The sequence below is a fragment of the Lolium perenne genome, chromosome 3 (genome assembly GCF_019359855.2).
Source record: "Lolium perenne isolate Kyuss_39 chromosome 3, Kyuss_2.0, whole genome shotgun sequence".
NCBI classification, from domain to species: domain Eukaryota; kingdom Viridiplantae; phylum Streptophyta; class Magnoliopsida; order Poales; family Poaceae; genus Lolium; species Lolium perenne.
In genome coordinates this window covers 311,028,485-311,100,009 of record NC_067246.2, presented here as the reverse complement: position 1 = coordinate 311,100,009, position 71,525 = coordinate 311,028,485, and the positions used below count along the sequence as shown (strand labels likewise).

General features: G+C 43.7%; 4 protein-coding genes and 1 non-coding gene across 5 annotated transcripts; 2 read left to right on the top strand and 3 right to left on the bottom strand.

Annotated features, from left to right (window-relative positions):
- Positions 1-13,716: 13,716 nt before the first annotated feature.
- LOC127345434 (uncharacterized) lies at positions 13,717-14,666 on the top strand. The gene has a single exon (XM_051371909.1). The coding sequence runs from the start codon at positions 13,865-13,867 to the stop codon at positions 14,444-14,446; it is 582 nt and encodes a 193-aa protein (XP_051227869.1). The 5' UTR covers positions 13,717-13,864; the 3' UTR covers positions 14,447-14,666.
- Positions 14,667-29,934: 15,268 nt separating this feature from the next.
- On the bottom strand, positions 29,935-35,189 carry LOC127345433 (DEK domain-containing chromatin-associated protein 1). Its single transcript, XM_051371908.1, has 11 exons — positions 34,758-35,189; positions 34,479-34,512; positions 33,524-33,603; positions 33,388-33,447; positions 33,202-33,309; positions 33,042-33,119; positions 32,869-32,940; positions 31,538-31,994; positions 30,634-30,731; positions 30,519-30,549; positions 29,935-30,427 (listed from the first exon to the last, which is right to left on the bottom strand). The coding sequence occupies exons 1-11, from the start codon at positions 35,049-35,051 to the stop codon at positions 30,255-30,257; spliced, it is 1,485 nt and encodes a 494-aa protein (XP_051227868.1). The 5' UTR covers positions 35,052-35,189; the 3' UTR covers positions 29,935-30,254.
- A 2,297-nt stretch (positions 35,190-37,486) lies between these two features.
- Positions 37,487-40,550, top strand: LOC127345431 (uncharacterized). Its single transcript, XM_051371906.2, has 7 exons — positions 37,487-37,769; positions 37,871-37,961; positions 38,546-38,725; positions 38,839-39,021; positions 39,580-39,744; positions 39,855-40,009; positions 40,194-40,550. The coding sequence occupies exons 1-7, from the start codon at positions 37,714-37,716 to the stop codon at positions 40,342-40,344; spliced, it is 981 nt and encodes a 326-aa protein (XP_051227866.1). The 5' UTR covers positions 37,487-37,713; the 3' UTR covers positions 40,345-40,550.
- A 1,884-nt stretch (positions 40,551-42,434) lies between these two features.
- Positions 42,435-43,378, bottom strand: LOC127345432 (uncharacterized). Its single transcript, XR_011756220.1, has 2 exons — positions 42,806-43,378; positions 42,435-42,687 (listed from the first exon to the last, which is right to left on the bottom strand). It is a non-coding gene; the product is annotated as an uncharacterized protein (transcript).
- A 3-nt stretch (positions 43,379-43,381) lies between these two features.
- On the bottom strand, positions 43,382-44,170 carry LOC139829734 (non-classical arabinogalactan protein 30-like). Its single transcript, XM_071828630.1, has 2 exons — positions 43,887-44,170; positions 43,382-43,806 (listed from the first exon to the last, which is right to left on the bottom strand). The coding sequence occupies exons 1-2, from the start codon at positions 44,116-44,118 to the stop codon at positions 43,502-43,504; spliced, it is 537 nt and encodes a 178-aa protein (XP_071684731.1). The 5' UTR covers positions 44,119-44,170; the 3' UTR covers positions 43,382-43,501.
- Positions 44,171-71,525: the final 27,355 nt, after the last annotated feature.

Below are 71,525 nucleotides of genomic sequence, written 5' to 3'. Positions count from 1 at the left end.
CAACTCTTCGGTGCTCTGGAAGCTTCCGGGAAAAAATAAGATACTGGGCGTTGATTTCGTCCAATTCCGAGAATATTTCCTTTGTAGGATTTCTGAAACCAAAAACAGCAGAAAACAGGAACTGGCACTTCGGCATCTTGTTAATAAGTTAGTTCCGGAAAATTCATAATAATGACATAAAGTGTGTATAAAACATGTGAGTATTGTCATAAAACTAGCATGGATCATCAGAAATTATAGATACGTTGGAGACGTATCAGCATCCCCAAGCTTAGTTCCTACTCGCCCTCGAGTAGGTAAACGATAACAAAGATAATTTCTGAAGTGACATGCTACCAACATAATCTTGATCCAATAATGATGTAAAGCATATGAGCTGAGATCAAATCATTCAAAGCAAATGTCTATAGTTGATATAAGATATGATAATGCAAGAGTTAAACAAGCTAGAAGTTTTCATGAACTATTGCTTTAAAGACATGAAACCGTACAAAGTTCATTAAAGATGTTTTAAGTATCCAGCGTAGAAGTTCTATCCTTCATTCCAAGCATCAAGTAAATTTTCACAACAAAGAAGGATTCAGTCAAGTAAAAATAAACATGAACGTCAGGAATCAACTGTTTCGAAGTCTACTCAACCGGTGAGCGCAAGAATTTGGTATTGGCACCAGGATGTTATGGCAAAAAGAACGTTAATGGGGGTTTGAAAGGCCAATGAAAGAAAGTCTCACAAAGCTATAAGTGATCATTAGACAAGACGAAGTCTTATGATCGAAGCTATGCAAGGAGTAGTGATTGCCATGCAACGGATGCACATAGAGTTATATGTGTATGAAAGCTCTCCAATGGAACTAGTGGGGGTGCATCCAACTTGGTTGTTCACGAAGACCTAGAGCACTTTTGAGGAAGCTCATCATTGGAATATACAACCCAAGTTCTATAGTGTAAATTCCCCACATAGTTATACTAGTAAAACATGAAAACTCTCTAATATGGAGTGTAGGTGCTAAACATGAGCACAAATGATGACTATGAATACTGCAGGTGCTAAAACATGAGCACAAGTGTGGATAAAAGATAGTAATGCTGCCCCCTTTTTCTTTCTTCTCTTTCTTTTTTTTTCTTTTTTCTTTTCTTTTTTTTCTTTTTTTTCTTTTTTCTGTTTCTCTTTTTGATGGCCTCCATGGCTCTTTTCACTTTTAGGGGCAACATCCTAATATGACAACACACTTTTTGGTACAAATAACTCATAATGAATAAAACATGATGTATAAAACTGTATGCCTCTGCCAGTGTAGCAGGATGTGCAATGATCTAGCGTAACATGGGTAAACCACACATCAGCTGTATAGGATCATGCAAAGCAATATATAAATAATAAATGACAACAAGTCATGTAATGTAAAATGGAAGTTGCATGGCAATATATCTCGGAACAGCTATGGAAATGATGTGGTAGGTAGGTATGGTGGCTGTTTTGAAGAAGATGTATGGGCTTATGTGTAGGAGAACAAGAGAAAGTCCTCCCACGGGTTTGGATGTACTGGCGAAGTATGCACAATTCTCAATGTGAGCAAAAGGCAATGCACGATCAAGAGGCTAGCAAATTTGGATGGTGGAAGTGCCAAAAACCGTAGCTTAACATTAGTCAAAAAGAACTCAGAAGCTTATTGCAAACAACTAGCAGGTTCATCATTAAGAGCATGATTAAAATTTACTCCAAGGAGGGCCGTTCACGGTGGCACAAATACCCCGCTAGCTCCCTCGACTTTCAGCACAACTTAGTTATTACGATGAACTCTTAGACATGGAAAGCTATCAAGTCTAACTACAACTTCAACTATTTAAGTAGAGTTTGTAGTACGGCACAAGCTTAAAGACAACAATCCACTACTAATTTTAACTTATTTATCCAGTAAGCTTTACCATCTAAACACCTCAAAACAATTGCAAAGAATCAGGTTATCAAAGCTCAATGATCTACAAGATTATGCAAGTATTTCATTATACCACTACCACATGCAACATTTCCTAGACCAACAAAATAACAATGAACGAAGCAGTTTCAACCTTCGTCATGAACATTAAAAGTAAAGCTAAGAACACCAGTGTTCATATGAACAAGCGGAGCGTGTCTCTCTCCCACACAAGGAATGCTAGGATCCAATTTTATTCAAACAAACAAAAACAAGAACATAAAGACGCTCCAAGTAAAGCACATAAGATGTGATGGAATAAAAATATAGTTTCACTAGAGGTGACCTGATAAGTTGTCGATGAAGAAGGGGATGCCTTGGGCATCCCCAAGCTTACATGCTTGAGTATTCTTGAAATATGCAGGGATGAACCACGGGGGCATCCCGAAGCTTAGACTTTTCACTCTTCTTGATCATATTGTATCATCCTCCTCTCTTGACCCTTGAAAACTTCCTCCACACCAAACTCAAAACAAACTCATTAGAGGGTTAGTGCATAATCAAAAATTCACATGTTCAGAGGTGACACAATCATTCTTAACACTTCTGGACATTGCACAAAGCTACTGAAAGTTAATGGAATAAAGAAATCCATCAAACATAGCAAAACATGCAATGCGAAATAAAAGGCAGAATCTGTCAAAACAGAACAGTCCGTAAAGACGAATTTTTCTGGGGCACTAAACTTACTCAGATGAAAATGCTTAAATTGAATGAAAGTTGCGTACATATCTGAGGATCACTTACGTAAATTGGCAGATTTTTCTGAGTTACCTACAGAGAATCCTACTCAAATTCGTGACAGCAAGAAATCTGTTTCTGCGCAGTAATCCAAATCTAGTATCAACCTTACTATCAAAGACTTTACTTGGCACAACAATGCAATAAAATAAAGATAAGGAGAGGTTGCTACAGTAGTAACAACTTCCAAGACTCAAATATAAAACAAAAGTTGCTATAGTAAAATAAAACATGGGTTATCTCCCAAGAAATGATTTATTTATAGCCATTAAGATGGGCTCAGTAAATTTAATGATGCACTCGCTAGAAATAAGAGTTGAAGCAAAAGAGAGCATCAAAAGGCAAATTCAAAACAAACTTAAGCCTAACCCACTTCCTATGAAAAGGAATCTTGTAAATAAACAAATTCATGAAGAACAAAGTGACAAGCATAGGAAGATAAAACACGAGTAACTTCAAAATTCTCAACATAAAGAGGGGAAATTTAATATTATTAAGATGCATATAACCATGTTTCCCTCTCTCATAATAATTTTCAGTAGCATCATGAACAAACTCAACAATATAACTATCACATAAAGCATTCTTATCATGAGTCTCATGCATAAAATAATTACTACTCCCAACATAAGCATAGTCATTCTTATTAATTGTTGTGGGAGCAAATTCAACAAGGTAGCTATCATTATCACCATAATCATCAAACATAGGAGGCATAGTATAACCATAATTAATTTTCTCCTCAATAGTAGGTGGATGATAGTCATCATTGTAATCATCATATATAGGAGGTAAAGTATCATCACAGTAAATTTTCTCCTTAAAACTTGGGGGACTAAAAATATCATGCTCATCAAAACCAGCTTCCCCAAGCTTAGAATTTTTCATAGCATTAGCAACAATGGTATTCAAAGCGTTCATACTAATATCATTCCTACTAGCATGCAAATAAGGTTCCATAGGTTTTTTAATTTTCGCATCAAACAATCCATGTCTTAACTCAGGAAATAGAATAAAAAGCTCACTGTTATTTTCCATTATGCATAACTAGTGAACAAGAAACAAAAAGATGCAATTGCAGGATCTAAAGAAAATAGCTTCGAGCACTCACACACCGGCAACAATGCTAGGAAATAGCTTAGTAGTCGGAGGATGTGAATACCTTTTACCTTACCTCCCCGGCAACGGCGCCATAAAATAGCTTGCTGTCCACTGCTGGCGCGCAGTTGACGTGGGAGGTAGAAATCTCTGTGGTGTAACTTTTCTTCGTTCCCCGGCAACGGCGCCAGAAAAAAGCTTGATGTCTACGCACGCTTCTATTCCTGTAGACAGTGTTGGGCCTCCAAGAGCAGAGGTTTGTAGAACAGCAGCAAGTTTCCCTTAAGTGAATCACCCAAGGTTTATCGAACTCAGGGAGGAAGAGGTCAAAGATATCCCTCTCAAGCAACCCTGCAATCACGATACAAGAAGTCTCTTGTGTCCCCAACACACCTAATACACTTGTCAGATGTATAGGTGCACTAGTTCGGCGAAGAGATAGTGAAATACAAGTAATATGGATGATTGTAAGTAGTAATAGCAATCTGAAATAAATATGGCATCAAGTAAACGTGTAGCAGAACAGTAAGTAAACGGTGATTCAATGCTTAGAAACAAGGCCTAGGGATCATACTTTCACTAGTGGACACTCTCAACATTGCAATCATAATTGAATATAAATAAGAACTTCACTATGCTATTCTGAATTACTCTCTGGCAAGATAACGAACACTAATTCATCATGTAGGCAAACCTTAAAGATGTATCCCCAAGTACTAATAAACACCCCACGCTGTCACTGTGAGCATTCATAGGAGGTACTAACACACCACAATTTCATAGAGACATCCAACTCAAATCATAACTCAGTGAACTAGTATTCTGTGAAATATAGCCTAAGAGACCCACACGGTGTACACACTGTCACCTTTACACACGTGGGACAAGGAGTCTCCGGAGATCACATAAGTAAAATCCACTTGAATAGCATAACGACATCTAGATTACAAAGCTCATCATATGAATCTCAATCATGTAAGGCAGCTCATGAGATCATTGTATTGAAGTACATGGGAGAGAGAGATTAACCACATAGCTACCGGTACAGCCCTTAGCCTCGAGGGAGAACTACTCCCTCCTCATCATGGAAGCAGCGATGGCGATGAAGATGGCGGTGGTGTCGATGGAGATGCCTTCCGGGGGCAATTCCCCGTCCCGGCGGCGTGCCGGAATAGAGACTTCTGTCCCCTGAATCTTGGCTTCGCGATGGCGGCGGCTCTGGAAGGTTTCTCGTATCGTGGCTTATTCGTCTCGAAGTTTTAGGTCACCAGGGCTTATATAGGCGAAGAGACGGAGTCGGAAGGGCCACGGGGGACCCACACAGCAGGGGGGTGCGCCCCCCCCCCCCCTTGGCCGCGCCGCCTTGTGGGGTGGGCCCCCTGGCTCCCCTCTGGCAACTCTTCGGTGCTCTGGAAGCTTCCGGGAAAAATAAGATACTGGGCGTTGATTTCGTCCAATTTCGAGAATATTTCCTTTGTAGGATTTCTGAAACCAAAAACAGCAGAAAACAGGAACTGGCACTTCGGCATCTTGTTAATAGGTTAGTTCCGGAAAATGCATAATAATGACATAAAGTTTGTATAAAACATGTGAGTATTGTCATAAAACTAGCATGGATCATCAGAAATTATAGATACGTTGGAGACGTATCAGTCGCCGCGGTAGGGATGGGGGCGACACCACCGACGGAAAAATCCCCGCTAGCTCGACTAGGATTAGCCCAACGACCGCCGGCGCCTTCCCCGTGGCTGCACTCGAGGTCCCAGCCTCCGATGAGGCTGCCATTGCCGTTGCCCTTTTCTCACGTGGCCGTGAGCTGACTAGCGTCCGAGCTCTTAGAGCCTTCGCCAAATGGAAGTCGTTGGCTGTACCCAGCCTTTCGATATGGTTCACAGCCCAATGCTCATGCACATACTGATTGCACACGGCGAGGGGCTTCCGCGGTGGAGATGGGGGTGGAGGAACATCGGCCATGGCAGACGGAGGTGCAGACGAGGTGAGAGAGACGTTTTTGGGTGGTGAAGGGATGGGAGTGGAGTAGGAAGTTAATGCGAAACGCCCCGTCTCATGCGCTTCTCAACTCATGTAGAGGAGATGCCACGTTGCGCTCACCAAAGCCTGCACAGAGACAACGCCTGAATCGAGCGTGCACCATAAATTGAGCTGCTTTAAAAATCGTGCATTGCAGGGAAATGGTGCGAGCATGCCGAGCAAACCGGCCGATTGCATGTGGGAAACCACTTCGCGACGAACCAAACTGACCCATAGTTCTTTTTCGATTTTTGGGTATAGCTTAGATACATTGTATCATTCTGCATGCTTTGAATAAAGGAATATAACATAGTATGTTTCATTAAATGGTTCTGAGACTTTGCAAAGAAAATAACGCGATTTAATTTTTGAAAAACAACCGGTCTAGTACCTAATTATAATTTTGGTCGCTCAACTCTCAAATATTTTATTTCCCCCCTTATCTTTTTTTTTCACCTTCGGCCCCTCAGGCTTTCTGAACCGGATAAGTTTGGTCTTTTTTCTGACAAAGAGTATATATTAGTATCGCGGAGATAGCAATTAAACCTAGTCTCTGCAACAACGCACTGCGCTAGCAGCATTACGGATGCACACAACCAAAAAAGAAAGAATAACTGCAAAAGAGAAAAGTTCCGCTATAGTGATCCATTTTTTGAAACCACGGTACTAACTCCACCAAGACATCACCAGAAGTACAACTTCTCCATAAGCGACACCTTCAAGATGGAAATATTGCACAAACACCATCGTCACCGTTTTCACCCTGAAGAAAGTTCTCACTCTCGAAACAAGTTCTTCAATAAGAACATTGCGAGGTAAGACCAATTAAGTCCAGACCTTAGATTTTCACCCTAAAAGCTAAGACTAAGAACTTCTCATGTGCAGTCGCCCCACTTGCACGCCGCTGCTCCAACTCACGAATAACCAAGTCAATTCCTCATCACCACTCGAATCACCCTTGATAGTCCTGGATCTCGGCATCCATGTCATTCTCTACCAGCACCATGGAACGAGAACGTTCTCCATGATATTAAAAACCAACAAAGCTTCAAAGTGCTCCTTCTGAACCCAAACGGACAGAGTAAAACACACGTACAGACGACAAATTCCACTCAATCCAGCAATCTCCAGGCATGAATAGCCTAGTGAAGTTCGCCAGTGGAGCCTTCCAGAACACGCCACTGCAACCAGATCAATGAAGACAAGAATCAGGCAGATCTTTGTCTTGAGCGTGAGAGAAACCATAGGACCGCCTCCTTTGTTCGATCTAAGTCAGCTAGAAGTAGAGGAGAAGATGATACTGCCCTCCACCGAAGCAGCCCACGAGAATCAAAGCACGCAGATGCCATCGCAGCCACATACCCAGATCGCATCCAGACCAGACCCGTTACAGCCGCCGTCCGCCATGGTAACAACACGTCCGTGCCACCGAGGAGATCCTCGCTGATCCAGACCAACACCGCCACCACAACACCTCCTCCTCCACGCGCCGCCAACCACACGTGCCCGCCGCCGTGAGTCGCCTCTCCGCCTCATTGTCGTTGCATGCCTCCTTAATTACCCCTCTGTTTTGGCGAGATGGATGCGGCCACCATCGTTGGCGCGAGCGGCGGCGGCCAGGGGTGTGGCCCGAGGGATGTTGCGTGGTTTTCATCCCATGTTAAGTTTTTATTCATGTTGGCACATATGTATGAACTTCACCTCAATATATGATGACTCAAAAAACGCACATGGAAGAAGAGGAGAAATAGGGGAGGGAATGATTTCCTATTTCTGCAAATAACAATGGAAAATCAAATTCTATGCATATTTCAGCTGATCATATAATACTCCACTTTGGTATTATGTGAACAACTATGTTGCTTTTTTCTAAAAAACAAGTCAAATCAAGGATTATTTTTCCTTGGGAGTAAAAAATGTTTCATTGTTCCTGAATTGATTGACCATTGACCATATATGATAAATATGTTAATTACAGGACAAAGAAAAGAATTTTTCAGGTCAAAGAAATAGAGTAGTATACTCTAATCCAATGTTCATGTGTTAGTAATATGCACGTTAATTTAGATCGATCTTCCGTTGCTTTTTCGCTGATGTTGAACTCAAGACTACCTTTTCCCACCCTGCTAGCTTAGCTAGTACAAGGACGACATGCAAACTCTTCTGTTAAAACAATACTAAACAGGGTGCAAGATTAATTCAATAGAAATGACATGTATTCTATACTCCGTATATAGATTGATTGCTGGATCAACTGTGCTTTTTTATTTCAAGCCAAATGACATGCTCCGTATTGAATAGATCCAATGGTGGACTGGACCGATTAGTCAACCAACTCAACGGAAATATATGTTATAATATATAATGAATAGCTAAACTGATTGCTGTATTTGATTAATTCAATAGAAGTTATACATATGGAATAAACAATTAACTGATTGCTGGATTAACAATTCTTGAATAGTTAATTTAACACAAGTGACGACATTTGTTTGATGTAGTATGATCGATCACCAGCAGTCACCTACACCAGTACCAAACATCTTACACATGTCTCTGTCAGTTGATGAGAAAAATAACCGCGAGCTGATGAATGGAATCTAGCCACCAGTTCCTATGATCTAGCCACCAGTTCCTATATACTTGTGTTTTTGTCCCCGTGGGATTGTGACAATATCCAAAGCGCAATATTTTTTGTTTAACTCGTGCTCTAATATTCTGTAGACAAACTGGAAAAAGTACATAATACTCCAATCAATCGTATGTTTACACTCCTTTGTACGTATTTTCTACTTCGCGTGTTCATTCCATTTAGGCACAGGATAAGGGGTCGTTGTCTGCACTATGAGAGAACTGTCATGCTCATTCTTACCAGGAAGTATCTTAAGAGCAATTTACTAGGACGATACTTTCGCTACCTTGACACGTGTACCTTAGCTATACTACTTGTGAACTTAAAAGAAAACATCTCCATCTAAATATCAGGACCAGTCTAGCTAATATACAAAGGTATACTATTTATTTATTTGGAGTAACTAATTCTCTCAACGGTGACAATTAGCTTAAATGTGACATCATCAAATCTAAGTTGTAACCCATTATAAGCATGAATCACGAAGCAATCCAATGGAACCGATGATTTTTTCTTAGTTGCAACTCATGTGCAACTATGAAATTTTATAGGTTGCAAATCATTTGCTAGCATGGATCAGGGCACAATCTAAAAGTTTGGGAGTCGACTAAAAATTAAGTTATTTTTTAATTAACTAAGAATTAGCAAAATTGTTTATTAATTAAACAAGGTAATTATACTCATGGCCTCATAGAACTTATCACTTCTGTACATACATGACCAAAAGTGTGATCTACTCGTCTAAGAACTTGGTGGAACCTACACATGAGGCCGAACTACCTTAAGTAAAATCGATGCCTTTCTTTGCAACGAGGAATGGATATGTCGCATCAACAACATATCCTACGCACCCTTTGTTCTTCGCTCCCGGACCATTGCCCTCTCCTTCTCGCTTGTGATGGGAGACCTAGGAGGTCGAGAAACTACAAATTTGGAAACTTCTGGTTGGGGATGACGGGGTTCAAGGATATTGTCTAGGAGGTTTGGAATTAGCCCACTACGCTCGCAGAGCCATACCATGTGCTTTTTTATAAGTTACAACTTACAAAGAAGATGTATTCTTGCATGGAACAACAAGTTCTTCTCAAATTCAAAACTCTAGAAGCGCATGACAATGGAAGTGATTCTGCACCTGGATATGGTTGTGAAGACATGTGCTCTCTTCTTGGATGAGCGGGATCTCAAGAATCGTCTCAAACAATAGGTGGTTTTCTTGGAAGTTCTCGAGCAGTAAAGAAAGAAACAACATGTGCACATTGTAAATATCAAGGGGGCGCAAACACGATTTATTTTCTCCGAAGAGCTAACTCTAGAAGAAAGGAAAACCATATGCATAGGCTTAAGAGCGGTATTGGTGGGTCACTTATCAAAGTGCATAGAGCCCCCATGCGTGGTTTTGGTAATTAATGACAATCCCTATGGGCTAATGGTTGCAATGAGTTATATGTGTAGAAGTTGTCCATAGGCAATGCATGGACCATAAGTTGGCGTCAAGGTTACAATACGAAGAAATGAGGTGCAAGTTCAAGATGAGTCAACTCGAAGAGCTCACATACTTGAAGCTTGCCATCCACATGTGTTCATGGATATGTGAGGTTGCACCGAAGAAGAAGCTCATCCATAATGGAATATGGGGAGCAACCCGCAAGACCTCATCTTCATTAAGCAAGCACAATCAAGAACATCGTTTCATCTTGTTGCGGTCAAGATCATCATCATCGAGCTCAAGTGGAAGGCGCAAGGTTAAGGTTTGCTCTTGTTTGGGTTTTTTTTTTCTTACCGGTCTAGTGGTTTAGTTGGAAGACCGGTTTATAGTATAGTTGTCGTACTATCAAGGGGTTCTTGAGTGATTAACTCAATCGTATCGTTCGGAGTGCGGTCAAACCTTTGCATCGTTGCATCATATTTCTTGGTTATTATTTGGATCTTATCGATGTGGTGTTTTAGTACGTGCTTGTGGTTATTTCTATGACAAGTTCTAGTTCATCGAAAACAGATTTCACGTTTATCACTTGTTGCGTTTTTGATATCGGTGCTTTTCCCGGTTTCTCGTATTGAGAGGTTTCACTCTAAAAATAATAGAAAATAACCCACACTTGTTTCTATGTTTTCACTTTTTGTGGGGTAGCTCTTGTCGTCCTCTTTCCAACAAAACTGGTTTCGTCTCATTTAGATTTTCCTATCTCAAGATATTTGCGTTTTAGTATTGTTATTGTTTATTTTTAAAGAAAAAAAGGGGGCACTTGGGCTACCATGTGCAGGCCGGTAGCACCGCCCGAGCACGCCGGTAGTACCGCCCAGGGTACCGGCAAAATACCCAAGCTCACAGTAGTCTTGCGACCATCGGCCGGCCCAGGCCGGTAGTACCGGCCTCCCACCTCCCCGCGCGGCCTTGCTCGCCTTCTTGCTGCATACTGGCGGTAGTACCGCCCCTAGCTGGCCGGTACTACCAGCCCCAAGTCGAGCCAGCCCCAACGGGCTGATTTTTGCAGCCCCTATTTAAGTCTTTTTCCTCTCTCTTTTGGGGTTGCTTCTTTTTCCTCCCTCTCTCAACCTCCCGGCCATTGTTGTTGACCTCTTTGAGATTGAGATCTTTCTCCCCATCCCATGATTGTTGCATCTATTTGAGAGAAAGATTCAGGAGATCTAGATCCACACTTTGACAAAACCAAATCATGTCTTTGTGAGTAAATCTTTGGGATCTGGATCCTGGAGAATTTTGTGTTCTCCTCTCTGTTCTTCCTCTCTTATTTCCCCAATAGTTTTAGTAGCTTTGTTGCAATTTGAGAGTGAAGGATTGGAGCATCTTTGTGGTGTTCTTGCTATTGCATTTGGTGCATCGGTTTAACTTCTCCGTGGTGATACGTGGAGGTGAAAGTTCGTGAGATAATATCTTCGGAAGCTTGTTCTCGGAGCTTGTTCCTCTTGGGTCTTTGGACCCTAGATAGTTTAGTGGTCTTTGTGGTGTTCTTGGGGTCTCCAATTAAGTTGTGGAGATTGCCTCAAGTTTGTAGCTTTGTGGCTTAGTGGTGTTCTTGGGGCATCCAATTAAGTTGTGGAGATTCCTCAAGTGCAAGGCCTTTGTGGCGGAATATTGGGAGCCTCCAATTAAATTGTAGAGTTAGCCCCATGCTTTGTGCGGGTTCGGTGACGACCCTAAGGTTTCATAGTGGATAGAGGTCTTCCCCTTTGGTGGGAATGGTCGAGGAGCATACGGTGAGGCCTTCGAGGTGTTTGGAGTGATTTGTCCTCCACACCGCTCCAACGGAGACTAGCACTCTCAAGAGTGTGAACTTTGGGATACATCGTCGTCTCCGCGTCACCTCGGTTATTCCTATATCCGACCTATTTACTTATGCACCTTACTTTGTGATAGCCTTCGTGCTTGAAGTTATATATCTTTCTATCTCATATATAGTTGCTTGTATTGCTTAGCATAACTTGTTGGTGCACATAGGTGAATGAACCCTAGTTATATAGGTTTTGTGCTCGAAAAATTAAACGCTAGTTTTTTTCCACATTTGTTAAGCCATAATCGTAAAAGTTAACCGTCTATTCACCCCCTCTAGGCGGCATCCGTGTTCTTTCAATTTCACATGATGAAAAGGAGTCAGTCATTCATCAACATTTATCCAAATCCATTGGTAGGCTTAATTGGAGCCATGTTGACCTTAGTTGGTCAGCTAATGACCTTCTAGAGTGCGACTTATGGTTGATTGACTCCCCCTTCTTGGTGGATGATATCAACATGGTTGTCATGTACATGGCTCTAGACAATGCTCCCTGGGCCATTTGGATTCATGGGTTCTTTCTTCAAGTGACTTCAATGCATTGGTCTAGGGCTTCACTCCCCGTCATATCCACAACCTCATGTGTGTCAATTCGGACAACATTGTCACGGTCGGGGGCTCATATAGGGGGACTCACCACCATGCTGACACATCTATCTTTAGACCGAAAGAATGGCATGTATACGATACGTCAAGGATTGGTGGAATGAAAGAAATGTAAGGCTCTATTTGAAAATGTTTCTTCCTTCTCGTCACTCATTCTTCGTGACATTAAATATAATATATATATATTGGTATATGTTTATGGGTTAAATCTGGTGTTAGGTACTTATGGAATTTTATCCTGGATTCTAGGCTTGCTTCACCTTAGGGCCTTGGCCGTTGGCCGAGCTGTTTATATAAACATTTTCTTAATTAATGCAAATGGCGAAGCTTTTGCTACCGTTTAGAAAATAATACTTCAGTCTACATTGGAGTAGATCGCGCAGACGAGTAACTTTTGCAACTCCCCTACCATTATCACTTGTTGAGATCGTAATGTAATTAAGCCACCAGTTATGAACAAAAACATCAGAGAGAAGATCTTCACTTGGAGTGACACCGTCGCAATTGCCCCACCAGTTATGAACAAAAACATCAACGATTGGTGGGACGACACCATTGCTGCCCTCCCGATGGACAAGAGGAAGGAGGCCAGCGGAGCAATTGTATATATACTATGTGGGGATTTTCGAAGGAGAGAAATAAAAGGGTCTTCCGACACAAGGGGCTACTAGCTGATGAAGTAGCAGCTCTTGTTAGAGAAGAAATGGCTCAGCGGGCATATGCCCACAACCAGGATCCCGGAGATGTTCCGGTTGTCCGTAAGTTTGCACTCTTTCGTTTTATGGTTCTTTTTAAGAACGTGAAACTGTACATAAACTCTCTTTTCTCATTAATCGGACGACAGAACGACTGCCTTTGACCTCAATTTTTTTCTGATATGTCCTTAGGGTTTAGGCCAAGCGCTAGCTAGCAATGCAGATGCAGATGCAATGCCCCTTCCACATCACATTCGAAAGGCCCGCGTGGCCGCGTTGACTATGAGATGGATGGAGCACTAATCAAGTCAATTATTGCCCATTTGATCCCCACCACAAAACACCAACATGTCAACACATACCTTTCCCGATTACCTTTTCCCCAGCTCGCTACTGCAATCACACACACCACTTGTTGCTTCGTCTCTGTCGATGGATGCACATGGATGGAGAGTCTCCCATTTCACTTTCCTATTACACAAGTTGACATATAGTACATTCTTGCATACATAATTAGCCCAGGAAGCAAAATAAGTTAATTAACAATTAGGCACCATCCATCTCCACTTTCTCTTCCTCCTCCTGGTCCTGCGGTCGATAGGTATAGCTGCACCATATGACCCTGTACTGTACCCCAACAAGTCAATGCCCCAGCATTCAGGTCCACGAATGGGGCTATCCACCATGTCGCTGCACGCCACGCCACTACGTTTTCGGCTAGCTACAACAACATCCCATACCTTGCGAGCTTAGGGAAAGCTTAGTGCCGCATAGTTTGCATATTTATATCCACGCATGCATGCATTAGCTCCCGTCTCACCTCACCATAACCTGGCCGGCCGGCATCTACCTTGGTCAACCTCCGGGCTGAATAGGAGCGGCGGCGGCATGGCGGCGAGCAAGGGCGCGAACAGGAAGAGCCTGGTGTCGAGGACGCTGGAGCGTTGCAGGTCAGGGCTGGGCGGCGGCGGCAAGGTGTCGGCGGGGACGGCGCCGGGGTGCTTCTCGGTGTACGTGGGGCCGGAGCGGGAGCGGTTCGTGGTGCGCGCCGACCGCGCCAACCACCCGCTCTTCCGGCGCCTCCTCGACGACGCCGAGAGCGAGTACGGCTATGCGGCGCAGGGACCCCTCGCGCTGCCCTGCTCCGTCGACGCCTTCCTCGACGTCCTCTGGCACATGGACCACGACCACGACCACGACGGCGGTGATAACGCGGTCGCGCCGTTGTCGTCGCCGATTTGCGGCATGCAGCGGGGCGGCAGCAAGAGCCGGTCGGCAGGGTACCGGGTGCTCAGCCCGGCCAAGTCGTCGCCGGCGTCCTTCTTCTTATCGCCCAAGGCTTCGCCGATCACCACGACGGGTGGCAAGAGAAGGTGATACAGATCGATCGATCATCGAGCAGTACGTACGTAATCTGCATATACTTAGTCGTCTCTCTCTCTCTCTGTCTCTCTCTCTCTCTTAGGCATACAGGATACAGCTTAGCTGATTTAGGTCGATAGGAATCAAAAAGAAGAAGAAGATCTCTATGCATATGCATGCATGTAAGCGTGTCTGCGTGTGGCCTACAAAAGAAAGCGATGAGTTTTGGGGCGAATGATTTGGGTGTTCTTCCATCCATAAAAAAAACTGTAAAATATGGAGCATGTTTTTATATGGAGTAAGTAAATGGAGTAACCACGACTTGGTGTGAACGGCCTATATATTTATGAGATTTCTCATATATCATGACAATATCATGACACACTGTTGATCGGCTAATCGTGTCTTTCTGCGACCTCTGGCCATCCTTCCCCTATTTTCCGATGCATCCCTTTATGTCGGCCAGCCACCACAGTCTGATCAGGCCATCCCTCAACACCTCTCTTCCCCCCTAGGACTTGCGCCTAGCTAAATATTGTGGTGCAATCGATCAATAAAAATATGAGGAGTGCTCCTGTGCTTTCCAATACTTTTTTTTGCACGTTTCCCAAAGCAGATGGATGGCTGTGATCACCGCAGCGTATAACTGCCCACTTCCCAAGACCCACTCCTCCTAACCACAGCCTTTGATCTTGCTTTGAAAGTTGTGCAAATAAAAATTTCAGAAAGCACCGGAGCACAAGTGTAAAAATATTGTGATACAAACTATTACTCTTTTGCAGTTACAAAGAAGACGTCGAACATCCACGCTTTTTCTAAAATCGCACGCTTGGAAGTTGAAATGACGAACTACTGAACGAAATTTTTTTTTTGTACTGACAGCACGTGCATATATGTAAGCTTTCAGTTCAGGAAATAGCAACCATTTGTTATTATTTCTCGCTCGTGACTCATGCGTTCTCTCTGTCCCGGCAATCCATAGTGTTCTCTCTCCCGTTCTTCCCTCTGCAAAATGTCCTCAGCGATGACATTTCCCCAACGACATTAGAGTTCGGGAAGTGCTTATTTTTAGGGAACGATTTTAGAGTACAAGGTTACCAGTTTCTTAAAGTGGTAAACATCTCTAAGGCCTTATTTCGTAATAGAGCTTTTGTGGGAATTAGTGGGGATAATCCCCACCAAATCTAAATCTCCACTTATTTCCAAAAGCATGTTTGGTACGAGAGTATTGAGCGAGTTTAATCCCCGCTAATCCCCACTTTTCTCCAATTCTTAGTGTATTTTTTAATCTCCAATACACTACCCTTACCTAGTGGATTGGGGATAGAGTTTTGTGAAGATTGGATGACGGTAGCGGTTTCACCCAATACTCTAGATCGAGTATTATCTCCACTAATTCACGTAAAAACTCTAGTATCAAACAAGGCCTAAGAGTTAATGTGATGTAGTTGATGCACGTGCTACAGTTTGAGACATGTATGCACTTTGGAACTCATAATACAATTGAGACACGCGATGCAATTTGAACATGTTCACAACTACACCACTCTCACTTGTATCCTTATCAATTGCACTGCTCTCAACCGCACGTACAGGGAGGAGCACATAATTTTAGTCCCATATTGACGAAGGAGATAGGGCTACAACGGAATATAAACTGGAGATTCAACAGAAACTTTTCTGAAGTTGAAATAATGTAGTTGAGAAGGAGAAACACGCTTGGTATGATGTAGTAGAGAATAAGGTATGGTGTTGAGAATGAGAAATGGAGTTGAAAAAGACGTGGTTGAGAAGGAAAAACGCAATAGAAAGGACACGAGTGAGAAGGATGAACACATCGGAGAAGACGTGGTTGAGAAGTAAAGCACGGTTGGAAGGACACAAGTGAGAAGGATAAATGCAGAGTGGAGAATACATGGTTGAGAAGTAAAACGCAGTTGAAAGGACACAAGTGAGAGTGATAAATATAGTGGACAAGACTAATGCAGTTTAATGGAAGCAATTGAGAAGAGAACCCACAATTGAGAAGGGAAAACACGGCAGAAAGGATGTATTTGAGAAGAAAAAGCAAAGCTCAAAGCACGTTCTCAAAATGGCGCAATTGAGAAGCAACAAAATGACATAAAAATACCATTGAACGAGCAGACAGAAAACACAGGATAAACGGTAAACTTGAAAAGTACTTAGTTCAGATGATAAAACACCTTTGAAAATACATAAGATGAGAAGAAACGACGAAGTTGAGAAAACTGTTTACTAGAGTTTCTTATAATGTAAACTAGCACTAGTTTGCAAACCACTTATTATGTCCCCTCCTCACTTATAGGAGGGTGACGGAAGGAGAGGGTAGACATGCGTTGTTGGTGGCTAGAGGAGGGCGACAAAGGATAGTCTGATGGATATATATCATCTCACCATTAAAGAAGGATGAGGAGATGTTGGATGTAATAGCTATAAAATACAGGACTCTCGCCCACATCGCCGAGGCAGGGATATGGCGACCCGGTGGGAAGCCGAAGGTTAAGGAGGCAGTAAAGGTGAAGCCAATGCGGGCACATTACACTCTGGAAGTAGTATTGTGCATATCCAAAAAAAAATCCAGAGATGAAGCCAACACATGTTGGAATTAGCACCCTTTTTCGAACCATGCAAAAGAGTTGCATGTATCCATTAAGAAAAGAAGAAATCCAACTGAAGGCAAGGTTCAAGAGATACACATAGAGGTCTAGAGAAGGAAAAACAGATCTCCTACCCTGCTAAGCTAACAGATTGAAGTAAGGAATTAGCACCCTTGGGTGGGCATGCCTGCTCACATGAATGAATTTGCCTGGTACTTTTATTTTAAGCTTCTTTCCTTTGCAATATTTAAACTGAGAAATTTTGGATATCCATAGATGAAGGTTTACAATTTCAAATCCACCAAATTAGTATCTCAAAAGTCAACCTTATTTCATTGGGAAGAGAGAAATTACGGGAAGTTAACTCCGATTATATGGGGTGTTTCACAGGTTGTTTATTTGGATCCTTACTTCCGATTATATGGGGCGTTTCACAGGTTGTTTATTTGGATCCTTACTTAAGTCCAATGTTTCATATATAAAAATGTCACATTAAATATTATACAAATAAAGGTTGTAGGAGTCAAGGAAGTAAGAGCATGAGCTATGGAGGCAATATCATTCTACTGCCTCACATCTCCACTTAAGAGGAAGCATGGCTATATTTCATTGTTTACCCGGTTCCATGGCAAGTATATCTTTACTATTATATTCGAGTTGGTACGTCGTCAAACATGTTTGATGTCAAAGATTGGAGACATCTTGACCATCCAATCTTACTAAACGTTCCCCGCTTGCCATCTAGCCGTCTGTGCAATCTACCCGCATCAAATCTCCAAGCGCCAATTAATTTCCAAAAGTCGTCATGTTAGATAAGGAAGTACACAATCAACGGATGGACGAATCGCCACAATCAAGGGATGGACGAATCGCCAGAATCATAGAATCCCCAAATCAAGGGATGGACGAATCGCCACAATCAATCGGGAGACAACAGATCGGTAATACATGGGGAAACAAATCAGGATACGGTTGCCAGGCGTGAGCCTGCGACTTAAAAAGGTTCCTGAAAATAACACACACCAACCAAGATTTACATGTATCAAATCAGTAACTTCTTTTCTTGCCTCTCTAGATCGTCTTCGACCGCATCATGAGGATCTGACCCAACACCCAAACAGGAGGTCAGCATGAGCTCGCACAAGACTGTGGACGGCCGAGGTGCCCGCGTCGTGGTCGGCGAGGGTGGACCATGCTTCACGCTGAGAAAAGGGAGGAACATCATCGTCCATGACAACACCAGACACAACTTCAGGCATGCACGCAAGGCGGCGAGCCGGCGACGGATTGCAAGATGCTGGACGACGACCGCATGTCAACCGCTCCAGGACATGCGCATCGAGCGCTGCTCGCTGAAGGCCTGCACCTATGGCTTCATCGATGTGACCGGGGCCTCCATCGTCGTGACCCATCCTCTTGGTGAGCCACGAACAACGCCACACTCCTTTGGCATTAGGGCATCTCCAGCGGCGTGACGCAAACGGACGCTCAGCGGCCGTTTGCGTCCGCCGTGACCGGAAATGCGTCTGGGGCCTGTTCCAGCGGGGCGACCCAAAGTGACCGGGCCGTCCGCGGAGACGCAAACCTGGCCCAAATATGCGCCAGGTTTGCGTCTCGGCAGACGCTCGACGGACGCGCAAAGTGTCCGCTCGCTTCCCCACCGGGCCCGCCTGGCAGCGAGTCTGCATCGAGGGCATCGATTCAGGCGGTCAGCGCTTCCGCGTCTGCGCCGCAGCCTTCGCCATCAATGGCGCGGCTGCCTGTTCTGCGCGCGCACTGGCGGGCGGCGGCTGGGCTTCTGCGGCGCCTTCAATGGCATCGTATCCCGCGCGCGCCCGCCCATAAAAGTCCACCGGCCGCGTCGCTCCTTCGCCCACACCTCCACAACCACCACCACCGCCGCAGCGCCATGGGGAAGAAGAATGACTTCGAGGCCTCCGGCAGCGGCAGCAAGAAGATCCCGCTCCCCGTCTCGGTGGGGAGGCTCATGCACGGCAAATGGATGCCGTGCGACGACGCCTGGTCCGGCGTGCAGCTGCCTGGTGGCTGGCGGCTCAGCTGCCGCCGGGTGCCTATCCCTCCAGTACCTGCGCGCGAGCCTGATCGGACCGCGGAGATCCGGCGCAGGAGGCGGTATCTGCCGGCGGACCTCCGCGACGATCCGGCGTACGCCATCGACTCGGAGCTTTGGCGTACGTACCTGTCCACGGAGACGGACAGGAGACGAAGGGCAGGCTTCATGGGCGACAGGGATTACCCCTTCGGCCCTGCATCGCCGGCTCGTCGTCAGCAGGCACCGATGCGTCGTGAGCAGGCGCCGACGCGTCGTGAGCAGGCGCCAACGCGTCGTGAGCAGGCGCCGACGCATCGTCAGTAGGCGCGGATGCGACGTCAGCAGACGCAGCACAACGACGCCGACGACGACGACAAAGCCTACGCTGTGTACGACGACGACGACTACGTCGAGGCGCTCGCGTACCATAGCGAGGAGGTGAAGGACGACAGCGACGACTACGTCGCTGTCGTCTTCCACGAATGGCAGCAGGCCTTGGCGGAGGGCCGGAACTTCGACTTCCCGGACAACATGACGGACGACGAGATGGCGAAGGTCGCCATCCTTGTCTCCGAGCACGACGCGCCTGTGCAGCCGCCACTGCCCCGCTACGCCACCGCCGTCATGCCGTTGGGCCTGTCGGCGGATGAAGCACTTCGACGGGCGCTCCTGGAGTCGGCGGCGCCTCCGCCACCGCCGCCACAGCCGCAGGCCTAGGCGCCTCAACCGCCGCCACAGACGCAGGCATGGGCGCCTCCACCGCCGCCACAGCCGCAGTACTGGGCGCCTCCACCGCCGCCACAGCCGCAGTACTGGGCCCCTCCACCGCCGCCACAGCCGCAGCCTCCTCAACCTCGAGCACCGGCAGCGCGCCCGGCGTACGCTCCCCCGGATGCCAACTGGCCTTGGGTCGTACCGGACCTCATCGTGCTCGACAGCGACGAGGAGCAGCACAGCGGCGAGGAGCATTAGGCGTTTTAGGTTTATTTTTTAAGTATGTAAACTATGTTTCATGTTTTAAAAAAAAAGATTGGTCCTAAAAAAATGCGTCGTGCCGCTGGAGCCACCCCTGACGCAAACGGACGCGCGGTCTATTTCGACCAAAAGGATCGACGCAAACGGACGTGCGTGGACGCTAAAATGCGTCGCGCCGCTGGAGAAGCCCTAAAGACGCCTTCTATGGTGGGGCATGGGGGGGGCCTTCTCCTTGGGGCCAGGTCTTGTGCAGAGAATAAGGTAATGACCGTTTTTATACAGTGGTGTTTAATTTACTTATAAGTTTTCAGACCACTAGGTTTATTGGTCCTGCGCAATGCACAAATAAATATGCTGAGCGGTGTAGGGTATTGTAAAAAACAAGTATTCACCACGGAAGTCTAATCAACTTTGTTTATAGTATCAATATTTTTTGCTCCCTTCAGTGTCTCCTACCCAACAAGTTATTCAAGTGTGTTACAGAGCAATCACAAATAAATATCTGAGAGAAGGAGACACATTTCTAGGACTCTTATTCAATGCATGTATTCTCTTTCGTTTTAGATCATATTGCACAAAATAATATTGTACTATTCTTCAGGCTCGTGAAGTATATGATGTTGCGGCTCAACATGTTCGAGTGATGCCATAGAGGTTAGAGTAAATAATATTTTTCGTTGCTATTGCAACTTTCGTCAGTTCGGATATAGTGGTAGGCAATGAACTCTACTTCGCACAATCCATAACCATATGCTCCCCTTCATCATGCACCGCCTCCTCTCGGGCCGCCGCGATATGTCGAGACCGTACTGGTCGACTCCCCCCGACATGGTTGTCTTCGTCCCCAACGTCAGCCTCCAGCATATAGGTAGAGGAGGGATCCACCTACACATGCTACACCCGGACCGATCCTACGAATGGCGTGACGTTCAGGAAGGAGACGACAATCCAACCAAACTTCATGTGGACAGTAAATAGCTAATCGTGCCTTATTTATTTAAAATCGGTCAAAAGTAAAATCAAACTCTGTCTGAAAAGTATCATCCATTTTTGTTTATGGCGTGAGCAGTGTGCATTATGTGGCCCATTGATTTCTGGGCTTCATGTCAGAAACATTTGGAGCTAAGAATGATACGTAAGTAATGGATACTAATGGTGCTGCAAAAAATGCAGAGTTCTTTCCAAACAAATGAACTATGCATATACCAGCATTGATGATATTGGTTCTTGTTCAATCACTTCTAGGGCTAATAATCGACAAACATGTGAACTATGCATGTACTATGCATTCTTGTTGGCATTTGATATTGGTTCCTTTTCAATGTTCAGTTATACTTCACCAACAAAATTTGTTTCACCATTTGATACTAATCATAGATCAATAAAAGTTTATAAAGAAAATGATCATAGTTATCTGACCACATTCTTAATTGAAACCATCTTAATTCCATGTTTTTATTCAATAATATGGTTGCCAAAAAAATGCTTGTAGGTACTGATTTATCCAAAGTGGAGGAGGGACACTTGATGGTGTTGCTCCACGGAGAGGACAAATGTTCCAAATGGATCCACGAAAGCTTGGAAATGATATTGCAGGCTTTCGTGAAATCAGTCTTTACATGTTTTTTTATCTAACGTAATAGTTGGAGAAATATATAGTCTGGAATATTTGATGGGATCATGAATTTTTATAAGAAAAATTGTTAACAATTGTATAAACCCCTTTCCTATCTTGATTTCATAGTATGTATGGATATGTAAGATTGGTCCACTGTGCTCATGATAATGCTTGCGATTCATCCTTCTAACTCCCAGTTAAAGTGCAATGAAATTTCTCTAGCGTTAGGTGTCCACTTTTATCTAAACAATGTCTAATTTATGTCTATGTGACCAGGGGAGGGGGATAGCGAGACAAAGGAGGCTCGGGTGGGGCGCTAGGGGCGAGAGAAGAGTATCAATGTTAAAGAAAATCAGAAGGGCAAGGATCATTCGATCATGTATGTTGGTCACAATATAATGAGGGAAAAATGGAAAATGGATGTGTTTCATGTGCCTCCGTAACAAGTTGGAGGCAGAGATAAAATATGAACAAAACCTAAATCCAAATGTTAACATGGAGGAGAGAATGACAAGTGGTGAAGAGTGACCCAGAGGAAACCGGAGTTTGTCGGCACGTGGTTCAAAAATGCATTTGTGTCGCGGTCGTTAAGAACACTTTGATTAAACATGGTGTATTTTTATTGTTTTTATATGTTAGAAGTTTTATAAGCCAAAAGCGACGTACATATACATGACTAATAAATATGCGAAGGCCGTGGCAACGCACGGGCATTCCACTAGTGCAGTATAGTTATGAGATAGAAGCTAGAATGTACAGCTGCAAATTGTGACCGTGACCGAACCTGACGACGTAGGCCGGCAGACGTGGCCGAGACGATGGGCCGCGCGTGCTGAACGGATCTTTTACGGCGCAGTATTCAGGGTCAGCGCGGGCGCGCGTTCATCCGAGACCAGTAGGAGTAGGCGCGTCAGCACGCATGCGCGGGCGATCGTCCTTCTTGATTTTCTTACGCTAGCTGGGGAACCAGTCGCGCTCGCAGATTGATGTATATTCTTTCTTTTCCTTTTTTTTTGCGAATAATACTGTACTACAGTAGTACATTCGTGCACGAGGAGAAAATTTCCAACCGTTTGGATCGACCGGAGCGGAGCGAATTCCACGGCTGGTCTCAATCCGGGGGCAAAAAACCACCATTGTGTGTTGTTCTAACAAGAATAATCTATTGTTGAAGGCAGAATTGAACGCAGCTGAAATTCAATCTAGGGTGTGCACACGAAACCACCGGAAATACTGTACATTGTTTACATGGTACATATACCTACTTAGCGTGCCTTTTTCTCTCGGAGAAGGATTTGTACTTTTACATACTTTTCGAACCAGTGGCAGACCCAGAAAAAATATTGCCAGGTGGGCACATTCCCCAATTTTTAGTTTTTGCAAAGATCATGTGTAATAAAAATTTACCCAATAACTAAGCATACAAATTTACCCGGCCACCCAGTTGCGTCCGCCACTATTCTGAATAGCGACGAAAATGTCATTTTCAAAAATATACTGGCGAGAAAAACCACCAGTCATTTGCAGCAATAATAATGCTCCCATAGTTGTACTCCCTCCGTCCCAGGGCAAAGGGCGTATATTTTGTAGCGCGATTATTAAGGAGGGATTAGTGAGAGAAAAAAGAATCGTTACTTGCCCCTTTTACCCCTGCATGCACCGTATTAATTGGGGCTCCTTTATATTCGTTAGATGCTGGGTCTCTTCGTTATTTCCATTGCATGTCTCCGCTCTACATGCACGGCAGTAACTTTGGGCCATAATTTAAGGAGGATGAGAGCCAGACGGGGGAGAGGATGTGCAGATCGAGGCGGTGGCCGATTAATTTATGTTGAAGACGAACAGCACAGCCACCGCTCGCCTGGTTTCGAGGACGAGGGGATACGTAAGTGGAGGGTAGAATCGGGAGGATTAGGAAGCCCAACAGGCCACGCCTTAAGCCTTGACAAAATTTGGAAAAAAATTATACGCCTTTTGCTCTGAGATGGAGGGAGTAGATGTGTAGACCTACCTGAGGACCAAGCTCATAACCAAGGGGTTATTTTCTGTTAACCTACCGGTGGATCAATGGCTTCATGTCACTACATAGTACATACCATCCGTGCCTTTTATAAGGAGAAACACTTCACTAAGAAGATGCATAGCTTATTTATCATTTTATTTCCTTCTCTTGTATCATACAGTCCGAATATGTGGATAGTTTGTCTTGTCCACGCACTGCAAGCTGATGAACTTTGGTAGATTGGGCATAGAAGGCATCAAGAATTACCATTGCATAGCTAGAATTACTACATGAACTTTCTTGATCGGTACGGCACCGTGACTCTCACTCCTACTCCAGCGTGTCAACTATTCGCCCTATGCCATATTCATTTGCTTATCGTCATGCCAGCCTGCTTTGGATGTCTAATACACCAGACTTGCTTGCCATAGAGTAGAAGCGGCGATATTGGCGTATTAGCGTTTGCAAGAAAAGAAGGATAGCACCAGTAGTTCGCTTCCGCGTTGGCAAAAGAAGGTGAGACAAAGCAATCAACATGGCTGCTAAATGGTTTTGGAGGAATAACGTACTAAAGCTTTGAGATGTACATGGAGATTGACGAATTGGCGATGCATATGGTGCACATGACTCAACTCTTTGTTGTGTTGGTGCAGGCTAGAGAGACTTTCTCTTAGCCTGGTTCGCCTCGATCATAACTAGCGCTCCTAGCTGAACACTCTTATTTTCGTCCGTTTGAATTTGATTGCATGACTTTTTTATACTCTAATAGCCCAAACTGAGTTTAGTTTGGGGGGAGGGGTTGTAATGTAGAAAGCCTCACCCTCTTATTACTTTTGCGGAGAATACGCGTGCATCCACGCATTTGAAACGGCCGGCATATCTATGAATCTCATCGACTTCTTGCTTCAAGCATAACCTCCCGTTCACCTCTTCATTCATCCCCCTAGATCATCCATCCTCTAGGCTGAAGAAGATGGAAGAAGCCGACAATCTGCGCTGTTGGTTTGACTTTGGTCCACAGATCCAATATTTTGACCCTGACCAAGAAAGAGACCCAATCAGCCGGGCGTGCATGAACCTAGCTATCTGCAGGCTGGCCAGCTGCCGCTTCTGTTTCGTCTTGGAGCCTTGCTTTCAGCGCACACGTATTCAAAGTCAGGGTGCGCGGGCGCGTTTGCTATAGTTGTCGATCTTGATCTGTCCCTGTACCGCGCGAGTCCAATCGAGACCCGTATGAGAATGATCGTGCGCGCGCATCTGGCCGACTCGATCTTCGTTTTTATTCATCGATTTTTCCTTGGGCCAGTTTTCCACGGCGGTTCGGAGCTACGTACGACAAGCTAGTACAAAACCATCATGCGGCAGCCTGCAGTGTGTGTACGTGTGCACACACGATCGAACCATGGCAGACGCATTCATTGCACAGCAGACACGTTACTATTAGAGCATCTTCAGTCGCGTCCCCCAAACGACGTTTGGAGAACGGCAGATAAGAATTGGGGAAAATCGCGTGTCAGTCGTGTCCCCCAAAGCTAAATAGCGCCCCATTTTATGTTCGGTGTCCCTGGTAGAGAATCTGTATATAGAGTCTCTAGCGGGGACGCCGGACACAAAAACAGCATCCGGACGCATGCATGCAGTCTCTACTCCCCACATGTCATTCTCTTCTCGCACACTTTCTCTCACCTACTTTTCCCACATGGAGTGGTCTCCTCTATTAAAATGCACGCATCCGGACGCTGTTTGAGAGACGCGGCTGGAAAGGGCCTCTTTTTGTACAGATTTTTTGTCTTTTTTTGTCCGGCGCGGTTTCAAACGTGCCCCAAATCATTTATGTTGGACGTTTTTTGATAGACGCGATTGGAGATGCTCTTAGAAGCTTTCTGGAACCACGCCGGGCGTAGGCCCTAGCACGAAGCTACTGACCAAGGACCGGGACAAGTCATATGTATGCATGCATGGACAATTGACATGATGGCTCTCGCATTGAGGGGTCGCAAAATGCCGTTCATATACATCTAAATTTAGATAAAATTGTGACATTCTTTTGTGAGCCAAGCTAGTACGATATTTCACCATCGCTGCAAGCATTGACAATGTGAGATTGGTACAATAACTTGATCTATTTATTTTTTAGACGGAAGGCTCGAAATAAGCCCCGCTTTAAATTAACGAAGCCATCAACCGGCCAGGAGTTACATCAAAAATTACAACACACACATAAAATACAAACTGAAACCTAACAACAAAAGACATCACAAAGAATGCCAAGCGCCAGGTTGAGGGAGCCTTGTCTTCTGTTGCACCGGAGCAAGTACGTTCTAGTCCACGCCAACAAACCTTCTACGCATCAACACAACAGCTCAAGGGGGGAGGGGTGCTCGACGATGGGCCAACAGCCTAGCAGAACTTGAGGATCCAAAGGAGAGGGGGTCTTGCGGCGCACCTCCAAGAAGGTGTATGGCGCACAAATGTGTCATCGTCTTCGGCAAAGACCGAGGTCATGCAAGCATTGACAATGTGAGATTAGTACAATAACTTGACCTATTTATTTTCACCGTTGGCTTAGTCATCAGAAGATTGTCGACGTGTTTTTTTACAATTGATCATCCACATGTCATGTTTTACAACCTTTTCTTTCATGGGTAATTGTAAATTATGACCAATATATATATAGTTATCAGATTATAATAACTAGGTTATCAGGATCTAGCAATACATGACTTGTGTGATACTATTTGGTGGACTGGTATGGTCTATTTGTAACTTGGATATACTAGTTACTCCCGAGTAGCTTCGTCTCGTTGGCAAGGGGACGAGAACCTTTGAATTTTTCACTCTTGCGTTGTCAGTCTGCTACAAAAAGGATCAGAGTTTTTTTTTTGCATGCGCTGAGTTGTTTATGGAAAGAAAATTCATTAATTATTTGAAGCTCACTAGTAGTTGTAGGTGCGTGGACTCACCCAAGGAACAAGCTCATAAATAAGGGACTCCTTGTTTTTTTTTACCTAGCTACCAGAGACCAATGACTTCATGTCATTGCGTACCTTCCATGTCTTTATAAGGAGCATAACGTCTCTGAGCAAATGCATAGCTTATTTCCCATTTACTTCCATGTCCTCAAATTAGAAAGTCCTAATATATGCATTGTTGTGTCAATGCACTCAAAGGAAATGAATTTGGTCGGTATGGACATAGAAGGCATCGGGAAGTACCAAGGCCTCGCTAGAATTACATCATGAACTCCCTGGCTCGTGATGACACCATGACTCTCACTCCTACTCCAGGGTGTCAACTATTCTCCCTATGTCATACTTCTTTGCTTATCATCGTGTCCGCTTGCTATGCCCATATCATACGCGAGACTCGTTTGCCATCCAGAGTAAGCAACGAACTTGTCACCATTGCCTTCACTTGGAGGAGTGGATTGCAAAATATTGGTTCGACGAGCATGGGCATAAGAGAGCGACACAAAGGAACAAACATGGTTGCTCAATGGATTTGGAGGAGAAACATAGAGAACTTTGAGATGTGCATGAATATGGATGAACTGATGATGCATATGGTTTAGAGGTGGAGCTACGTTCAACCATTAATGTCAACCGGCACCAACGATCTCCAGAAAGACTCAGAGAAGAAGTAATTCTACTCACTTAATGACAATGTGAGCCCTATACTCAAGGTTGCAAAATATATTACAAGACCCCCAACGACTCAATTTTTCTAGCTCCACCCCTCATCTGGTATACATGATTCAACTATTAGTTGTGAGTTGTGTGCGCTACAGAGACTTGCTTTTAGCCTTGTTTTTATGGCCGAGATATAACTAGTGATCGTAGATGAACGGGCTGTATTTTCTAGTCTTGTCTGTGTTCATTGCTTTCTACTACAGTGGGAATATCTGTAATGCGGTTCATTTTATTTTATTGAAACCTAGAACACCTCTAAGAAATATGCATTTTACGTTGGTGGTGGTGGCGCTTCTCCCTGGAGGGGCTGGTCGTCTCCCTCGACCTCGTCGTCAACGCCTTCGCTGGAAGTGGAGGCCATGTGGGCGCTAGGCATCGTGGGACGGAATTGGTCTTGCGCAAAGTATAGTTTCCAGTGAAACCCTAGATCCTCGGATCAGTCGATGGTGGCGCTCACAGTGTCACTCCCTCCATGGAGGCATTGTTTAGGATCTTCTTTGTTGCGGTCGATTCTCGTCTCCTTGTCCACGCAATTTCGAGGAAAACCCTAGATCTGGATCTCCCGAATCGGGTGATGGCGGCATGCGGCCCCGACATGGTCACCCCCCTTCATTAAGATTGTTGGTGTTGCGATATCTGTCGTTAGTAAGGTGGCTTCAGTTTGATCATTGCCTTTATAAGATTCCATTCAATAATTTGAATAAAAATAGTTGTATTTTTTTATAAAGGGAATATATTAATATCAAAGGATACCAATTATACCCAGCCTCTGCAACAACGCAATGCCCTAATAACATTACGGATGCACACAACCAAAAAAAGAGAAAAGGAAAACTAAGAAATAAAATTCCCGCTACAGTTTCCCAGCCCTAGCAACATTAATACATCCACCACCAAGACAATACCTGAAATTCAAACTCTTCAAAAGCGGCGTCTTCAAGAAGGGAACAGTGCACCAGTGTCGTCGTCGTCCGATCAAAGATCGTAGGTTTCCCAGACCTTGGGCTTTCACCCTGAAAGGTAAGACTCCGAACTTCACATGTGATGTCGCCCCCACTTTCATACCACTGCTGCGAAGTCCGAAACACCAAGCAAGCTCCTCAATGGCGCAAAGATTTGAACCTCCATTAGCTAGTCCTCCAATCCGGCATTCATGATATTCTCTTCTTCTGACTCCACCATGAATCAGCTTGTATGTATCATTTTAATGCATACGTTAGAGTAGAACCTCCATTTTGAAAACAACATATGTTCGTTCATGTGTTGGCAAAGGGCAAAGACCACATGCTCATCATTTTGAACGTGCAAAATGGTTCATTGTAATCTCGACTGCTTAGTGCCTGTATATGTATGCATAGGTCATCGTTCCTTCCTGGATGGTGGTTCATCTAACACGATTGTGCTTGTGATTTTCTACTCCATTTTTTGTCCACCCGCCTGGGAGGAGTCGTGCTCGCACAGGCATCAAAAGGCGTGCTTGTGGCGGCACCACACATGTATGTAACCATCCCCACTAGATCTATTGTTCAAAGAAATATAATTGAACCGTTTGGACCAGGTAGAGAAGAAAAAAAAATCCAAAGTTGGTGTTCATCTAGTGGGCAAAAATTCACTAGTACACATTACTCTCGCGATAATAATCTACAGAAGGAGGCAAAAGTGCACCGGGAATCACGGTCCAAATTCAGCACAAAGGGAGTACTAAACTCGTATTTTCTCTCGGAGAAAATTATGTGTAGGCCTAGATGCATCATCTTGATATATTGGCAGAGTTCGGATGAGCAACAGAAATGTCCTCTTCAAATAAGGTAGTAAGAAAAATCACCATGATTTGAAGCAATGGTAAAGCTCACATAGTGCTTAATATGTAGACCTACCGAGGATCGGGGATTCCTTGTGCTACTAATTGACCTGCCGGGATATCAATGACTTCATATCGCTGTTTGTACTACCCACGTCTTTTATAAGGAGCCACAGTTCTCCAAGCACACACATATCTTATTTCTTTCTTGTTTTACTTCCTTATCTTAAAATTGTACGGTCCAAATTCAAGAATTCTTTGGTGTGCTCATGCGCTATAAGGAAATGAGTTTGATAGGTGGGCATAGAAGGGGTCAGGAATTACCAATGCGTCGCTAGAATTACAACATGAACTTTGTGACTCGTGGATCCACCATGACTCTCACTCCTGCTCCAGCGTGTCAACTATTCTCCCTCTTAATTGCTCTCTTGCTTATCGTCGTACCTACTGTGCAGTGGTTTTGTGCCGAAGCAACACCTTAATCTTTTCTTGCTTCGCCGGGATGAAATGAGGATTGCAAAAGATGGATCAGATGGGCAAAAGAGGGCTACACAAACCAAGCAACATGGTCCCCCAATGATTTTGGAGGAGCAATACAGACAGCTTTGAGGTGCGCATGGGGATGGAGAAACAGTGGTGCATTCCATCAACCTACAGTAGGCTATAACTCAGAGGGCACCACAATGCATGGAACATAATAAGCACCTGAAGAGACAGCGCTTTCAATGGAACGCAAACACAAGGATATACTGTTTTACATGGATAAATAGATGGAAGCGACAGCAAAACATATTCTGCAGATTACAGTCAGGGCTAGCTACCTAAGCAACATTAACAAAACATCTATTGTACATGACCGGCAGCTAGACTACAGGTCAATACCGCAAGTCAAGCACAACAACCAGCCAGGTGTGCAGGGCTATCAAATGGCCAACAATCTAGCACTGCCCTGGCCACCGATTGGTTGTTGTGCTGCCACCATTGTACAGGCCCAACACCAACACAAACCTAGAACACCAGAAAAATACAGGAGCTTGGCCCAACTGCAACACAGCTGACCAGCTCGATTATTTCTCATCCTCATCAGGATCCTCCTTCGAATTCTCTTTCTTGCCATTTTCTTCTGCATCTTCATCATTCTCTTCCTCACCTTCATCGTCAGACATGCTGTTGATGACTTCCTCTATGATGCGCTTCACCTCAGACTTCCTATCCATGAGGTCCATCTTAAAGTGAGCTCCTGAGGTGCAAAAAAAAAACAGAAATGTCAGTGCAATTCATTCATCATGACATTATTTCATTTTGCAGAGAATGACAGAACAAGAGGATACCTAATTTCCGGAGAATGTCTGCCAGGGTTGCCTATAAGAAGACAATATAACCCAACTTAGCGTGCAAGAGGACCAAAAAATCATGCGAAGAACATAACATTTTGAGTCTGCATACCGTATTGAAGTCCACTTCTTTCAATATGTCACTGACAACAGCATGCAACTCTTTAGTGGTCGGGGCTGACCCAGCATCAGTGCTACCCTTGCCTTTTCCTGAAGAAAATGAAAAAGAGTTATGCATTAGTTATACCAGTTTTCCCAGTGGCATCTCGCAGAATGAACTCATTTAGTACTTACAAATACTATATTTTCTGGTTATGCTATTTCAACTACATCATCTTCGCTTTCACTGCCAATCAAGTCTTGCTTTCTTGTTGGTTTTCTCTACATCTCTTTGCTTTCACTACCAATCAAATCTTGTTTTTCAGTTAGTTTTTTCAACAGCAACCATTTGACGTTCAGCTATCAGCCCCAAATTAACAGCTTGCCAATAAATCTAGATGTAGTTAAATAAAATATCCCTTCCATCTCATGAAACTTGTGTAAGGTTTGACAAAATTTGGTTGTATCTACATACTAAATAGTGTCTACATACATCCAATTTTTTATAAATCTTAGACAACTTTGGTGGGACAGAGGGAGTAGATGCAACACTGACTACAATAACTACGTTGCAGAACTCATTTAGTAGCTACAAGTAAAATATTTTCTGGTTATGCTATTTCAAATAGACCATCTTCGTTTTCCCTGACAATCAAATCATGCTTTCCAGTTCCTATTCTCTACAAACAATTTTCATTTTCACTGCCCAATCAGATCTTGTTTTCCAGCTAGTTTTCTCAGTAGGTATTCTCTGCACCATTTTCCCTTTCACTACCCAATAAAATCTTGTTTTCCAGTTAGTTTTTTAACAGCAACTATTTAAGGCTCCAAATTGACAGCTCACCGATCAAATCTAAACATAATTAAATCAAATAGTTGTAACACTGACTATAATAAGTATGTTGCAGATCATGTACCTTTATTTTCACTGGATGCCTTGGCACCTCTCTTCTTGGGAGTCTTATTATTGCTTTGGTTTTCTTTCTCATCCTTTTTTGGTTTAGAAGCCTTCTTGGTGGCCTTATCCACAGGGGTATTAGGCTCTTTTGTTGAACTCTTCGAGGCTTTCTTGCCAGCCTTTTTGCTCTCTGGTTCCACATCTGGCTTTGCTTTTGCAGGTTTGGTTGAAGCCTTCTTTCCTGATGCATCATTTTCTTTCACCTTCGAACCAGCTTCCTTTTTTCCTTGTTTCCCATCTGTTGATTTTTTCTTAGCAGGAGTCTCCTCAGGCTCTTCATCACTCCCAGCATCTTCTTGCGCTTCAGAGTCATCATCTTCTCCCATTGGTACATCTTCAGAACCAGCAGGACCAGCATCTTCTTCATCATTCTCTTTCTCAGCTTCAACTGCTTGTTTCCGACTCTTCCTCTTTTTCTGATTATAAAACACATTAGGATTATAGTAAATACCGAACATAAAGGACTGTCACAGGAAATTTTACCACTAAATGCTAATTTTACTATAATCCTAATGTGTTTTACTTAACTGTTTGTAAGCATAGGTGGCATTTACATAATATGATATAATCAGCTAAAAGCAGAATATATGGAATTAAGGATCAAACTGTTAGTGTGTATTTACATTTCAATAAGCCCCACATGTCCTTTGTCCATGGAAAATATATCAATAAATTATGGAGTACTGAAAGAAAGAACAAGGAATATACATTATGGAGGACCTACAACAAAACTGAAAAAATAGGGATCAATATTTGTGCTCAGCTACATAAGAAAACAGTGTTAAAAATCATGACACATAAATAGAACAAAACTAATGTTGCTATTTTAGTAGATACATATATCAGCATATTTTCCAGGAATGCCTTCTTAATTTTCAACAACAGATTTAATCATGATATATCTAAGTTGGGATGCAACTACCATTTTTCAATTATTTTAAAAATTATCAAGGTGGTTTTGATATATGGGCATGGTCTAAAAAGGTGGCTACACGAGCTTCTTCTAAGTGGGCAAATAAAATCACAAAGAAAGCTAGAAAACATAAAGTAAGAAACTAAGAACTAACTGAGTATAAATTATCTAGATAGTCTATGAACCATGATGGTAATAAGGGATGAATGACAAGAATGCAAGAAGCAAGAGCACTATCTTGATGCTCTAGTTTAGATGACTGAGCACGAAACATCAGGACACAGATGAAGGCATTAGGTGGGTTTTCCAGCAGAACATTAGAGGTTAAAACGCTACTTTAGAGGTGCCCTCGGCATTTCAGCATAACAAGTTATTACCTTCTCTCCAGAAGCACCTTCAGCAGATGACTGGCCACTTGCTTTAGACTTTCTCCCACGTTTCTTACCTTTCTGGAATGGCAAAGAAATGGACAGGTATTTCAGTTTGTTGCACGCCTGCTGAAAGAATAGAAGTTTGGAAGAGCAACCTCAGCATTAATTAGAGGCCATACCTTTACTTCAGTGAGAACAACATCTCTTGTAATGCAAGGAGACTCCAAAAACTCGAGCAATTTGGCAGAAACTTCCTCCTGAAGTGCAGCAAAACACAACTGTTATCAGATGATTCACTGTGTATAGATCATTAAAAGGCATGTGGATAAGAAAATTAACCTTCTTTAATGTCCCTTTGACATTGATATCAAGTATTTCACAGAAATCAAGCAACTTCTCCTTGTTAAACTTGTCAAGCTTATCCTTTACCTTGGTTCTTTGCTTATCCTAAATCAAAGTTACAGAGATATCCATTAGAAAACACAATCATATTTTGCATAACACAGTACAAGTACAAGAACTTACTTCATTTTCAATCCAAACAAAACCAGAAAATTGGGATATATTCCTTTTCAAAAAATGGACCTGCAGAGGACCAACAAATAGTTCACATAACAGATTTAATAAGCCAACTCAGAGCAACATAATGCAAAAGCCTTACCCTTGATTTTTTCCCAAACATTATAGTATGAAGACTCTGAAGAACCTCATCTGATTTTCTCTTTGACAGTTTAAAGGAAACTAGAGGAACACAGAGAAGAAAACAATTAATCCAAACTGCAGACTGGAACCAAATTGATATACAAAACAATGAAGTATCAGTAACAATATAAGAACAGTTCGTATTATCTTTTTATTTGTTTAGCAATATATAAAGAGCTAGCAAAACTAATCACGTTACTGGACAACAGCAGCAACATGCAGAACAGGGAACTAAAAACAGTACTGAAACAAATTATGAACACTGAACAAGCAGCAGCATAAATACAAAATCCATGAATACGTACTTAGAAACACAGAGCAGGCTAATATGTGGAAGGAAATTAATTATAGCAAATAATGTATTGGTCTGCTTACAATGAATTATGAATTATTCTGCAGTGTACGGAGGGGCAAAGTTGCAAAGATAACTGGCTAAACAGATAGATTCGCTGGTCACAACATCATTGGGCAGGCAGACCGTGGAGTATGCAAAGAAACTTCTAGCAGTCTATGTGTGCGTGTTTTTTTTTGTTATGTCAGACAGACATAAGACCTGGACTAATCAGTGTACTGAATTGTGTTGATGTGCATAGCATTCCAACTTACAAGTATTTGCTAGGCAGACTTGCTCATTTACTTAAGAGGAAATGTTCAAGTTCGATACTTTAGAGCAGCGTAGGTTACAAAAGAAAATGATCAGGACAGCACTAACACTGTTTTCGTACAGTGCTTTAGCTGATCTGGGTACCTACTGCTTAAAACTGAGACTTTCCAGTAACAAGTTGCCACTGCCGGTGACATTGCATACCAGGAATTGAACTTGTGTGGGTCACGACTAGGAACTTTGATGCCACGGGCAAACATGGACATCGTATATATACAAGTAAAAGCAATAAAATTAAAAGATGTCTTACCGTTTGGGATTTCCTTGAGCATCGTCCCAGGGCCCTGAAACACAGTAAACCGCAAAAATCGAATCAGCAAACGAAGAAATGAGCGAGCTTTCCGAGATCAAGGGCGACAGTAAACCGGATCTCCAGTATCCTGCTAACATCTATCTATTTCGGCCGCGCTACACAGTCGCGGCGACTCTGGGGATGGAAATACCGGCTCCGCGAGGGGAGCTGCGACAGATCGGGAGCAATAACGCGCTCTGGGGGAAGGAAAGGGGTGGAAAGGATGGGGATTTTTACCTGGAGGATGACGGTGGTCTTCTTGGCGGAGGTGGAGCGCGGGGTGAGCTCGGCGTACCTCTCGACGGTCTTCCTCTCCCTGGAGGGCCTCTCGGACGCGGGGCTGGCGAGCGGCCGCTCCTCCCCCGCGAGCATCTTCCGCCTGCCCCGCTTCTTGGGCTGCTGCTCCTCCTCATCCCCATCGTCCTCCTGCTCCTCCTCCTCCTCAGCCCCCGACTCGGCCTTCTCGGCCTCGGGCTCGGCGTCCATGGGATCTTCGGGGGCGGGGGAGGCGGGCTTGGCGTCGGTGGCCATGGGCGGCGGGGGGAGGAGGGCGGCGCCGGCGAGCTAGGGTTTTAGGGTGGAAAAAGGGGGGAAATTTTGGGAGGCGGAGCGGGGCGGACGGGACGGCGGGCGAGAGAAAGAGAGCAGTTTTGGGGGGTGCGTTACTCGGCGCACGCTATTAAATTGGGGATGAGATGAGATGGGATCGACGGGGTGGATTGGGATTGGGCATTATTCCCGCGCACGCACTCTTGGCTCTGCCCGGGAATCAGACGTGTCCTCCCTGAGAAATTTGGTCTTTTACTCTTTTGCCCATCCTCCTTAATATCGCTTTATTGCTCCCTAAAGAATGCTTTTATTGTTTTACTTTTAGGGACTGTATGAAATAGAATATCTCAATCATAAATTAGTTCAAGATTGTATTTTTCTTCCGCCTTCATCCGGTCGCCACCGAGAAAGTAGCATTGTGACTCTGTCTCCAAACATTGTTGGCGATCATTTACTATCATGTGGGTCCACCTATAACACAGCTTTGTTGGATCAAACTGAGCTTGGCGGTCTTTTTCTGCGTCGTGGATCATACTATACCATGGTTGATGGTTTTCTTCCACCGCGCAGGAAATGGTTATATCTTCGGTACTTTTTATTAGGGAAATACCGCTAATTTACTAATTTGGGGAATGGTGAATCTCTTATATTGTCTCCCATGCTCAAACTCTGCCTAATTCGGTTGTCTAACAAAACAAAGAACATTCTTTTATCGCTTACTAGTAGAAAAGAGTATTGGGTGATACTTCTATATTATGTTTTAAGGGGTAAACAAACATATGTTGCAGTGGTTAACAATTCAAAACAGCTAGTTCACAACCATGTTCCATTTCATTGAAACGAGACAAAATGGTTGCAAAGTTGTGAAGAAAAAAATAAGGAGTGTTTAGATGCAGAAAAATTAGCATTTCGCCCCCTCAAACATTGACATGTTTATCTTTCACCCCCCTGATTTTTGGTGAAGCTCTGCCACTAATTGTTCATCATGTGATTGTTTCTTTTGACCGCAAGGTACATCAATGAAAATAATATTCCCAAAGTGTCTAGAAATGGATCAAACATAAATTGGGATATAGACATAAGAAACATGCGAGCTGAATGGAATTATGGTAGTCTATGCGGCCTAATTTAGCAAACTAAAAGGCACTTAGATTCTACTTGAAGGATTGTAGTATGAGTCATAAACCGAGCCACTATTCCATTCCTTCTAGACTCGGGTGACAATCATTAGTTCAAGCACCATTGCAACTTGCGAGTCTCTCCACACATGATTGATAATCTTTTCCTACCAGGCAGGCAAAGGACTATTTATTTATTTTAAACAAAGGCAAAAACTTTGTTGTATCCGCTAATTAAGAAGAAGGCGTAGTTAATTAAAGGGAAAACCGGGCAAAAACCATACAACAACACGGGCACATGCATGGACTATATAACGCCGCTATGGTTGGCTAGTGTGTGGTTAACAATCTTCTTCCATGCCGCGGGTCAAACCATACCACTGCCATGGTCGACAAGTCTTTCCCGACGTGTTGGACGGTTGATACTTGTTTTGAATTCATGTGGGGAATGCGGTTACTCCGTTTAAAAGGGCGCCATAATAATCTACTTAACATGGTAGTTGGAGCGTAAAGCCAAAATACGATATTTTGATATCCATGTTTATAGAAATCCAGTGGACCGATTGATGGGCAATTCTTCACATTTTAAGAGGTAGCAAACATAATATGATGTACCGTGTTAGTCGGCTCAGTGAAGATTTAGAAGATGAAACTTGTTTGATCGGTGACTTATTTTGATTTTTTAAAAAATATGGCCATTAAATCAGGAGAATGTGCTGAATTATCATCATGGTTTGGTTTTAAACCACGCGCTATAACAAATTGCGCAAACCATTACAATCAACCATATGCGAAATGCAAATCAATCCTGGGAATGGAAAAAAAAAATGGAGCGCACTTCATCACGGCTTTGGGGCAGGACGGTAAATGTGCCCTTCCACAGGTGCTGGATCACTGATTCACATGGCAGGGCGCGCCGTCGGTCGTGTCAGCGCCATGGCGGCAAAGCCAAAAACCGAGGGCGTGCTGCCGCGGGAGGCCCTGTCGACTATGCTGGGTTCAAAATTTTCGGGACGAAATTTTCGGCCTCGATCGTTTGCCCACCTACCTACCCTCAGTTTTCCCCTCGCTCCCGCCCGCTGAATCCGACCGGCCGAAAAAAAAAACTTCCTGCGCGCGCGCGGGGCTTCCGTTGACTACTAGTAGAACTTTTGGGCCTCATCAACCACTTGGCCCAGTAACCTTCGAAAGTATTGGATCAGGCTGGCCCACTTGGTGGCTGGAGGCATTCTGGGCTTCGTTTCCAACCACTGCGCCGAAGAAGAAAGAGAACCATCTCGATTAGCCTGGCTGCTGCGACTGCGAGCCCGTCTGACCACCGAACCTAGCTAGGGTTTTGCCCGTGCTCCCTCCGAGCTAAACCCCGGCGGCGCCCCTGCACGAGCTCTCCGCCACCGCCACCGCCACCGCCCCGGACCCTACCGGTTCCCCCCGCGTCCGCGACGCCCTCCCCAAACCGGCGACCCCACGGCCTCTCCCCCCCCCCCCCCCTCCCCCTTTCGGGTAGTAGGTTGCAGCCGCCGCCGATGACAGCGGCCGCCGTCGAAGCCGACGGCGAGAGGAAGGCCGACCTACTCGTGCGGTAAGCTCCCTCATGCCTCGTCGTCCGACCGCAAAGCTGCATAATCGCTCCCTTATAGAAGGAAAGGGAAAATTCACACGGGTTCGGTTATTTGTTTGCAGGGATGACGCGCCCAAGCTGCTCGCGGCGCTGAAGGAGATGAAGGACGGGCTGGACCTCGTCAGGTCCAAAGTCGAGTCCCTTACCCGGAAGGTACCCGTCTTTTCCCCTCCCATAACCGCCGGAACTGGGAACGATGAGGGAATAGAACTGTTAGAATTAACCTTGACATGTGATGTGTACACGTGCATGTGTGCACATTGTGTATCTGTTAGTTTGGTTTCTAGAGACATTCCAGGAAGAAGAGGTCGTAGTGTTAGCCCGTCAAATCTGCATGTCCAGATCGGTGAGTCCTAGAGTGATTTCAGGAGTGAGAAGTAGTCACGTCTAGTTAGCGCATTAGTGGAGTTAGTGGTTAGTGGAGGAGTGGCATGAGTGTCTGCCTCGTGTATATATAGTATGCATTCAGTAATGGAAAAGTAGAGCCTACGGGCAGAGCAACAATGTAGCGTATGTGTTCTCACCAGGAGGAAAATGGCAAAGCAAAAGTTCTCCTTGGTCAGCTGTGTGCGTGTGTGTTCTTTTGTGAGTAGAAACAAGAGAGATTGAGAGTTTGAGAGGAAGATGAATATAGGAGCTGCGAGATGCAGCTCCAACAAGAATCTCCCATGAGCATGTAATGAACTGAGGATTGTGTATTTCTGTTCATTGTTCTCTACGTGGTGGATTGCTTGCAGGTGCGGAAGGGCCAGCTGCCGACGGGCGACGGGATCGGGTACCTGGAGGCCAAGCACCACCTGCTGCTCGGCTACTGCCAGGACCTCGTCTACTACCTGCTCCGCAAGGCCAAGGGCCTCTCCGTCGACGGCCACCCCGTCGTGCGCAGCCTAGTCGAGATCAGGCTCTTCCTCGAGAAGGTGTGCGTGCTTATCTAGCTGCCCTCGGTTATCGGTTTGTTAACCTGCCAGTCTCAGTTCATCTAGTAGCTGTCAAATAACTGATTGGTTGAATTACTCTGCGCGCGCGGCAGATTCGCCCGATAGACAAGAAGATGGAGTACCAGATCCAGAAGCTCACCAACGCCGCAGACAGCGCCGCTGCACAGGACAAGGTGCCAGATGCCCAACCCGTGCAGCAACAGGGCGAGGAAGACCTGTTGAGGTATCGGCCGAACCCGGATATGATGGATACCAAGCTTGCTCAGGATGGACAGGTGTGTGTTTTTTCTCCGCTAACTTGCGCTTATATTGTCGGTTATGTCCCCCTAAGGGTTTACTTGCACACTTCATAATTGATGTGTCCATCCATTTTTCTGCATTCAGTTTAGTAGCTCCTTATTAGACCAAACACAAATCGATAAATCTTTCATAATTTCCATGAGATGGAATCTACCAATTCTGCTTTACCAGCCTGTTTTGTCTAGTACTGTCATCATTCGGAGTTGGAAATGAGAAATCTACACCTAGTCCACAATTTGGTTGAATCAAGTTAAGTTGCTACTCGGGTACCTTCAGATGAATTAGGGATTGATTGTGACATGACGGTTTATGTGTCTTGTTTTAAGCCAACGCTATCGTAACTTATGTTATTGCTTGCTTCTGTGGACACTGCTCAAAAAGGTGTCCATTAAATACTTCCTTACAAACTGCACTGTTCCTGTAAACACTGTGATTAGGTTCCCTCTCTTCTACCACATCAGTAATGATGACTAGTTTGTCACGTTCAGTTTATGCAAGTTCATTATGTCTGATGTTGAACTCTTGACTTTCAGGGTAATAATGGTGGTATCTACCGTCCTCCCAAGATTCAGCCGGTTAGTATGGAAGATAGGCGTAGTAAAGACAATTCAAGGAGAGAAGAGGCATTAGCCCGTAAGGCAATGGATAATCCTTATCTCAAGGAGATGATTGATGCTGCTGCTGATAGGCCGGAAGAGGTTTGTATTAGTGTTCTGTTTGGGTACTCAGCTACTTTCTTAGGTGTAGTAGATCAAACAATTTGGTGTGCTATTCTTAAGCGAGCTAACCTGTACCTGCAAATTTGCAGTGGAAGGAAAGCGCGGGAGATGAAAGCAAAGAATATTTGAATTACATGCGGCAAAGAGAGATGCAAGAGAAAGCAGAACAGGCGATGTTCACTAGAGCTCCCGTAACCAAACGTGAAAAATACATGGAGAAGCAGATGAAGCAGCAGCTTAATGAGTATGCTATACATAATTCTATAGAGTTTATCGAGTTAATTTTGATCCGCAGTTTACACTTTATAAAGTGAACCCATCAGCTACATTAATTAATGAATGAAATGATGATAGCTTTGGTCACTAACAGCTGAGCTTGTTCTTGAGATCTTTCACATCTATATAAACTGTCCTGTTTCTATACACAGCGTACAAGGACTAACCGATGGATTCGACCTTGGAATGAACATGCTGCTTGATGGAGACAAGGAAGATGACGGTGGTGCTAGTGAGCCGCGTAGCAGGAGTGCGGGGCGGAAAAAACACCAGAAAGGTGGCAAGAAGAGGAAGAGGCATTAGTTCAAGCCTGCCAATAGTGTCCTTTGAAGTCAATGTAAAACATAAGTTTTGATACACGTGAAACTGGACGTTTTTGCACCATAGAAGTAGGCATCAGTTTTGTGCATCTATCTAGAAACAACAAGTTGTGTCCTTTAGATGATTGTCAGCTTCTCATATGTGTTTATGCAATTATGCTCAAGTGTTTGTGTGGGTTTCTGTTTTTATTTTTCTGTGTATACCATCATGATCTGCTTATGCCAATTGCTGCGGTGGAGTAGGAGTTCTGTACAGCAACAATACATCGGTATTCTTCTACAGCAAGAAGAAGAGGCAATGCATACGTAAGTATTACTAGTATATTTGCCCGTGCGTTGCACCGGGTTATTATTGAATAAACATTTTGTCATCGTGTGTGACACCGGTGAACACCTAGCTGTTGGCTACCATTTCCGCCTGCATCGTTGCTCTCGAGCAAGTTTTCACCATCTTTTTTCCCTCTCTATAGCAGGCCATGCGTATGGGATGACATTTCCCGCTCGACAGACTTCTTGCCTATTCTCGCAAAATATAGTTTTCATGTCCCACTACTCGTATGCATCAATGGAGCAGCCTAATATCGTTATCCTCTTCCTTTCCCTTTTTTCCTTGCATTCCACCTGCCCTAGCAGAGGCCCAACCCCACGTAGCGCATCTCCTCCTTTCCTCGCACGACCTCCAGTGCGAACATATGCAAGACACACGCCGTCACCACTTCTTCCTCTTCTCCCTCGTAACCGCCATCTGCTTCGGCAACGCTGTCGTCGCATGGCTAGCGTGCCCTTCCCTATGCAACGTGAAGAACGCAGCCGACGCATTCCCATATGTCGATCAAAATAACTAACACATTTAAATGGAAGAAAAAACTTTGGATGAAAAATTGGCGTGACCCATGTTTTGCGCAAAAAGCGACCATCCACCGGAAGTCCAACGAGGGCATCAAATTTAACTATCTCTATATGAACTTGGATAGCTCTCTAAAAAGTTTACCTCTTTATTTTGCACTAATTTGCACTTACTAAGTTCCATCAATTTGTATTTATTTTGTCCAACACGACACACGATGAGTTTATTTTGTCAAAGCACACCCAATACTAAATTTTAGTCTTTTTAAATTTCAATACCACAAATCAGTTTTTCTTTTACGGACTGAAATGTTGTGCTATTTTTTTTTTTTTGCGATGAAAAGAAACTTATATTGATGCACCGTTCATTACAGAAAGATCCAGAGAAACAAAGAAATTACAAGGAGGTCCTTCTCTAGATCCCAGCTTCGCCGACGACCAGAGCAGCCCGGTGGCGCGCCACTGCACCTGCTCCACTCGACGCCATGGATGGGAGACAGCTCCTCTGCAGCTGGGAAGTCGCCGGACTACCGAAGAACGGACACCCTGAGCCGCCGACACCGCCGCGATGCACCAACCTGCAAGCTTCTTCTCTAAACTCGAGATCCAGATCCGCCGCCACGCGAGATCCGGTGAGGAGACGCCGCGCCGGCGAGATCCAGGGACCTGCGGACGCGGAGATGGCGGACGCCTCGTCGCAGCACCCAGAAGAGCACCACCACCAGAGGGGACAGGCTCCGCCGCAAAAGGCCACTCCGGCCGCGCCACCGCCTCCACGACGCCGCCGGCAGGCCGTCCTTCTAGCCCTACACTATATACACACCGAGAATCGGGGATTCCCCACCCCCCCAGCCGCCGAAGCAGCAGACGGGGTGAGGGATCCACCGATCCCCCGGCGGCGAGGTGGGAAGAAGGAGGGTCGCACAAATCGCCTTGCTCTGCTGTAGCGGGAGAAAGGAAGACGTCCACGAAATGTTGTGCTATTGATATATCCTTTTTAATTTTGGCATATATTTTTTGATAATCATGAGATCAAGATGTGCTGCCATTGATAGTGTTGTCCCAGATTCTTCTTTGTTGCATGCAACGTCAGTTTCACGCTGTTGGAATTAGCTGGGACCTCACTGCAGTTGGAATCGCAAGTTCCTGGAGTTAAGCAGAAAAGTGTAGAGCAGGGAAAGTACCGAGAATACAGAGCCTTCTCCAGCATCTGCAGGTGAAGACTGCTTGAATCTAGAAACAGTGAATTGAGTGATTGGGCTCTCAACGAAGTGGTGGACATATCGTGCTAGTCATGGGCGCCATGGCCCCGTATCTTAAAGAATTCAGGTGCATGAAGCAAAGAACATGAACTATGCTTCCTAAGGAAATAACGCAACGAATCTGTGCGGCCAATCCCTTGAATACTCCGAAGATCCTCTAATCAAACAACGCCTAAAAGAATCCGCTCACTTTTTCAGTTTTATGAACCGATCTGGATCTAGCAAAATAAAATGGAAGTAAATTAGATCTGAACCAAATCACGTCGAGAATTCATGGAACAAAATCGCATCAGCAGAATTATAGAGAATCCACCGATAAAAAATAGAGGATCGAACCTTTTGTCCATTTTCAATGGATTCTGATCTTCATCGAAAGAAAGCAGCACACCAGCGGGTGGGAAGCACCGGCTGGGCCATTGGCTCATCGTCTCCGTTCTCTACTTGCTTGCTTCTGTCGCGAGCTGCAGCAAGATCTCCTGGGGCCTCAGCAGTAGCCGGGCACTGCGAGGAAGGTAGCGACCGAAGAGGAGGCGGACGGAGAAGACGGGGACGGGGACGGGGAAGACGGCAGGGCCGATTTTCCGATTGGATCGTTGGGGACGGCTGCATCGGAGGATTAGGGGCGGGAGGCGGAGGCGGCGAGGAGGTGGAGGAAGGCGCAGGATAGTCGCGAGTTCTTCGTCGCCGGGGCCGGGAAGCTCCTTCCGCTCGTAGCCCTCCTCCTCCTCTGCGAGGCGGCCGCCTCGTCGGCCACCGGGCCGCCGTGACTTGGGCCAGGCATCCCCTTCCCCTTGAGCCATGGTACGGAGAAGACAAAGAAACGAAGTGGTATCTAACTTAGCGGTGGCAGTGGGGGTGTAATTTTGGCAAATTTCGAGGGTAATTCAAAAACGGACGAAAATTATGGGGAGAAACCTTCCTTCCTTTATTAGTAGGTATAGATTCAGAAAGGCAATACATGAGATAATCTCTACACACCACACCTGAAAACAGTTGACTATTGCCGCCCTGGGAGGAGGAGGAAATGCTTCATCAGCACTTTCTGGGGTCTCTCGGCCCGAATATGAAGTTGCCGGCAGTGTAGACCGCCTGCAGACCGTCAGGTCGCGTAACATAGTCCCTGAACCTGAGCGGCGACCCCTTGTTGCGGCGTGGCATGACGGCGACGCCACATGCGCCCCGCCGAGGCGAGCGTGGCACATACACCACACAGTCCTTGCTCGCGAACGGCACCGCCTGCTCCGCCGTCTGGATCATGAAGTAGCCGCGCGCGTCCGTCGTGCCCCACTTGGACATGGCCTGCTTCCCTCGCCGGCACCGGAGTAACGCCGCCGCGTCTGCACGCACACAAAGTAAGGAAAATCAGTCAGTGTCAGGTTACGTTGGAGTGCGTGGGTCGTTGTGAGCTGATGCCTACTCGGGAGGGGCGCGACGTTCTTGGACGGGACGTAGCCGGCGTAGCGGCAGTTCTTGCACCAGACGGCGCCGACCACGCCGACGGTGAAGTTGACGTCCGGCTGCGGGCGGGACACACCGATCGCCGTGCCGCGGGAACGGAGCTGGTTGATGCCCGTGGCCGCCATGGCCGTGGACGCGAAGAGAGTCCAGACGCTGAGACAGGCCACGAGGCTTCTTGAGAACAAAGCCATTCTAGTTCGTCGTGCGTACTGATCAGCTAGTATCAGAGTATATGTATCTGAATCTGTGGTTCGGGGCGAGTCTGACTAAGAAGAGGGCGCAATTTATGATCGGAGATTCAGCTGGCTCGTTGCTCCTTGTAGCAGCAAAGTGGCACCGAAGCTTTAGAGTGGTGATGTGGATGCAAAGGGAAGTGCCAAGTGGTGTGCTCATGATTCGCCTGAGCGTTGATCGATGCCGGCTTGACTGATCACTGCATAGATCGCCGCCCCACGACGCACAACCTTAAGGCGAGCCAACACAGACGTTTCGGCCGCTACGTACGTTTGTTCAGGTGTACTACACAGATAAGTAGTTCGTGTCTGCAGATAAATTGTGTGGAGAAAAGGGCATTTCTCCTTTAGGGAACCTTTTGCCAGAAGTGTTGACAGTAGATACAAAGCCGAGTCAATGGAGTTTGTAACGCTTGTTACTGTATCCATCCATTGTGTTGAACTGTTGATATGATGTTCCTTTTTTTCTGGCATTCTTAAGGGTTTTTTTTTTTTTTGCGTTTCTGGTTTGCGATCACATTGATTCCTTCCTAGCCATGACCAGCAGTAGCATACTGTATGATCTTTCTGTATTCCTCTTATTATACACTATATAAAAGTTAAACGTTTTAGCGTCTTGATAGCGATTTCTCCACTGTAGATCGGCTAATTTTGCTCTCTTTCCTTTTCCCGTTTCATGACACGTACCCTTTCCTTTTTTACTGCATTAATACCGTCGGGCTGGTTAATTTTAGCTTCTTTTTTTTTTGATCGTTGGGTTACCGGTTACCGGCTAGTGCGATCCGTTTCCTTATATTGTTGCGATCTACTGCCGGTGATCGCGGTATATAGGTTAATGCGGTGGGGATTTGGTCGGTGTTTTGCCACGTTTTTTTCTTTTTGCGGACGTGTCTTCTTCTTCTCCCACAGAATTTGTCCTCAGCCACGGAGAACTCGGCAACTGTGAGGCGCTTTGCCTTCTTCCAGCGGGTTCATGCGGTGACGGAGAGGCCGGCGTCTGCGACTCGCGGTGACAGAGGCGCCGACCGCGAAGGGCTACCCTTTCTTCCGGGGGCATCCCTATGATAGATTTTGTTTACTCTTCCCTTCGCTCTTAGTTTCTGGTATTTTGTTTAATTTAATCTGCTTTTGTCGATTCATGTTTTGGTTGATCCGGTACTACTGTTTTCCGTTGCTTTTGATTGCATCGCATCGTGCTCTTCTTTTTGCCCTATGAATCTATGATGCGTGCCTCTTATTTCTGCAGATTCTCTCTATGTGCATGGCGCGATGCCGGCCGTCCGCCAGGCCGGCCTCCTTCTCAGTATCGGGTGCTCCAAGATGTTTTGTTTCACAGCCTCCTCGCCGTGGTGGTTCTTCTGCTAATACGCGGGCGGGGCGGGGTGGGCATCTAGGTCGTGGTTTTGTCTTGGGCAATCTACTTCGTCGAGGTTTTCTGCTTCTCCAAGTCGATTCAGGTGTTTTCTGAAGCAGATGCTCCGAGGGCGCCTGGTGGTGGCTCCTTTTATTTTTTCTGCACACCATATTCTTCGAATTTCAGGAAGACTTTCTACAGCCGTTTTGTTTACTGAAAATAGATTGATTTCTTCTAATCTCTTTTCTCTTACTGATCTTTACCTTCTGATTGGCACTAATCCATGGTGCGACTAAGCTGATCTTGCCATTGTTCGTCTCTAAGTTTTCCATTCAATTTCCATCCGATACATTCGTCCAGGTCGTCTTCTTCCTTAATTCCTTTTCTTTTTCTTACACCTCAGACCAATGGTTTTCCCTGCTACTTCACTCCGATTGCATTGCTATCCGACAGTATTGATTTTGACTATCCGAACGGCAGGTAATATGCAACTACTTGCTTTATTTGTAGATCATATTACTACAGTCTTTTCAGTCAGTAGAACTACTACTATTGCACACGTATTTTTTTTCTTCGTATTATTACTCTGCCTTTCTTTGTTGTAAACAATTCTTGGGACATACTTCCAGGCTAAATTTTCCATTCAACTAAGGCTGGCATTTTCTCCGAGCTGTATGACTTATAGTAATGATTACACTGTGGTTTTACAGGTGTACAGCTCCTGCCATAGAAATCCAAAATGAATATTGTTGAGGTTTGCCGGATAAGGATAAGGAAATCTTCGTTGGCCACGCCTGGCAAAATTCAGGGCTGTGTGCACCAGTTAATGCAGTGGTTCATTCCAGATAAATTACTAGCTATATACAGGGGCAATCAATTTATCTACCGATGAGAAGATAATTGTGTTGTATCCTTATCATAGAGATGTACTGCAAGATATAAATTTTAGCGGAAAACAAGTAATCGTATGGATCAATGGTTGTCTATATTGATATTCTGTGGGTGACACACTGGCTCACCTAAGGACTGTAAATATTTACCAGTGCTCGACAAAGAGTTCAGCTTTGGAGATCAAAGCTACCTCTTTGTTTCCCAATAAGTATACTATTTTCTTGAACAAAGTTCAGTTCGACTATGGTATATATAACTAGGTATAGTTCCCTCTGCTGAATGGTATATGTCACCAAATATGTTTGAGGTATCCCCGGATAGCAAGTGTAAATGTCCACTGCTTGATATATCTGTAGATGCTAACACACTCTTAAACGAGCAGTATCTTGCTTAGATGTTGGTGCCATAAGTTCATATGCATTCTTCACACATGATATGCACTGATCACTTGAGACTAATTGCAGGGCTAAAGGTGACGCTCGGACAACTAACTTCAGTATCTGTAGAAGACGACTGCAAACGTTCAGTGCTGAGGCTACCAACAAGAACACCTTCGGACATGGCAGTCTATACAATATTGTAGTACCACGTGTACTTTTCATTACCAGCTGGTTTCGTACTATGCCATGGTCAGTAGTTCCTCTTCTCTACTTGTGTCCTGGTGTATAGTTCTAATACAATCTGTATGTACTGAAGATCTTCCTCTGCTCCTTTTGTATTTGTGCTACCTCTTATTGTGTCATCCAGAGAAAAATGCAGTCAGTTAACCAGATCGAAAGCAAAACTCAAAGCATTACGGCATCTTTTACCTACAGTTTTTACTCTATATTTCCTTAGACAATAGTATTAATCAACTCATAGTCGCAGCGGTTCAGTTAGAAATAGCTGCCTATAAAACCAAAGAAACAAGATAAAATTGTTAGGGAACTATCAAAGTGACGGTCAAATTGTATAGCTCCAGTTCCATATTTCGATTGCTTTCAACGTTCCAGCCTAGAAGAGATTCAGTTTCAATATATAGCACCATAGTAAGTACTCAAAAAATAGTGGCGTACCAGGTAAATGATGGATCTGCTTGCATCGGTTGGAGTAGCCGGTTCAATCGGTTATCTTCGATTCACCTCCCACCGTTCTTCATCAGCCACTGCGTGCTACCACCAATCTGTTCCTCTTCCTCTACAAATGTATCAGCAGTTCAGCACTGTATGCCCCATTCAACGGGAATATGTACCAGCACCGTCTTGGTCAACTATCTATGATGCAATCCACTGCAAAATATGTACTGAGGCCCCAATTTTCTGAATATTGTCTCTTATATTATCTGCATTATCTTACCACTCTGAAAATTATCAAATATACACCCCAAAACAAGTAACACTATCAATACAAGAATATATATATTATATTACGGGCGCGGCGTGCCGCCGCGCCTTTGCTTTCTAGTATGTTTTTAATAATCAACACTAGACTGGCTGCTGATGAGTCAACATAAAGAGACAATTGATTCCTTCTTCTGTTGATGGTAGAGGGAATTGAGTTTCTGTTCTTTTTTAATATTTTTTGTTTCACTTTTTGTTCCTTAGGTATGTTGGGCCGGTGGGCCCTCAGCTAGATCCAGTCGTAGCTAAATACAAGTCCACGTAGTAATATCTCTTTTAGAGTACTTGAGTGATGTTCTGTTTTTCTCTCTATCTTTTCAGTATTAGAGCATCTCCAGCCACGTATCCCAAAGCGTCTTCCAAACCGCGCCGGATTGAGCGTTTGGGGGACGTGTTTTGTTCGTGCCGCGTTTGGGGGACGTCGCTCCCCAACCGCGTCCCCCAAAGGTCGTCCCCAATCAGAAATTCAAATTGTTGCATTTAAAAGAGGTTGTTCCCGCCGAATCGTCGCGATCAGAGTAGCGGCGATCAAAGTACTGAGCGCGCGATCATATTACACACCATAGTGCATGCTAAATTAGAAGAAGGGGTTGGCCGACGGCGACGTATCCTGAGTCGACGCAGGCCCATCGATCACGATGACCTCGTCGCGATCTGCCTGGTGTTGTACATGCTCCGTCTGCTCCGCCGCCGCCGCATAGGCCGACGCAGGGGTAGCAGTCGAAGACGCGTCAGCCGGCTATTGCTCTGCGGTTGCTGCCGCTGCCGCTTCCTGGGCCGCTGCGTCGGCCTTTTTGTCGCGGGAGAGAAAGTTCGAGCAGACGTCCGCGAGGCATTTCGTGATCGACCCCTGCGTCTTCTCACACGACGCGGCGTCGGCCAAGGCGGCCTTGGCAGCCTTGTTGCCAGTAGGACGCCCTGCCGACGTTGCCAGCGACTCGTCCAGATCAATGGCGTCCTTCCCCTTGGACAGGCGCATCAACCGCCATTTCTCGTTCACTTTGAGCTTGCTATAGCAATGCATCAGCGCAAACGACTTATGCACATCCGAATTCTTCCGGTAAACCTCCATGGTCCTATCAAACTAGCCAAAGGAAGCGGAATCATTTCATCGAACACAATGTAGGCGCTACAGATTATGGAAAAAAGAGTCGTACCATTTGGGAGACGTCGGCGCCGCTGTTGGCTCTCATCACTAAGTCGTGATGGTATCCATGGAAGGAGTTCACCGACGCCTGGAAAATTGATAACCCACAAGTATAGGGGATCGCGTGTAGCCTTTTCGATAAGTAAGAGTGTCGAACCGAACGAGGAGCTAAAGGTAGGATAAACATTCTCTCAAGTTCTATCAACCACTAATACAACTCTACGCACACTAAGCGTTTGCAATATCTAGGAAATAAAACTAAAGCGATAACGGGTATGAGAGGTGACTTTGCAAAACAATAAAATGCACGGAATAAATGTTAGTGCTGCAGCAATAAAACAAACTAAACTAACAGTACCATGAGTGTGGAAAGGCGGTGGTAATAGTGGTGGCTTTGTCCAAGATCAATTAGTGAAGATCTTGGGTTCAATGTCCTCGATGCAGCTTTCTATGTAGGAGAGGCTAAATATACATGCTCTCCCTCCGGGATTACAAGTACTATATGATTGGCTTGCTAGCAAACATCCGTAAATACTAGCAAGCATTAAGGTTTCCCCTACCATAGCCTTAAGTAAATGGTCCTCTTACTCCCATACATGCAACTATCTGGTTCGCGTCCTTAGGTTTCCGTCACTCCGGCAGAACTTCCCCCTTCTAGTATACAAGTACTACCAACCCTATGGTGCTTGATCCATGCGTGCACAAATATAATGGACACCAAGGACGGTAACATATCAACATACAACTCTAATGAACTAAAGAGAAATAACCAATCAATCAAAGAACAAATAAACTATGGCAACATGACATAGATCATAGGATTATAACTTGTAGCATCAAACACCATGTTTACATAGGGCAGTACAGAGGTTTGTGAGAGGATGGACCAATGAATACAATGAGGAGTTGGTGATGGATATGGCGGTGAAGACGTTGGAGGCTCAGCGAGGAGCGCCGGGAGGCGGAGGCGTGGGCGGCGCCGGCGGCGGCGCGGGGGACTCCTTCCCCGCTGCCGGCATCATGGGGGATCGCCGCCCCTTAGCCTTCTTCTTCCTTGAGTTGGTGCTGGTGTAGATGAGTGTTTCCCCCGCCTTGGCTGCTGTCAAGGAGGAGGATTTTCGTGACAATGCTTGGAGGCCTCCAAAAATAGGGTTTCCCATCAATATATAGTGTTGGAGATGCAATCTAGGCCATGGGATGGATGCCCCTTTGATCCAAGGGCTCTTGGGCACCTCTAGAACCTTCCTATGACTCCCGTCTGTCCTTCATGAGCCTCACAACTCGTGGCAGGGCCGAAATATCCAGGTATGGAAAGAGTTTGTGTCAAATACGTCACCAACTTTTGGAGTCCCGAGACTGCACGAACCTCCGCAGTAATTCTGCTTTCCCGGATGCATCCGTTGTCCTTTTTGGACGAATAAGATGTCCAAAGTGTTCGGTTTGAAATTCTCTACAACTTTGTAGTTTACGACTTTTCCATTAGATGTCGTTTTGATGGAGTTTCGAAGCGATCTTTCAAAAGTGTTCAGCAGAGACAGATTTCGGGAAATTCCAGATTTCACCATAATGAGCTATTTCCTTCCATATTTGCCTATTTCCTGCACAACAAAGTTGAAACCAAGAACTTGTGCACTTTTGCAACTATTAATAGGTTAGTCCCTTAAAACATATAGTAATTGGTGTAAAACAAGCGTGGAACATCAAAAATTATAGATACGTTTGCGACGTATCAACATCCCCAAGCTTAACTCCTGCTCGTCCTCGAGTAGGTAAGAGATAAAAAGAATAATTTTTGAGGTGACATACACCTTCAAAGTTCAAAGGATGACTAGATACAAATAATTTAAGAACAATTAATAACACATTCATGATTCAATCAATAATAATTTTGGGACCATGCATATAGAACTAAGAATGACAACTATGCTCTCATAAGACGGTGCATATAACTTAGAAGATGAAGACTCAACATAAAAGTAAAAGAATAGCCCTTCGCAGAGGGAAGTAGAGATTAAACATGTGCTAGAGTTTTTTATTTTGAAAACATAGAGATATAAAATTTCAAGAGAGGCAATTGTGTCAGCGGTAGCAATAAGTAATATAGGTTATGTATAAAACTTCCTATAATTTGCAAGCCTCATGCATCGAATACTAATAGCGCCCGCACCTTGTCCTAATTAGCTCGGATTTTCATGGATTATCATCGCACTACATATGTTTCAACCAAGTTTCACAAAGGGGTACCTCCATGCCACCTGTACAAAGGTCTAAGGAGAAAGTTCGCATTGGATTTCTCGCTTTTGATTATTCTCAACTTAGACATCCATACCGGGACAACATGGACAACAGACAAATGGACTCCTCTTTAAGCTTAAAGCTTTTGGCAACATAAATTTCTCATAAGAGATTTTTGAGGTTTTAATGTCCATGCTGAAACTTCCACCATATAAACATGGCTTTGGTTAGCGGCCCAATGTTCTTCTCTAACAATATGCATACTCTAACCTTTTATCATGGTTATCTCCTTTACTTCAGACAAGACGGACATGCATAGTAACTCACATGATATTTATCAAAAATATGATGATGGTGTCCCCATGTCAGCATGGTTGCCACACAACAAGCAGCTTATAAGAACTAAGATACATAAGTGACATATTCCTCACCACAATATTTTTTAGCCTACTTTCCCATGAGCTATGTATTGCAAAAACGAGGAATTATTTTGAAGGTTTTAAAGGTAGCACATGTAAATTTACTTGGAGTGGTGGTGAAATACCACATATAGGTAGGTATGGTGGACACTTTTGGCATATTTTGGTTTTTGGTGGTTGGATGCACGAGTAGAGATCATACTCAGTACAGAATAAAGGCTAGCAAAAAGAAAGATAGCGACAAACTAAGAGAGCAATAATGGTCATAATCATGCATAGCGATAAAACTTATTAATTAAAGCATATGGTGATATTAAAAGTCTAAACTAAATGATCAATTCAACTCAATTGAAACATCAGAGGAGATCTTCCATTTGCATCACTATTAATATTAAACCTTTTTACTCGTATCCAACATCAATCAGCTTATTTGAAACAACTCACATTTATAATATTCATTAAAGATCAGAGAGCTAATCATATATAACTGAAGCATACTAACAAGCTCTGAACAAAATAGGAGTGAAAAACTAGAGATAAACGCAGTACTAGCAAAAATAAAACGCTCGTTGAACAATAAGAGTGAAAACTAGAGCGTTCATACAATTAAAACGGAGCGTGCCTCTCTCCCAAACAAACATGGTATGATGGTGCTCACTTTATTGAAATAAAATACACAACAGAAAATAAAGACGCTCCAAGAATAACACATAGTATATGAAGCAATAAAAACATAGTGAACAGAAACAGGACCTGATATTTTTATTGATTAAGAAGGGATGCCTTGGGCATCCCCAAGCTTTGACGCTTGTACTTATTGAATATATCTTGGGGTGACATGGGCATCTCCAAGCTTGAGCTTTTGTCCATTCTTCATCTCATCTCATCATTCTTCTTTCCTACACTTGAAAACTTCCTTCATACAAAACTCATCACAAATCTCATTAGCAGCGTTAGTGCAATGATAATATTAATCAAATCTACAAAGTTCAGTGTGACATATGAAAAGCATTTTAATAAGCATTATCTACTGTAGCACAACTTCAATAAGGTTCTTTGATCAAGAGAACTCAAAATGGAGGGCAAAAAGATGGAAATGCAAAACAGTGCAAGAATCTGTCAAAACAGAACAGTTCATAAAAATTGATTTTTAAAAAATAGTTACGCTGCGTAACTCGAAAAACTCTGAACTAATGAAAGTTAGATAAATACCTGTGGAAGATGCTCGTAAATTGGCAGCTCAAACTTACGTTTTGGTGATTTTTGGCGATTTTTCTCGTGACGAACCAGAAACATTAAACAAGATTGCAAATCCCCCAAATAACACTTTCTTACCATTAGAGGCAATTCTTGGCATAAAAACAAAACAAACATGATAAGAAGAGGTCATTACAATAGTAATGACTTCCAAGACTCAACAAAGCAGTAAATAACAGAAATATAAACATATTAGGTTGTCTCCCATAAAGCTCTTTCTTTATAGCCATTTAAGATGGGCATGATTATTTGATGGAGCTCTCAACCCCCCCCCCCCTTTTTTTGTTGTTTTCCAATTATAAGTGAAACTGACAAAGAAAGAAGAACCAAATAAAAAACCTAATAAAATTAAATAGGATAAAACCAAAGATAATAAAAGCAACTATATACAATGCTTACATGTGGATGGGTAATATTGAGTTTGAAGGAGACAACCTCATGTTGGTTGATGAATAGGGGGATGCCTTGGTGATACGTCTCCGACGTATCGATAATTTCTTATGTTCCATGCCACATTATTGATGTTATCTACATGTTTTATGCACACTTTATGTCATATTCGTGCATTTTCTGGAACTAACCTATTAACAAGATGCCGAAGTGCCGATTCTGTTTTCTGCTGTTTTTGGTTTCAGAAATCCGAGTAAGGAAATAGTCTCCGAAGTGGACGAAATCAACGCCCAGGTGCCTAAAGTTCCACGAAGCTTCCAGAAGACCGAAGACGAAACGAAGTGGGGCCACGAGGCGCCCGGACTACAGGGCGGCGCGGCCTAGGGTTGGGCCGCGCGGCCCTGTCATCTGGAGCCCTCGTGTGCCCCCCTGACTTGCCCTTCCTCCTACAAATAGCCTCCGTGACGAAACCCCCAGTACCGAGAGCCACGATACGGAAAACCTTCCAGAGACGCCGCCAACGCCGATCCCATCTCGGGGGATCCAGGAGATCGCCTCCGGCACCCTGCCGGAGAGGGGAATCATCTCCCGGAGGACTCTACGCCGCCATGGTCGCCTCCGGTGTGATGTGTGAGTAGTCTACCCCTGGACTATGGGTCCATAGCAGTAGCTAGATGGTTGTCTTCTCCCCATTGTGCTATCATTGTCGGATCTTGTGAGCTGCCTAACATGATCAAGATCATCTATCTGTAATTCTATATGTTGCGTTTGTTGGGATCCGATGAATAGAGAATACTTGTTATGTTGATTATCAAAGTTATATCTACGTGTTGTTTATGATCTTGCATGCTTTCCGTTACTAGTAGATGCTCTGGCCAAGTAGATGCTTGTAACTCCAAGAGGGAGTACTTATGCTCGATAGTGGGTTCATGCACATTGACACAGGACAGGTGAGAAAGTTCTAAGGTTGTGTTGTGCTGTTGCCACTAGGGATAAAACATTGATGCTATGTCTAAGGATGTAGTTGTTGATTACATTACGCACCATACTTAATGCAATTGTCTGTTGCTTTGCAACTTAATACTGGAAGGGGTTCGGATGATAACCTGAAGGTGGACTTTTTAGGCATAGATGCAGTTGGATGGCGGTCTATGTACTTTGTCGTAATGCCCAATTAAATCTCACTATACTCATCATGATATGTATGTGTATGGTCATGCCCTCTTTATTTGTCAATTGCCCAACTGTAATTTGTTCACCCAACATGCTGTTCGTCTTATGGGAGAGACACCTCTAGTGAACTGTGGACCCCGGTCCAATTCTCTTTACTGAAATACAATCTACTGCAATACTTGTTCTACTGTTTTCTGCAAACAATCATCTTCCACACAATACGGTTAATCCTTTGTTACAGCAAGCCGATGAGATTGACAACCTCATCAAGCTTTCGTTGGGGCAAAGTACTTTGGTTGTGTTGTGCAGGTTCCACGTTGGCGCCGGAATCCCTGGTGTTGCGCCGCACTACATCCCGCCGCCATCAACCTTCAACGTGCTTCTTGGCTCCTCCTGGTTCGATAAACCTTGGTTTCTTTCTGAGGGAAAACTTGCTGCTGTGCGCATCATACCTTCCTCTTGGGGTTCCCAACGAACGTGTGAGTTACACGCCATCAAGCATATTTTCTGGCGCCGTTGTCGGGGAGATCAAGACACGCTGCAAGGGGAGTCTCCACTTCTCAATCTCTTTACTTTGTTTTTGTCTTGCTTAGTTTTATTTACTATTTTGTTTGCTGCACTAAATCAAAATACAAAAAAATTAGTTGCTAGTTTTACTTTATTTGCTATCTTGTTTGCTATATCAAAAACACAAAAAAAAATTAGTTTACTTGCATTTACTTTATCTAGTTTGTTTTATTTACTGTTGCTAAAATGGCCAACCCTGAAAATACTAAGTTGTGTGACTTCACAACCACAAATAATAATGATTTCTTATGCACACCTATTGCTCCACTGCTACTACAAAGCAGAATTCTTTGAAATTAAACCTGCTTTATCTTGAATCTTGTTATGCGAGAGCAATTTTCTGGTGTTAGTTCTGATGATGCTGCTGCCCATCTTAATAATTTTGTTGAACTATGTGAAATGCAAAAATATAAAGATGTAGATGGTGATATTATTAAACTAAAATTGTTCCCTTTCTCATTAAGAGGAAGAGCTAAAGATTGGTTGCTATCTCTGCCTAAGAATAGTATTGATTCATGGACTAAATGCAAGGATGCTTTTATTGGTAGATATTATCCCCCTGCTAAAATTATATCTTTGAGGAGTAGCATAATGAATTTTAAACAATTAGATACTGAACATGTTGCTCAAGCTTGGGAAAGAATGAAATCTCTGGTTAAAAATTGCCCAACCCATGGACTGACTACTTGGATGATCATCCAAACCTTCTATGCAGGACTAAATTTTTCTTCACGGAATTTATTGGATTCAGCTGCTGGAGGTACCTTTATGTCCATCACTCTTGGTGAAGCAACAAAGCTTCTTGATAATATGATGATCAACTACTCTGAATGGCACACGGAAAGAGCTCCACAAGGTAAGAAGGTAAATTCTTTAGTATAAACCTCTTCCTTGAGTGATAAGATTGATGCTATTATGTCTATGCTTGTGAATGATAGGACTAATATTGATCCTAATAATGTTCCATTAGCTTCATTGGTTGCACAAGAAGAACATGTTGATGTAAACTTCATTAAAAATAATAATTTCAGCAACAATGCTTACCGGAACAATTCTAGTAACAACTATAGGCCATATCCTTATAATAATGGCAACGGCTATGGTAATTCTTATGGGAACTCTTACAATAATAATAGGAACACACCCCCTGGACTTGAAGCCATGCTTAAAGAATTTATTAGTACGCAAACTGCTTTTAACAAATCTGTTGAAGAAAAGCTTGGGAAAATTGATATACTTGCTTCTAAAGTCGATAGTCTTGCTGCTGATGTTGATCTTTTGAAATCAAAAGTTTTGCCTAATGAGAATCATCATAATAAAATTGTTACTACAGCAAATGCCATCCAAGTTAGAATTAATGAGAATATAAGATTAATGGCTGAACTGCGTGCTAGGTGGGATAGAGAAGAAAATGAAAAACTAGCTAAAGAGAAGAATGTAGCTAAAGTTTGGACTATTACTGACAAGGTATCAACTTGTCAATGCCTATGGATTGTAGGCTAGGGTTTAGTTAGAAGTAGAGGGCAAGTAGATCTCGAAGGTTTCAGCCGAAAAGTACTCGACGATTATGAAAATTAGGGTTTGCAGATAATGATTCGATGATCTCCTCATCCCTCGACTCCCCCTTTATATAGGAGGTGGAGCCGAGGGATTCGTGTAGTACAAATTACAGAGTCCGGGACGGTTTCTAACTCATCCCGCCAGATTACAAAATAACACTTCCTATTACAACTCTATCTTTCCTTAAATACATCTTGGGCTCTCGAATCCTCTTATTCTTCGGGTAGTGGGCCTTCAGTAAACCCCGGGTACTATCTTCGGCAAGCCCATTTGGGATGCCTATGTCAGTAGCCCCCGAGATTTTGCTTGAATCGTAGAGTCAGGGAAAATCTCCACTGTTTATTTTTATTCAAAAGCTTTAACCTTTTTATACTTCTTCATATAAAATTCTATATTGTACAGGGATAATGGTAGTTGGGGCTAGTTCATCTGACGGATCAGGTACTAGTTAACTGCTCTGGTGGCAATCCGCAAAAACCTACTTCAAGATCACGTCCCTGGACATGATCTCGGGATACTGGTGTAACGTCGACAGGTGCCGCTTAAGGTCTTACCATTACGTCGAGTCCCGGTCAAATTTATCGGGTACCTAACGCGTCCGTTAGGATTTTTCTTCGTATCTGTTGATACGGATAAAAGCAGCAGAGCGCAGTCTTTGGCGATGCCACGCCCGACGAAACGGATCTGGGGTCTTACCTTCGCAAATTTGCGGCATTCAGAAATTGATCGCAACTTTGGCGTTCTGAGAATATATTGTCGAGTGCTTTTCCGGCTGTTGGAATGGCACATTTTATCGAGTCAATTTTGACTTATATTGTTCTCCCGATGGGAGTATATGTAGAGTTAATTATAACTCGAAATATACTCTCTTGCTTTTCTATCTTTTATTTTTGAACTTCATCGGGTACGCGAACAGCGTTCCCGATGGGAGTAGCCCCCGAGGCTACAGCCAAGAACTTGTGCTTGGTTGTAGGCTCAACATTTTAGTCCACCTTGTCACTATATTGTTATTATGTCCCAATATGATCTTCTCTTTATCTCTCGGGTGCGCGAACAGCTCTCCCGATGGGAGTAGCCCCCGAGGCTACAGCCAAGGACTTGTGCTTGGTTGTAGGCTCAACATTTTCTATATTGCCATACTCGAAATTTTACTTTTTGTCGAAGTAGCCCCCGAGCATTTGGGCAAAAACTTGTATTTGGTCAAAGGCTCCCGAAGTATTCAAATAACTCCTCTCGTCGCCAATCTTTTCGAATTCTTGTCGGCATGCTTCAAATTTACTTCATCTCTATTTAACAGTCGTGATTTTTCTGCCCTGTGGGTCCATTGCTTCTTCCACGTTGACACGTCGTGCAAGTGGGGGACACACGTCCTCCGCTTTTCCTGGCGCACGTACGGTAACGCTTATCTCAAGAAAATACCTTTTTACCCTTTTATCTAGAAGATTTGCTGTCACCACACGATTTCTTCATCCAACGGTTCATCGCTTCACCCGATTCTTATATAAACCTTTCTTCAACCTCCGTGCACTCCCTCGCTTGCGCCGCTGTCTGTTTCTCTTCGCAAAGCTTCCCCTGCGCCCAACTCTCTCTGTTCTTCCACACTCACGATCACTGCTTTGCCCATTGCCGTTGATGCCACCGCGCACACGACTTACTCGCCACAGCACGCCAGAATCCAAGATGGCCGCCAAAGATCTTGAGTGGGAGAGATCCAAGATCTCCAACCAGGATGTTAATACGCTGAAGAGGCTTGGCCTCATGAAGAAAGAAGACGCCATCCGCTTTCCTAGCGAGGAGAGCTACCCCAACCCTCCAATGGAGTATCGGGTTAGTTTCGTTGATCACCTTATCCGCGGCCTGTCGGCCCCAATTCATGATTTCCTCCGCGGCCTTCTTTTCGTTTATGGGATTCAACTGCACCAGTTGACCCCCAATTCCATCCTTCACATTTCCATTTTTATCACACTTTGCGAATGCTTCCTCGGAATTCCTCCTAATTGGATTCTGTGGAAACGCATTTTCTGCCTCCGCCGTAATGGCTCTCACAACGTCACCTATAACATAGGCGGCGTTGTTATCTGTGTCCGAACTGATGTCGATTATTTCGATGTCAAGTTTCCTGATTCTGTCCAAGGATGGCGCAAAAGATGGCTCTACATTCACGAAGAAAGTGCCAACTCTGTGGAGCACAACATAATTCCTTTCGACGGAAGTGCCAAGATCCAGCCGCCGTTCTGGACGCTGAAGCTTCCGAAGAAGAGAAAAAGGCGACAGAAGCTCTTATGTCTCGTATTCATCAGCTCCAAAATACTCGAGGCAAAGAACTATCTGGTGTTCAAATCACTGCCTACTTCCTTAGGATTAGAGTGCAGCCTCTTCAGGCTCGCAAAAATCCCCTTTGGACGTATTCTGGTGAAAACGACGCCAACAGAATCTCCAACGATCTTTCTGTAAAGGACTTGGAGAAATTGGTTCGAAGAGTTTCTCGACTAGCCAAGAAGGATCCTATTCCCTCCTCTTGTCGAGTAGAACCATACAGTGCTTCCAATCCTCTTCCCGAGGTATTTTGTCTTCTCGAGTTTTTGTCTTGTTCTAAACTTTTCCTTGCATCTCATTGTATTGGTATCTCGCTAATTTTCTTTTGTCGCTATTTTCTTGCAGAACCATCCTACTATGGCTTCCCTTCCTCCTCTTCCTGAGGATGGAGAAGTCGAAGAAAGGACCATTGTCACGGATGATAATCAGAAGCTCCATCTTTTGTGAACGAACCCGTGGATTCTCGAAAATCTGCGGGTCATTACGAAGATACTTTATCGGCACAATCTCCTCCCCCGCCATTTGTCTCTCCAAGAGGCAAAAGGAAAAGGAACGATGTCGAAGATTCCGGCACTTCCAAAGCCGAAGAAATTGATCCTTCACGTCGAAGGCAGCTTATGATCCTTATCTTGGATCCTTCGTCAGCTCGTAAGTCCTTTTTACTTTTCTTCTTATTTACGTACTCGAAATGTTTATCTTGTCTTGATTTTAAGCTGTCGATTTTTAACCAACGGTGATGACGAGGAAGAAGTACCAAGTGTTGACGTGGCTCCTCGAACAAGCACGTCACATACCGTACTTGCCTCGTACACGCTAGTTGAAGGAGAAGAATCCTCGCCTCCTCAACAAAACGTCGTCACCACAACTCCGCCAGAAGCCCCCTTGCTCCTTCACCAAAAAGGACAAGGGTTGAAAAGATTGTTGAGCCTGCCCCTCAATTGGGCGGTTCGTCGACTCGCTCTTGGATGATGTAAGTTTGTTGATATCTCGTGTTTCCCCTATGTTGCTTTTTTACGTCTTCACTCTCTTTTTCATGTCGGTGCTTCTTTTCCTGCGTTCTTCTTTAATAGCCCATGATCAAAGAGCTTCTCCGCATTGGGTCCCAATTTATTGGGTACCGTGAGTATGCTAGCAGAGCCGAAGGTAACAACTTTTATACTTGCCGTTTTTCCTTGACTTTTTGCTCCTGTTGCTTGTCGCGATTTTTGATCTTTCCTCTCTCTCTTTTTTATATCTCGACAGAAAAACTTGCAGAGGCCACCAAACGTGCCGACGCGCTTGCTCAAAAACTTGAGCAAAGTGAGGCGGCTCGTAAGAAAGCCGAGCTTGTTGCTAGTGAAGCCAAAGCCGAGGCTAATGACGCTAGAGCAAAGGCTGCTCGTGTCGAGGGATTGCGAAAAAACTTGAGGATGTCAGAATCGCCTTAGACGAGCACAAAGCTGCACAAGCTTCTCGTGAACAAGGAATCCTCAAACGTCTGAAATCCCAAAGTCGACGCACTTTCAAGAAGTTTTTGATCCCTTCTATTTTTACGAGAGTCACTGTTTTTTGTTGTTTGACCCACATTTTATTTCCTTGGCAGACCAAACAAACCAGGAATTTGATCTGTCGAATCTCGTCGACGACCCTCTCATTGATGCACTTTCCTATCTGGAGCTGCATGGGTCCGAAATTCGTGAAGGCGTGGCCAATGCTAATGCAGGATTGTCGGCGTTGTTCCCCTACTTCTTCCCGAAGAAAGAGGAGCCCTCGACTTTCCTTAATCTCGCCAAGATGTTCAATTCATCAGAAGACCTTGGACTGAAGATGCGCCAAGAAAATATGAAAATTGCTGTCGAAAGCACCGTCGCTTTGGTTGTGACAGTCAACAGCCGTTGATTGGACGAAAGTTGGCGACACCGAGCAGATAGAGCAATCAAGATGGAGGTCGTTGATTAAGGCAGCCAAGCCCAACACGAAGAAGATCTTGGCCTATCTCGGGATCAAACCAGCGTCGACTCCTAGCTCATCAAGGCCGGAGGTCTAGTTGCATGCCTCTTTATTTTTCTTTCTATGTTTCTTTTGCTCTTGTCGCCAAAGTAGTCATTTGGCGACACGTACTTCCTTAGCTCCACTGTAATGCCTTTGTAATTATTCCGAGAGATCAATGAAAACTCTATCTTTGTTTGTTGTTTGATGTTGTCTTGTCTAAATTTCAGTTGATATTTGATAACTATACTCCGTCTGCCGCTCCTTCCAATATTTCGCCCTCTTCTTCTCGCTCGAGGGGAGCTTTTCTTTGATCGCACTGTCGAAGATACCTTGTCGCAAGAACTAGACGAACTTCGACAGCAACTTCAGTATGCGAAGAAGCAAACACTTGTGATGATGGAAAAGTCTCATAAATCATCTGAAGCCGAAAAAATTGCACTTCAGCAAGCTCGCGAGGCCGTGGCTGCTAAGGAAATTGCTGCTTCCGAGGCTGAAAAGGCGACTACTCGAGAAAATTTCATGCTCGAGTTAATGAATGAAGCCAGTGCTGATATGTCGGGTATGCTTGTTTCATCCTCCGATATCTTTTATCTTCATGCTACGTCTCTTGAAGTTTTTCTGCTCCTTTGCTTTAACAGGTTCCTTTACTGATACTGTTGCGGAAGAAGAGAGGGTAAATACTAGGACGAACCTCCTTGTTAACCTTTCCCTTGATCATGGTTCTTTGTTTTGGGCTACGCCAGAAAGGACCCGCCAGGTTGTCAGATTTCAAGATCGCGTTTCTCAAACTCACGATTTCCTTGATTTCTGTACCAAGACCCTGTTCATGGTTTACAATTCCATGTTCCCTCGGAACGTTCAACCAAAATCTCTTCCTGAGGTAATGGAAAAATTTAAGGACGCTCACAAGATCCATGATTTTGTCAAAGCTCAACCGGTGGTGGCGCCGATTTGCTCTTATCATGCTTCAGATATGCCACTCGAAACTTGACCTGACCGAAGTTGTTGCGAAAGTTCATGAGAAGGTAAAGCGCCGAAGAGTTGGTGTCGACCGAATTAACACGAAGGTTTCGCCTATAGCCGAGGAAATGATTGAAGACCTTCTTCGGATGGATGCCGACTTTTTGCCGACGGTCATTATGCTGACTTTCTTGGCGCCGCTCCCGAAGAAGGCAGAATTACCCTTGATGACATACCGCATCGAGTAATTATTTTCCTTTTGTAGATAACTCTTTTTTTAACCTATGACTTTGATTATATATTGTGAAGCAAACGTCGTATTTCTATATTTGACTAGCCCCGAGTATTTCGGTGGCTAGTTGTTGCGAGGTTTTTGAACCAAGGCATTCATTATGGTGAATATCAGCCCCGAGCATTTTTATTGAGTACTATTTTGTATTTTGATTGACTCACGAGGTATTTTTAATACCAAGGCGATGCTTTTTTCTTTCGACGAACTATATTGAAATTTGTCGGGTTCGAGACTTTGAGCATGTCGATAAAGAAAAAGTTATATTGACACTATCTTTATTATATTGCAGCACCACGAGCCCGCCTCATTAAAAACCTTTCCGGCCCCACTCGGTGCCCCGAAAAAGGAAAAGAGTGCGTCTGAAAACTCGCGGGCGTTTCAAGTACATTGAAGTTTCATAAGGATCGTATTTCAGCTCTAGGCATAGAAACGCACGAGTTGCGCCACGTTCCAAGGGTTTTGCTCCTCCACCCTGTCTTCTTGTCCTTTATTCTGTATGCTCCTCCTCCGATTACTTCTGTGACGATGTAAGGGCCAAGCCATGGTGACTCGAGTTTTTCATGACTTTTTTGCGTGAGCCGAAGAACTAGGTCTCCCACCTGAAAAGACCTCGGCCGCAAACGTCGACTGTGGTAGTTTTTCAAGTCCTGTTGGTATTTGGTTACCCTTGATAGTACTTCGTCTCGAGCTTCGTCGAGTGCGTCGACGTCGTCCTCCAACGCTGCCGTAGAAGTTTCTTCATTATATTCAGTGACTCTGGGGGAGTCGTGCTCTATTTCTGTTGGCAGTACTGCCTCTGCTCCATGGACTAGAAAAAACGGGGTCTCCTGTGTCGCCGTATTTGGTGTTGTTCGGATGCTCCACAACACACTTGGTAGTTCTTCGGCCAGGTATGCCGAGCTTTTTCCGATGGTCCTAACGGTGCGTTTCTTGATGCCGTTGCAAATGATGCCATTGGCTTTCTCGACTTGCCCATTGGTTTGAGGATGTGCAACTGATGCAAAGTGTAGCTTGATACCTACTTCCTTGCAATAATCTTTGAATTCGTTGGATGTGAAGTTACTGCCATTGTCTGTGACGATGCTGTGGGGTACTCCAAATCTGAAGACGAGGCCTTTTACGAATTTTACTGCAGATGCTCCGTCTGGTGAATTTATCGGCTTCGCTTCTATCCACTTTGTAAATTTGTCGACAGCTACTAGCATATACTCCTTTCCTCCTGGCCAGGATTTGTGTAACTTGCCTACCATATCAAGTCCCCATTGGGCAAAGGGCCATGACAATGGTATTGGTGCTAGTTCTGCTGCTGGAGAGTGGGGTTTTGCGGCAAACCTTTGACACGCGTCGCAAGTTCTTACTATTTCCTTAGCGTCCTCGATTGCTGTCAACCAGTAGAATCCTGCCCGAAAAACCTTGGCTGCAATAGCTCGACTACTTGCGTGGTGGCCACAGATTCCTTCGTGTACATCCTTCAGAATTATTCTTCCTTCTTCGGGTGTGACACACCTTTGCAGGACGCCTGAAATACTCCGCTTGTATAATTCCCCTTTGACTACCGTGAAGGCTTTGGAGCGTCGAATTATTCGCCTTGTGTGATGACCCAGCGTACCACTGCATGGTGTAGTACACAAGTCGTTGACATAACACAAGTGAAACACCGTTCCACTAGTATTACATCTCTCAGAGTGGTACAACAGAAACATATGCGAGTCCAAGGTATGTCTATAGAAGTACACACGAACTGTTTACATAAGATCAACACAACCTCCTACTTTACAGTGAGGTAAAACTTCAAATAAAGCTCTAGAAGAACGACTCGTAGTCTATCTCATTGCTAACTCAAATTTAAGAGCTACTTGGCTTGTATAGAAATCTAGCTACTTAGGTGCTATGATTAGGGAAAGGTTCCCTTTTATTACTAGGCTAGGTTTCCATTATAGCTGATGCAAAAGTGGATTCCATTGACTTCTTTGATTGGATTCTTCATCTTGTTGCAGTTGACTCCTTTGTCTTCGAGTTCCACGGTTGTTTCTCCTTCGGTGCATTGCTCTAAGAAGGGGGTTCAAACGAGATAGAATGAGTACGAGCGTACTCAGCAAGTTCATATTAGGAAATATGTGTATCATGCACTAGCTACAGCCATAGACCAGAAAGTCATAGGCCAATGCAAGTTTTCATAAACATTTCTTCAAAAGGTTTATTTTATTCTGAAAACTATGCCCGTCAGTCTTCACAGGTTGACTAGAACTTCGTGGAGTTCCTTTCCTGCCGCGTTCGCAGTTCCCTTCCCGGAACAGGGAGTGACAGTCACAATTTAGTATCCTCTGCAGAGGTGCGTTACTTTTCCCATAAGAGAACTTATCCTTGTTGCCAACCGAGTAGCATGCTCGTCCACACTTCCTTTGGTGTGAGGCCAGGTGTAAGATCTAAGCCCACACCGCCTTCTCCGCGACTGCAAACCCACCCTTTTGTCCACCCGCACACCTCCAGTAGACTTTCCCCCGATAATACGGCTTTACTCATGGTGTACTTTGGACAATCCTTCATAGATCGGAAGAGATTAACATCACCAATGGATGGGGATTTAAAAGGATTTCCCAACCTATTGCGGCAGTGCCTCCAGCACCCCACCGTCTCTCCGATCCGTTGGCGTGCAGAAGGGAAAAGATACGGCTGGCTTCCCCAGAGCCATTATAGATCTCATGGTCAACGCGGTTTGTACGGCGCTAGAATCACTGGACGACATTGGTAGTTAATCCTAGGTTAATATAACCCATACAATGGAACCTCCACCATATCAACACATACCATGGTTCCATTGCCCACCACATAGTCATATTCATAATTGGAAAATAATATTTTGCTTTTCAATGCATGAGTGATAAGTATAGTACTTTGCATATAGTTTGATAAAAATAATCAAATGACATGAGCAAGCGATGAACTTGCCTTTCTTGACTGCAAGATTATGCAGGCAAAAGCTTCGATACGTGAGAACTCCAAATGCTGAAATACCATCATCGTCCGGTAAGGACAATGTTTAAAGAACTGGCAAAGATGCTATAATGCATAGTATGAGATGCAATCGTCCCGAGCGTAACCTAACCTCGATGATTTAGGATGTATGAGTTGTAATGATTTCTTTAGGGTTGGTTGCACTTTTAGAATGGTTCTCAAACAAGGTTCTTATTAAGGTTTGGTTATATTAGCATCATAACCAAGTGATATAAGACATCATAACAATCATATACATAAAGAATAGTGGTGGAATAATATGTAAGGAACAGTTGTCAATTTTAAGTTCTACAGGACATGGTTGATGATTATTTATATTATACTTCAAAAGAATAACTTTTGAAGAACATGTTGTTTAAGTGATAATAAGTATTTCAAATAAGAACTATGGCTTCTATGGTTTGATTGATATTTGTACTTCAAAAGAATAACTTTTGAAGAACAGGTTAAATAAGAATATGAACTACTATACATAGGAGCTATGGCTTTCTAGGGTTTACTATTGCTTCACAATTGCTTCACTAAATAATCTCTAATGGTTTCTAAGCTAAGGGCTTATCATTTCCTAAGTAGGGTTTAGTGGAATAGAAGCATGTGATGTGATTTGCTACACAAGGTTGGTATTAGGGTTTATCATCATAGTGCTACTAGGGTTTGATGGTTGAGGTTGGTTCTAATGGTGTGATACTAAGTATGAGTATTAATGGTGCTAACATATTAACAAGTTAGGGTTTATACCTAGGTGGCACTAATTGGTTATACAAGTTTTATTCAAGGATAAAGACATGAAATGATGACTCATGTGAATTGGTTCTATGTTGGTGGATCATGACTTGTATTTGTTGGTCACATAATAAGGTTCTCTATGTAAGGTGAAATTCACATGATCACATGTAACACATAACTAGGGTTTTGGAGTTGCTTCTAATTTAGGGTGATCACATGAAATAATGAGATCAAGGTCTTACTCAAATTGAAACTAGGGTTTCTAAATTATGGTACATCTCCTAAAATTATAATTGGTAATAGAGTTGTGGTTACTAATTACTTTGAATCAAAATTAATAAGGGTTTAATATTTTATTAATTTTCCAGAAGAATTAATAATTAGGGTAATTCTTATTTAGGTTTAATTTGGAATCAGGGTTTAATAATTGTTATTAGGGTTTATAATAATTAACTTGCTAACTAAAGATGTTTAAGTAAATAAGTTTTGGATTTACCAAAATAATATTGGCTTATAATATTTTCTTGAGTTATTACTTATTTAAAGAAAATGGAAAATAGTAATTTGCAATTAGGGTTTATGAATTACCACTAATAATTAAGTGAATGCAAATATGGTAAATAAAATTAATCTTAACATTTTACTTAATTACTGAATAGTTAAAATTTAATTTTTAAACTTCACTAATTATTGAATTCAAATTGTTTTTTAAATAATTGAAATGGCATAATTAATAAGGTTAAAAATAAATGATTTTTTATTTTGACACACATTTTTGTTTTATATTTTATTTGAATAGAGTTTATTTTTGTGAGCATTTTGATATATTATTTGTATTTTTCTGAGTTGAAATGGATTTGATTTATTTCTGTAAAGTTTCAGCTATTTTCTGGAATTTGAAATTAACTAAAAAGCTAAACGTACCGGTTCAAACTTAGTTTAAGACACTGACGAGTGGGGTCCTTTGACCAGTCAACTGCCACGCGGGCAGTGGACCAGTCAAAGGTTCTGACGTGGCGGTGAACAAGCCCCTCTCGCCGTCGGCTTGACGCCGGCGACCAGGCGAGGGCGGCGCCGCCGTTTTACTGCTCCCCGGGATGCGCTTCTGGTACTAATCGACTCCCCTCGACACGCTGAGGATGCTAGTGTTGATGGTTTCGCGAGAGGGTCGTCGGAGCTACCTCCGACGAGGGTATCCGCGGCGGTCTACTCCGGCGAAACGGCTATCTACAGCTACAGACCGCGATTGGATGCGATAGGATGCTCGCGAGAAGCGTAAGCTCACCCTGAGGTTGATGGTGTGCTCGACGAGGCCTATGGTGGTCGGAGACGACGATGAGGCCATGGATTCCGACGAACCACCGCGAAAGGGGATGGACGATTGTCCGCGTCTGGAGCCTCCCCCCTTCGATTCCTTCTGCCAGGAAGCTCACAGAGACATGGCGGTGCTGCTCAGCTACCTCCCGTAGCCTGGGGTGGCCTCCAACGTCGACCTCGAGCTCGACTCCGGCGAGGTGCTATGGATGATTGTGGTCGTCTAGGTAGGTTTAGAGGGGAAATGGGTGGGCGGCGAAGAACAAGGACTATACGGCGATGCCACAGGGGTATTTATAGAGCTAGGGAAGCTCTCTGGTGGCGACACGGCGACGGAGACGGCCGGGATGTGGCGGTGTGTGTGGGGTGCACGATCTGGGCACGAATCGGAATGCAATGAAGATAAGACGGACGCGAGATCGACAGGGTGCAGTTCTGGAGGGTTTGGCGACGTCCGGGCCGAGGTTATCCGCGACGAAGACGTGGCCAGGGCGCTTCTCTGCGCTGTCGTCCCCGGAGAGGAAGACGACGACACCGTCTCTCCTTTGCACGAATTTTAAAGACAGCGAAACGGTATATGGACTGGTTCTGTGCGAGAATGGGCCGATGGTGGGCTGCTGCGTTGGGCTGCGGGGTCCAGGTAAGCCAGGTGAGCTTTCCCTCCATTTCTTTTTCAATTTCTGTTTTCTGCTTTTTTTTTATTTTCTATTTGATATTTCTATTTGAATTCAAATCTGGTTTCTAGTTTGTTTTGCAGGTTCAAAACTATTTTAATATCAATATCATTTCATGATAATACTTACTGCACAATTCTTTTGTTTTAAACAACTATAGAGTTTTAATTAAAGTGACACTTAGTGAGGTTTAATTGACAAAGAAATAGGTTTAGCTTTTTATCTCACTGTCTTTTTAATTTAGGAACCAGATCCATTTATATGGTTTGAAATTTTATAGTTGGTGCATAATGAACACATAATTTAGGTTGAGTTAGTACTTAGTAATATGGATTGTTCACATATAACTCTCCTTATGGCTAGAGTTTAAAATAAATGGCAATGAGAATGGATTGGTTCATGATTTTATGTGAAGGATTATTTCTTGAGGTTTAAGAAGATGATTGGATTCAACTCTATATTCTCTACTCTTGCTTAGCAACTACTACTTGAATTATTTAAAGTAGATCCTAAGCTCATCAGGGTTAATTCACTTGTTAAGGTGACTTTATTTTTATACCCTACTATTTCATTTGGTTCACTCAACAAGGTATTTGAATAGCAAAGTAAAATAGGGTATTGGTTTCATTCTACTCACCAAAGGCATTTAATCCATAATCATATGTGGCTTGGTTTATACTTGTGATCCATGATACACAAGTTAGGAAACAATATTTTATGTGGGGTGGATTCTACTTAAAAGGTTTATGGTTTTGGAAGCACTTCACTATTTGAAGTATGAAATAGGCATGAGGTATGGCAGGGTTCTACTTATAATCCAAAGTAATACTTGGATTGGTATTTAAATGTGATCTAGGGTTTTAGTAGTGATCACCAATGTGATACACCACTAGGTTTAGGGTGTGAGCAATAGTTAGGTTATGTTTAATTGACTAGGATTATTCCTCTACACAAGGCATGAGGATTGGCCTGGATGAACTACTAGTGATATATTTATTATTTCATGAGAAGTATGAGATCTATGGATCACACATATAGGTTTAACTTATCATCTCATTTTATAAAGTAAGATCATGCATTAGACAAGATCCACTCATTCCTCACTAATCACTCTTTATCATTCCTCTCATCACACTCACTTAGATTCTTAGGGTTTATAATTAATACTAAGTTGTGATGATTATAGAATTGGTTTGCTAAGGTATTGTTATTGAAATAGGGTCCTCACTTCTAAGATCAAATATTGACTTGAACAACTAGGATTAGTACTTCTCTAATATTCTTGTATGAACATGGCTATGGTTAGTATCATAACTCCTCTCACTTCTTAATGTCTTGGAATATCCTAAGGTCCTACTCAAGAGATGATGATATGATCCTCTAAATAGATGGTTTGCCTAGGAATTCTACCTTGGTATCTTCTGTAGCTTGTTCTTCAGGAAATCTGAATAAACCTGCATCTTATGGTATGCCTCCACCTCCTAGCTTCTTCATCTTGATCCTAGCTAATGCATGGAGTGGCTCTATGTGTGTGCTTCCTTGTTTCATGCTACAAGATGATGAAATGGATGAAGGGTGTGGCTCTATTTATAGGCTTGGGCAAGCTCTAGTATCATGACCCATAGGTGGTGACTCTTGATTTGGTTTGATGAGTAAGGTGCTTGGTTGTCATGCCCTCATCCATAGCAATCCTTTGAGCATGAGGTGGCAAAGCTTGGAAAGCAAGTCATGTAGATATTTTCATCCCACATGGCATAGAGATTATCCTCTCATATGATTTATTTTGGATAGCCAAGTGGCATTTGCTACTAAATATCATGTGGATGGTTTTATTATTGTGGATGAGTCATCATATCATATTTGATTGGATTTACATTATAATATTGGTAAAAAGTTAAAGTTGAAGGTTATTCCTCAATTTTGGATAGTTGGGTTTGATTTCACCAAGGCATGGTCATATGAGTTTCAAAATACTCATAGTTAGTTTGATTCAAATAGTTTGAACTATAATTCGTAATGTAAATGGATTTAGTTTTATGATATTCCATGTATTTAATAAGTTATGATTTAAATAAGAATGTGTGGCTTTTATGCACTTTAGACCCTGTGGTTTAACTTATTTATAAGTGAATTAATTTACACACAAAGGTAGTTGCTAACTTTTAAGTGTTAATAAGTTAGGGTTTGATTCTTAAAGAATGTGTTGTTGTAAATCTAATTCCATTTGATCTAATCCATAGCTCAAATCATCTCTACCCAAAACAAGGTTTTAACAAAGATCACAGTGAAGTTTATAGCGCTTGACTTGATGAGATACTTCAATTCCAGCAAGTCAACTGAAACTTCAGTTACTGTGGTAAGTTTTATTTGAAAGCGCGAAAATTCCCCGGATTTTCTATGCATGAATGCAATGCACACTTTGGTGTTCTCTCATTTTATTGCCTCTAAACCTGGGATATTACAGCCTCTCCCCCTTAAACTGAACTTCGTCCCGAAGTTCAAACGCTCTCATGTTTCGGAATGTTGAAAGGTCTTGAACAGATCACCATCCTTCAACTCCATGGTGATCACACTAGATATAGTGAAATATATCCCTTGTCCAGATCCTTCCGGATCCTTCTGATATCTGGCACTGATAATTTGTCCAATTCTATGTTTTCTTCCAACACTCTAAGCTTATAGGCTTACTATCCAAAAATTCTTGGATTAAGACATCTTATTGTGTTAATGGACTTTCCTAATGGTTGTGGTGACATCTTCCTATTTGGGTACTCAAAGCTTGGTTCTACCAGCTGCGGTAATCCAGCTGCGGTGTAATATGGCACTACGATTTACCAGCTGCGATACTCAAACCTTAATTTTAAAAGATTTATTTAAGGTAGGGTATTGTTTTCCCTTACTACCATAACGAAAGTAATGGTACTTGGTAAGGTATTACGATAGGCATGGTCCTGGTAGTTTAGTCCTATGAATGGATTAGACTCATTTAGTCCATCCAATCCTGGCTTCTAGTTTATGCTAATTATCTTCCTCTTGGTTTCTTTAGGTTCCATGAAAGGAATCTTTCTAATAATTATTAGTTTTAGTATGGTCAAACCCTTCGGTCTTTTGTTTTCTTTGGCCTTGACTGTCTTCCGATATCTTCTTCCTCCAACTTCATTATCCAAGGCTTACTTAAGTTCTCTTGGTTTTGGAGTCATCACAATTACCCACTCAAGTTAAGGTATAACCCTTACTTCTTCGAAATATGAACCTCGGCTTCTGGTCTGACATCCTCCTGAGAGTACCTTGGTATGGATACATCCCAACAACCTTATAAAAATAAGATTGGACTTCCTCTCAGTTCAGACCTTCTTCTTGGTCCATCATACTCCAAATATTATCTTAATATTTCTCATTCAGCCTTCCTCTCCCCCTTGGAGTTTACTAATGATCTCTTCTTTTAATCATTAAACTCCAAGGTTAAGTAATTGGTCTATGTCTGGTTTAGAGTTTGTACTTTTCTCAAGTCTCACGAAGAATTCTTTGTGGTGTATCCATTATGAATCCTCCGACTAAATATTTACCAACCAAGAGATACCAGCGGTGAAATACTAGCTGCGGAATCCCACTTTCTTTTAGGGTATAGAAATGTTCAGGCTGTGGGCTATATGGTACCAGCTGCAGACTACCTAGTACCAGATGTGGCTTATTGGATACCAGCTGTGGCTATGTTATGGTTCTAG

What these genes read in the sequence shown, in the direction of transcription:
- LOC127345431 (XM_051371906.2), top strand. Translation starts at nt 37,714, where the DNA reads ATGACAGCGGCCGCCGTCGAAGCCGACGGCGAGAGGAAGGCCGACCTA. An exon ending in AAGGCCGACCTACTCGTGCG is followed by an intron (nt 37,770 to 37,870) that starts GTAAGCTCCCTC and finishes ATTTGTTTGCAG; the next exon opens with GGATGACGCGCCCAAGCTGC. An exon ending in TCAGGCTCTTCCTCGAGAAG is followed by an intron (nt 38,726 to 38,838) that starts GTGTGCGTGCTT and finishes CGCGCGCGGCAG; the next exon opens with ATTCGCCCGATAGACAAGAA.
- LOC127345433 (XM_051371908.1), bottom strand. Translation starts at nt 35,051, where the DNA reads ATGGCCACCGACGCCAAGCCCGCCTCCCCCGCCCCCGAAGATCCCATG. An exon ending in AAGGTGCTTCTGGAGAGAAG is followed by an intron (nt 31,995 to 32,868) that starts GTAATAACTTGT and finishes TTTTATAATCAG; the next exon opens with AAAAAGAGGAAGAGTCGGAA. An exon ending in GGCATCCAGTGAAAATAAAG is followed by an intron (nt 30,732 to 31,537) that starts GTACATGATCTG and finishes CATTTTCTTCAG; the next exon opens with GAAAAGGCAAGGGTAGCACT.
- LOC127345434 (XM_051371909.1), top strand. Translation starts at nt 13,865, where the DNA reads ATGCATGCATTAGCTCCCGTCTCACCTCACCATAACCTGGCCGGCCGG.
- LOC139829734 (XM_071828630.1), bottom strand. Translation starts at nt 44,118, where the DNA reads ATGGCTTTGTTCTCAAGAAGCCTCGTGGCCTGTCTCAGCGTCTGGACT. An exon ending in GAACGTCGCGCCCCTCCCGA is followed by an intron (nt 43,807 to 43,886) that starts GTAGGCATCAGC and finishes GTGTGCGTGCAG; the next exon opens with ACGCGGCGGCGTTACTCCGG.